The 60,151-nt window shown below is 35.1% G+C and overlaps 6 protein-coding genes and 1 non-coding gene across 7 annotated transcripts; 5 read left to right on the top strand and 2 right to left on the bottom strand.

The window, feature by feature from the left end:
- The first annotated feature begins 8,192 nt into the window (after positions 1-8,192).
- LOC136805847 (uncharacterized) lies at positions 8,193-9,360 on the top strand. The gene is made up of 4 exons (XM_067062412.1): positions 8,193-8,337; positions 8,537-8,571; positions 8,681-8,830; positions 9,184-9,360. Exons 1-4 carry the CDS (start codon positions 8,268-8,270, stop codon positions 9,280-9,282), a joined length of 354 nt encoding a protein of 117 aa, XP_066918513.1. The 5' UTR covers positions 8,193-8,267; the 3' UTR covers positions 9,283-9,360.
- A 2,062-nt stretch (positions 9,361-11,422) lies between these two features.
- Positions 11,423-12,753, top strand: LOC136805846 (uncharacterized). Its single transcript, XM_067062410.1, has 4 exons — positions 11,423-11,548; positions 11,640-11,677; positions 12,316-12,420; positions 12,603-12,753. Exons 1-4 carry the CDS (start codon positions 11,485-11,487, stop codon positions 12,696-12,698), a joined length of 303 nt encoding a protein of 100 aa, XP_066918511.1. The 5' UTR covers positions 11,423-11,484; the 3' UTR covers positions 12,699-12,753.
- Positions 12,754-14,154: 1,401 nt separating this feature from the next.
- Positions 14,155-15,379, top strand: LOC136805845 (uncharacterized). Its single transcript, XM_067062409.1, has 3 exons — positions 14,155-14,293; positions 14,524-14,640; positions 15,214-15,379. Exons 1-3 carry the CDS (start codon positions 14,207-14,209, stop codon positions 15,316-15,318), a joined length of 309 nt encoding a protein of 102 aa, XP_066918510.1. The 5' UTR covers positions 14,155-14,206; the 3' UTR covers positions 15,319-15,379.
- A 507-nt stretch (positions 15,380-15,886) lies between these two features.
- On the bottom strand, positions 15,887-16,038 carry LOC136805849 (5.8S ribosomal RNA). Its single transcript, XR_010846455.1, has one exon. It is a non-coding gene; the product is annotated as a 5.8S ribosomal RNA (ribosomal RNA).
- Positions 16,039-33,937: 17,899 nt separating this feature from the next.
- Positions 33,938-34,951, top strand: LOC136805776 (tRNA-splicing endonuclease subunit Sen34-like). The gene has a single exon (XM_067062332.1). It carries the CDS (start codon positions 33,957-33,959, stop codon positions 34,875-34,877), a length of 921 nt encoding a protein of 306 aa, XP_066918433.1. The 5' UTR covers positions 33,938-33,956; the 3' UTR covers positions 34,878-34,951.
- A 326-nt stretch (positions 34,952-35,277) lies between these two features.
- Positions 35,278-39,554, top strand: LOC136805775 (uncharacterized). Its single transcript, XM_067062331.1, has 5 exons — positions 35,278-35,379; positions 35,565-35,809; positions 36,689-36,773; positions 37,885-37,982; positions 38,810-39,554. Exons 1-5 carry the CDS (start codon positions 35,331-35,333, stop codon positions 39,467-39,469), a joined length of 1,137 nt encoding a protein of 378 aa, XP_066918432.1. The 5' UTR covers positions 35,278-35,330; the 3' UTR covers positions 39,470-39,554.
- Positions 39,555-44,239: 4,685 nt separating this feature from the next.
- Positions 44,240-59,471, bottom strand: LOC136805774 (zinc finger MYND domain-containing protein 10-like). The gene is made up of 17 exons (XM_067062330.1): positions 59,362-59,471; positions 52,830-52,872; positions 52,431-52,493; positions 52,072-52,188; positions 51,874-51,927; positions 51,685-51,764; positions 51,548-51,587; positions 51,371-51,459; positions 51,218-51,258; positions 51,035-51,097; positions 50,666-50,748; positions 50,320-50,409; positions 50,115-50,240; positions 49,455-49,576; positions 49,202-49,327; positions 48,563-48,631; positions 44,240-44,757 (listed from the first exon to the last, which is right to left on the bottom strand). The coding sequence occupies exons 1-16, from the start codon at positions 59,454-59,456 to the stop codon at positions 48,568-48,570; spliced, it is 1,296 nt and encodes a 431-aa protein (XP_066918431.1). The 5' UTR covers positions 59,457-59,471; the 3' UTR covers positions 44,240-44,757; positions 48,563-48,567.
- Positions 59,472-60,151: the final 680 nt, after the last annotated feature.

Here is a 60,151-nt window from a genome sequence, read left to right as displayed (position 1 = left end):
CTGAAACAACGTTGTTTAAACGTTTATCTATAATTATCACAACGTCCGTATAAACGTTAGATGAACGTTAAAACAGCTGGGAAAAGGAAATTTGCATGAAACATGAGAACATTTTTTTCTGTTCCGCTTTCTTCTGTATTGCCATTGCATACTTGGACTTGTTGCGACTTGTTGAAGAGCTCTAACAGCATTCAATGCTGACTTTTGTTTTGTGATTACTCACGTACAAATACGCACATTTTTTAATGAGAAACTTTTTGACTCTGATTATGTAATTGTTGAGGGTTCACAGCGCCCATAGCACCCCTATTATCTAAACTATCTAAACTTTGTGGTTGTGAAAACATTCACTTATCAAAGAAAGACATTTTTCATCGAAATATGGTTAAAACGAAAGAAGACGTCCCCCTCAATCTATTTATTCAGTTAATCCACAGATTAGAATAAATGTTTATTTAGAAATGACGAACTTTATGACTTAAAAATATGGCCTCCATATCGACCTTTTCATCTAAGTCAGCTGTTGCATACTGTACATAACCTTCAACCTGTTACGCTAAAGCACGTGAAATGCCAAAATATCTTCAAACCAGAAAACATATCCTGGTTCAATGTCACGAGAGAAAGTAGAAAGTAGACTAGTCCGCCCTTATTTATAACCATTGATATTTCACTTAAAATGAGTCATTGTTAGGGTTTATATGTTCAGGTTAGCAGGTGCGTGGGTACAAAAACAAACATCATCTCACACACATTGTGCTTGTAAGCCTTAATGACAAAATGATCATCTTAGGTTGTCAATACAATGGTTCAACATAGTGCTTCATGGAAGAATAACGTTCTATCTTGGATTGATCTGCTTTATGTTTCCCCATGTCCTCTGCTCACTGTGTAAAGTCTGAAAATTCTGTTTTATCATCATTTTAGGTTATGATACCACGCAATTCTCTTTAAGATGAGATGTTTTATTTCCTTCCAAACTTCAAGAAAGATCAGATGAACTTTCTAACTGTTCTTGGCACTTTTCAATGAAAGATCTTCCTTCATTTTCTTGTTTTCTTTTGCTCCGCTGATCTCTTAATTACTTTAACTATTTTGTTAATCGTTATTTAATGAGCCGGTAATAGCTATTTATAAATTGTGCGCAGAATGTCTCTGGTATCACATTCTCTCCGAATAAGAAGAAAATGTTTTTTCTCCGGAAAATTAAAAATTATGTTATTTAAAGCGGTGCTTACATCAGCCAATTTCTGTGATAAATGTTGCTGGTCTTACAGAATCATCCGTCTAAGAGACAATCTGGAAGTGATTCCAACTCCAAACCTTTTTGGACCTACCCCGGTGGAGGTCCTATAAATTAACCTTTGTCCGTTCGTTCGTTCGTCTGTTCGTTCGTTCGTTCGTTATTAGCTTTCCTCATGATTGGCTCGTTAGTTTTTTCTGATTTTTTGCACAAAGATGCATAAATATAAACCCTCGAATGTGACGGAGCTCGATTTTCAAAAAAAAATTATTTTGGGCAAATTTGGGGCAAAAAACGGCTAAAAAACGGGTTTTTTGGACTTTGTGAAAAATTAGGTCGTTAATTTTTTCTGATTTTTTGCATGAAAGTAGGGTACCATCGTAGGTAAAAGATGGCTTAAGCAGATTTTTGCAAAAAAATTTTGTTGGCTCAAAAAACGCATGTTTATCTATAAGAATCACTATTAATAAGCATACATCAATGTTCTTAGTCAAATTACTCAATTTTGTTATGAGATGTTTGCTCATGAGGGCTTACTTTTAAAGAATATATGTGTTTAGACATGAAATTTCGGTTGTTTGGCTTGTTTTTATAGAAAAACTGGCCAAATTCGATATTTTTTATAAGCACACTATCAATTACTTAGGTATTAGCTTTTCTCGAGATTGGCTCTTTTATTCTTTATGATCTTTTGCACAAAGATGCTTAATAATAAACCCTCGAATGTGACGGAGCTCGATTTTTGGAAAAAAAATTTTGGGGTAAATTTCAGCTAAAAAACGGCTAAAAAAAGGTTTTTTTGGACTTGTTATTTTCTGACTTTTTGCATGAAAGTAGGTAAAAGATGGCTCAAGCAGATTTTTGTATAAAAAGAATTTTTCAGTTCAAAAAACGCATATTTATCTATAAGAATCACTATTAATAAGCATACATCAATGTTCTTAAAATTACTGAATTTTTTGATGAGATATTTTTTTGCTCTCGAAGTCTTGAATATGAAAGAATATTTCAAGAGTATGAAATTTTGGTTTCTAAACGTGTTTTTTTATAAGAAACAAACGACTAATTTTAATAGATCGTCACTATTTGTGTTCTGAATGATTTTTTAATGGTCACGCTTATGGTGGGGGCGTACGGTATTTCGGTATTGCGGAAATCTTTTTTCTTCGGAATTTCGGAAATCGGGCAAAATCTCTTCGGTATTTTGGAATGCTGAAATTGTTTTGGTATCGGAAATCCATGAATTTTTGCTTCGGAATTTCGGTATTATAAAGTTTTCATCCCCCTTTTTCTCATACATGAAAAATCAAATTTGATGACAAATTAGTCAAAACGAGGAAAAATACCCCAAAAAATCGGTATTGGAATTGCAAGTATTTTTTTACGGAATTTCGGAAATTTTAGCAAAATTATACGGTATTTCGGAAATCGCAAACCCCGTACGCCCCCCCTTATGTAGATATCAATTATATATGTGTTAACCTTTACCACGCCTTCTCTCTGGGAACTTCACCCCGTGCACGCCTTGTCGTTTTGGGAAAAATGACAGTTTTATGCTTTCCGTCATAACTTTTGATCTACTAAACCGATTAAAAAAAATAAGCCCAATCTGGAAAGCCCAACTATCCTGCTTTCCAAAAATGTTAAAATAAAGGATTTTCCTCTATCAATGGTGACACAGTAGTCTTCTGCCTTAGAGTTGAAAAAAATTCAAAACGCAATTTGTCATATTTTTCAAAATTTTACGTTTCGGTTAAAAAAAAAGTGGGGAGAACATTTGCGATACCATAATTTTCTGGCTCATTGTTTCCACCATTTAACTACAACTGCTAGCCAAAAAATCACAATCATACCTTTACTAGAAAAGGCAGAATTCATTTTTAGAAAACCTTGGTTTTCAAGAAATTTCCACGTAAATCAGAGGCACGTAAGGCAGAGGCCCCCTTGAGGTAATTTTTATGGGAAGTATCACTAAAAAACAGCTAAAAATGACTTTCCTATCATCAACCAGCATGAAAGCAATAGAAATAACATAGTATATACACTTTGAAACTCTTTGCAGCCTTATCAGAAGCCTTAACTTGGGTTTCGGTGACGGTCGATGACGGCCGACAAGCCTCCAGTCCTCACCCTTAATGTACCGTCATACTAAAGAATAAGGAGGCAGAAACTTACCTCAAACACTGACTAAACTACAAACAAGCAATACATAACATTTCCAACCAATAAAACAAACCATTTTCCACTAAATAAACATAAAAAGTTAGTTACAGCAGTCAATGAGCTCATAATTTCCAAAAGAATATTTTGCCTGATTTTCCAGTTTGTTTTGACAGTTAAAATCGAAAGTAGGTGGTTTCAAACTATTGAAAATAGTTTGTTTACATTTTCTCTCCGTCATATAAGACATTTCTCGGGATTTAAAGGCGTCTTTAAGGCGGTAGGGCGGCTTGTCTTAACACCCCATGAAAAACGTATATTTACGGCTTCGGCTATATATTAGAACGTAAATTTACGGCTTCGGCGTGGTAAAGGTTAAATGCATAACCAGGTAGGTCCATAAAAGTATCACTTGTTCTTTTTATGATTAAGTTACTTGAACCGCTTGAACCTTTTTATGCGGGTCAAGCTGGAGTTTTTACAAGTTCTTTGATGACTCTGTTGGTCGTTAAATGCTGAGACAAACGATTTTATTACTTTTTCTAAAGAACGCGCCATCCCTATTGTTTAAAAATAACGAATCAGTTAAGCATCTTGTAAAAACTCCAGCTCATCCCTTTTATGCAAGTCATTACGTCCTATGTTGAGTTTCGGGTTGCCCGTAATTTTAGCCACCGTTTTGTTTATTTACGAAAAAAGTTTTGCAAGAAATTTGAAGAAATGTCTTTGTTTTTTGTCATAACCTCTTTGGCGTCACGTCTCTTCCATACATTTTGCACAAGTTTGGCACGATCCATCATCTGTGTGTATACAATGTATATCGTTAATACCGTCAGCAAATAAGCACAGGATAAGACACTGGACAAAATGCTACTTTGTAAACATACGTGATATGGAGGATGTTTGACTCATTTCAATCCCTTCTTTTCCCTTGTAAGGTAAAATGCAAGTTGATTCAATCAGTCGCTTTCTCTCTTTCCTTTGGAAAAATTCCAGAAACCACTAAAAAGGATGAAGGAAATGTTTGAAGAAAACTTCTAAAGCATCCTGTACAAAACGAACTACTTTCCTCTTTGGATAATCAATGTTTCATTCAATCTGCATACAGGACATCTCGATAAAATAATTTTACTTCATCCCTTAACCAGTCAATTATTTTCGTCCCATGATGAATGTATGCTGCAAATTCTTAAATGATCCTGTTTGAAGGCTTAGCGAGGTGTAGTCAGTTGTCTTTATTCCTGTCTTCAAATTTTTCGTTTGTAATTAAGTTCTAACATTAGTGATTTTCTATATACAGAGATAGACGTACCTTTATTGGGTTGAAAAGAGTTCTAGAATTCCCAAATCAATTTGAATGATGACGGAAAGTTTTTATCAACGTCTTTCTCGAAGGCACACATGTTAGCAAAGATTTGTGCATTTCCCCCCTTCATGATTGAATAGAAAATAGCACTAACACAGACTAACAAATACATGAATTCTATTGTACAAGTATGTCTTTGAGGCATAGGACTCTTCGTTCGACTTTTACTCGTATTTCATACACCATAAAATTTATTGTGGGCGAAATTCGAGAAGGTTTTTATCTATCGTTGACGTTTTTGAACTCTTAGGATATAAATGGAAGTTTTATAAGATTATAAATGGAAGTTTTATAAGATATGATTTCATGTATGTGTGTGATTAAGAGAGGAGTCTGAACTGAAAATGAACAAACTAACTATATACCGATACAACATCAAACAACATGCCGAGCAAGTGCAAGCCCTGATCGAGAAATATTTGGTACCTATGTATTATAAAAGACTTGGGATTAAAGAAAACGAAAGATCGAAATATATCCACGTAGAAGATTGTCTAGATCCAAAGTCAGCTGACAATCCCAAATTTGAAGATGTTTCCTATGTCGCAATAGATGAGAATGACCGAATAGTGGGATGCAACATGAATTATTTCGTCACTAAACAGGATTTCCAACAAAACTTCATAAACTTTGTAGAACAAGGTGCACAAAATAGGGAGAATCCAGAGAGTCTAAGGCGGTTTGCAAAACATCGTTACGAAGTTTGTCACAATTTGGTCAATCTTTTCGATGATTACAACTTAGAGAAATTGTTTTATATCGAATCTGGTATAGTTGTTCCAGAGTATCGTGGTGTGAAACTTTCCTTGGAGATGACTTCTAAAGCTTGTCAACGGTTTGGTGAAGAGCATGGTATCTTATGGGAAGGGATGCTTCAGAATCGCCTGGTGGAATCCGGTGAAGCGAATTCTGAATTTAATGTACCAGGGATTGACGGATTCGTTTCGTTGAAGAAGATTCTTTCATATGATGAATACTTGGTCAATGTGGCGTTCAGACCTCCCAAAAAGATTTAAAAGACGTTTACTTGTAATTTCATGTATAAACTTTTTAACGAGGAAATCATTCAAACATCTTGCTAAATCTTGCTTTTTAGTCCCATTTATTCCCATTCAAAGTCTTGAATATTGAAAATTATTTTTCCAGTCAATTGAAAAGTGTTGGATGGAGGAGAGTAACATCAACTTTCGAAATGAATCATATTTCTACAAATATCAATTTACTCAATTAATCTTTAATTAATGACTTGAACTGACTGGACACTTTGTGATTACAGTAATTTCCATTACAGAAGAATTATGACTACTTTACCTTTAATTGAGCAAAGAGTGTAGGTGATTGAAATCCGATTTCTGGTTTCTTAATTTCCGTTCTGAAAACACTTTATGGTCAGCTGTCGAACAAAACCTGCTTATTCATTTCATTCATTTCCATACATTCTGTCCCCATTTGTTGTTTTTTTTTTTTCCATTTTCAGCATTTTGTTTCTTAAATCTGTCCATCAAGCTTAAATGAAAGACGCTTTTTATTTCCAATCTATAGTTTGCTCCTCGTCAGTAGAAAATACATTTCAAGTGTTTCAAGGAATAGCTATCTGGTACTGGATATGGAAATTTGCTACGACACGCTTTAAACTCTGAAGGTCGGGCAAATTTTCGGATAAATTGGACCGGTCCCTTTAACTAGAGATTTAGCGTTCTTTTTTTATAAGAACATCCAAAATTTTTGAAGCCTTTGGATTTTCTTAACTTTTTGAGTTTTAAGCCTCAAAATGTTCTTAGCATGTTTTTACTTTCACCATTTTGTGAGTACTTTTGCCCATTTTCCTAAGAAATTGGATGTTTTAGGGTCTGCGAAGCCTTAAAATGTTCTTAACTCGTTCTTAACATTTTGGCCATGGAAGCCTTATATTCTTCTATAGTTTGTTCTTATAAAAACAGTGTAAAAGTAATGGGACCGCTGAGATTCAATTGCGCTTTTTCCGGTCAAACTTTTTCAGCCAAAACTTAAAATTTAAGGCATTTTTGTGAAAACCTTTCGTATATTCTCATCGTGTTGTTGGTTCTTAATATTGATTTGTTTACTACACACAAGAAAGTTTTCTTACTACACACGAGATTTCAATATTGTTTCGTAAATATTCAAACATTGCATTATAACCGACTAATAATATTCGTTCATGTGATAGTAGCGTGGTAACACGCCAACTACATTTTTCATTGAATTAATATAGAACTTGAAATTCCGGTCACTGATTTTGTTCACTGCTTGACTTCGAATTCCGCTTTTCCGCGCTGCAGAACAAAAAACTGATCATTATCGGACCCTCGTTTATGACGAACAAAGACAGTGATACCCCAGCGATAAGACACCCCCTTCTCACAGACTCACTGGAAATATCGGTCAAAATATCGTTCCCTGGTGGAAAATTATACTACAGATTTTTGTCCCCACTGAAAATAATCAGATAATGTGCTATTTTTTCATCCCCACTGAATTTTCTAGCTACAATCATGGTCAAAATCTATTGAGAATTTAGCTTATTTCCTCGTTTTTCGAAATTTGGAGTTCGGACGAGAAAGTTGATTTTGGGCCATCTCTGAAATTTAATCGGATATTTCAATTTGACACAGGTTTATAGACTTCCAGGCTATATTCTGAGCCTTATTGGACCATTTTTTAACTTTTGGATCCTCAGATCCTAAGGTCCCAAGTTTTAAATCAAAACTCTACCCTTCCAACCTAACTTAGAGCCCCGGGGGGGGGGGGGGTACTTAGGCAAAATGGGTGCCGGGTATGTGCGAGCCATAAGGGTACCTTTTCTCATTCCTCAAAAGTCTCTCAAAGGGGTACAAATTCAAAAGTTAGTCTCTGAAAGGGTCCCAAAATCACAAAAATCAAAAATTTCTCTCTTAAAGGGTCACGATTTCCAAGAATTTTGACCAAAATTTGGTGAAAATCAAACCAAAATTTGGAAAAAATGGACCAAAATTTAGGAAAAAGTCTCTCAAAGGGTCCCAAAATCACCAAAATTTTGTCTCTCAAAGGGTCGATTTTCGATTTTCGGCTCGGACATACCCGTCACCTCGCAAACCTAGTACCCCCCCCCCCCGGGGCTTAGAGCACTTCTAAATCCTTTGTGGTTTTTAAAATTCGTGGTAATTTCCCTTTTTCTAAAATTCTACGACCATGATTGTAGAAAACAATGTAATTCAAATCCCCAGCAATAAAAAACATGGGAATATCAATCCCATCGAGTTTTGGTCCGTTATTTTTACCCCCACTGGCTGATAAAATCCCACTGGGTCTGTGAGAAAGGGGTGTGATATTATTATGTACCAAACAAGGACCTCTTAATATTTAGACACCTTTTAAAATCCACAAACATTAAACAGCAGCAAGCTTGAAAACAAGTTTTCACAATTTTTATTATCAGCTTATAAGTTTTATTTTGAGTGACGTTAGTGCTTGGTACTTAAGTGAAGAAAAGAAGAAGCCATGAGAACCTTAATAATTTTTACATTATTTTGTTGTTGCGCTACCTTTGTATCAGCCGAACTTGAATCTGGTAAGGTTCAGAAATTTCAGAAAACAGGAACACAATAAGAAAATTTTATAAATTTTATAAGAAAGTTTATTTTTGAATATCCAACAAATTTGAAAGAATTGGCAGGAAGTTTTTTTCTAGGCAACGACACTAGATTTACGTTCTAGATACACTTTCTAGATCAGTGAAATAAATATTCTTTGCTTTTGTTCTTTTCCAGATGATGACCCTGGGTCAGGAGGTGGCAAACTATCGGTAGGTGAACACATAATGATGAAAAATCTTTCTGAAGAAATTACCCTAGACTGTCGAAATCTAGACTAGCTTGCACCCAATATCTTAACTTACAAATTTCTTCATTTAGTGCGGACAAGAATTCTTGAGATGTCGAGATGTTCTTCCAAAAACCTCAACATCTTCAAGAGATCTCATGAAATGTGTTCACAAGCTCCGTCAATGTCGAAGTAGGGAAGGAAAAGAAAAAGAAATCGAACGATTACAATGTCTTAAAAAGGTATTCAATACTTTCATCCTTTGGCCTCTCTTTGAAACAGCATGAAACAGATATATTCGTAATAGTAATTTTGAGATAGCTACAGGCTTTGCCTCAAACTCTGTGGGATAAATCCCTTTTTTAATGATTCAACTCTCGACTCTCGACCATGACACTCGAATGGCATTGGTAGAACGGTGTCATCTAGGTGTCATCGTGAATGTGAGGTCAAACCTTCGGCGAGTGTTGTGGTACGTCAGCAACCCCTGGAACATCTACCCCCACTCTCGTATTATATTACACGTGGTAACCCCTCACATGGCATGGGTTGACCTGAGTGGAGTTACACACAATTCCATTATCATTTTTTTCAGTGTGAAATGGTGCAAATTCTTTGTAGGAAGAATGGTGGATATTTTATGCCATGTGCCTACAAATTTGTAAAGTGTCGAAGAGATTGCTCATATTTATAATGTGTTTTGTAGCGGTTGTTTACCTGTTTAGTGAATAATGACAATACTGACAATAAAAATAATGTGATACAAAAGGAAGACTCACTCTTTCAGTTTCTTCACTATTTTCTAGATTTACGAGGTACCCTTTGAGAAGAAGTCTTTAGGTTGAGTTTTAAGAGAGACAAAGATTAACTATTATCAATATTTGTAAGGTATGCTTCATGATAAAGCCTAGATTCTAATTCACTTTGTTTGATTTAGCACATCAAATCTTTGACAAATTCTTCAATTTTGATACTTCACATTTGAACAGTAGTTTTGTTTTTTCAATATTTTCGAAACCAATGTTTACCTCTTCTTTTTCCTGTCACCACCATCCCATTGGCACGAGTTTTAACTTGGAGTCCTCGCCATCAACATGAAGCTCTTCTTATTTTTTGTCTTTTTCGTGGCTTTTGCTGCTGCTGAATTCGTATACGGTGAGATTTTCATATATTTTATACTCCGTGTTCTATTCTAAATACGAACCATAATTTTTAATTCATCTTTTATATGTACAGTCATTTGACAATGATATTTTCGTTTTTCAGATGAATCAAGCTTTGAGGATGGCTCAGGGGATATGTCCCCGGATATGTCGGTAAGAATGTTTATCTGTTGGTGTTGTTTTTAAGTTTTTTATACAAAGTTTTCATTAAGGAACCGATACTTGACCCCTTTTCAAACAAACTAAATTTCAAGGTTATCTTTTTTTTCAGTGTAATGATGAGTTCATAAGATGTCGAAAGGAAACGAGTAATCGCCATGAATTTCACCGGTGTGTTAGACAGCTTCATCAATGTCTCTATGAAGAACGCAAAGAACAGCTTAGACAAAGAGCTCTCTGCATCAAACGGGTGGGACTTTTTGAATTTCCAGATAATCAGACGAATACAGAATATCTATCTAGCATAAACAAATGCTTTCTTTCATCGACCTTTCAAAAGAAGTGAGAGTTTCCAGTGTACATTTATTTTTGTGGTCTGATGTTGTTTTAGCTTTTTTTCATTCATATTTTTAGTGCTATAATGGATTCGATGGATGCAGAAAATTTGACAACATCTTCAGATGTGTTTATGGATATTTCAAGTGCAAGAAGACTTGTTAACTAGTATTTTGCTATCGTCCTTTGTAGCTAATATATGGAACAAAAAGAACGAAGATGGACATCCTGATGCTTTCATGTTTCGTTTTTTTTTCTTGCATCTTTCTTTAAGTGACCTTGTGGCACTATACTATACTTTTCTTCCTCTAGTGCTAAAAGTCTTTACTGCTTTTCCTCATTTTTCTTCTACTCGTAAGACTAGCGTTTTAATTTCAAGACAGAAATTCGAGACTAAGCTAACAGATTACTTGGCTCTTTTGTTAACAATTGCGCGGTTTCAAAATAGTTAAATTTTCAGAAACTTTATATCAAAAATACGAATGATTGCACTTCAACATTAGGTGAGTAAACTGAAAAAAAAATCAAAGTACAGTATGTCATGAATTCAAAAGAAAATTTGAACTAATGATTTTCGAAACTGACACACGCCAAAGATACAGAGTTCCGATTTTATATCTCGATAATCTGTATGGTAATTGAAAAATTAACTGAATATAATCTGATAAGAATTTTACCAATTAAAACCTTTTTTAAGGATCTTTTAGATTTTTTTATTATCTCTCCGTCTCCATGGAAGTACGGTATTTCGGAATTCTGAAATTGTTTCGGTATCGGAAATCCATGAATTTTTGCTTCGAAATTTCGGTATTATAAAGTTTTGATCCCCCTTTTTCGGAATTAATACATGAAAAATCAAATTTGATGGAAAATTAGTCAAAACGAGGAGAAATAGTATAGTATTTTTTACGGAATTTCGGAAATTTCGGTTAAATTATTCGCAAACCCCGTACGCCCCCCCCCATGGAAGAGTTTGCCATTTAACCTTTGGACTTTCATGATCAGTTTTTACCGATCAGGTTTTATTAATAATTGCACCTGATTGGAAAATGAATAGAAGAATAGAATCGAAAATATCACCGAAATTTTTAAACTTTTTGACACTAGGTGTCGAAGCGAAAAATATCACCTGATTGTTAAATAGTTGAAAAGATATCTAGGCTATAAATTTGGTGGACTAGCACGATGTTTCAGTATTTCTTATTTTTTGAAATAATAATTCTGAAACAAAATTCAATATGAAGTATTTGGTAGTTCTTTGCTTTCTTTTCTGTGTAGCCTTTACTGCTGCAATTTTCATTGGTAAGTTGATATTGTCTTTTGTGCTTTCAATCAAGAGACAGTTTATCTTTTACAGAAACAAAATCCACTTCATATTATTCTCCATTTTCAGACGAAGAAGAAGAAGAAGGTTCTGGCAAACAACCAACGGTGAGTTTCTCCCTTTACCAATTTTTTTTCATATCATTGGTTGCTATCAACTGGAATGTGTGCTGGAGGAAATGAGTCTAAATACGTGCATGATATTTTTATGGCAGACTTCTGACTCTAAAAAGACGAAAGAAATTTTTATGTTTCCAGTATTGAAACATTGGTATTGTCGCCCTGATCCAGACCACATTACTCGAACTTTCAGAACCACTTTTTACTTGAACTTACTCGAACTTACTCGAACTTACTTACTCAAACAAGTAAAGTTCGAGTAAACAAATTACTCGAACTCCTCACGATTTTTCAAAAACATAAGTTCGAGTAATTGGCTGAACTTCCTCGAACTTTGGATTCTAAGTACTGTGTGTTAAAAGTTCGAGTAAAGTTCGAGAACTAATCGAACAAATCGAACTTTTCTTCAATCGAGCTTATCGAACTAATCGCTCGAACTCCTTATAAATTTTTGAAACTTTCTAAAAGTTCGAATAAAGGAATTACTCGAACTTTACTTGTTCGAGTAAGCTCGAGTAGTTCGATTCTCGAACTGTTCAAGTAATGGGGTCTGATCTGATCACGTTTAAATCCAGGATTTCTCCAATTAAGCATCGACACATGAATTTCTTCCCTTTGTTTTATAGTGTAGAGATGAGTTCATAGAATGCATGACAGAAGCACGTGGTTGGAAGGGGAAATATCGCTGTTTCAAAGAAAGACGGGCTTGTGGAGAAGAATGCGACAAAAAGGTAAACCGAATAATTTTTAGGCTATAGTACTACCTGCCGTTTTGAGTAGAAGTCTGCGATGTAGACTGAATACATTTTTGTCTAAAAATAAATTGTCTTGTATAGTATTCACTTTCTGACCAAATTACTCTTCAGCTTTTAATACGAATAAGATAATAATTAAAACTATTTTCATTTTTCAGGCTAGAGAAATTTTACAAAAATGTCGCGGAAATGGTGGAAAGCGATGCTTCGTTAAAGCCACTAAGTATCGGTGGAGCTGTTTGAAAAGCATGTAATTATCCACAAATATGTATTTGAAAGATATCAGAATATAGATAACTCATGTTTTAAGTAATTATGGATTGCTGACCATAACCCTTCTCGTGTGTTGGGAGCCCGGGGGCAATCAATTTCTGAACGACGGCATGTGCCACCAAAATGGCTTTCAAAATCGGACCCTTACTTACAGTGAAGCCCTTTACAAATGAAAAGTTACCCTTACAGTGCATTTTCCTGAACGTTTCTGACCCTTACAGTGTAGTTTGATTTCAGAATAGATATTTATTTTGCTGAAGCCACCTGTAAATGAGCCTGAGATTTTTCTTTTGCTTTTCTGGACACACACAATATTGACGAATACATATGTGTCTTGCTTGGTGGTTCTCCACTTCTTGTCGACACCTCTTGAACTCATCGCGACACTGTCAAACAAGAGTTACTTTCGATGTCAGCATGTCAGGTATATTTCAACTTGCAAAAAGATTAAAAAAGGATTGCATTTTGATGCTTATTTGATTGGGAAATAACCATCGGTTCTTTTCAAAAATGACTTATTCAGCTACATTTTTATGAATCTTACCATTCTTGTGAGAAATAAGATTGAAAGAAATTGGCCCAATTGGTGAGATTCAGACGAGAATTTCATCCATTGCGTGTTAACGTGACAGTAAAAGCCTTCACCGTCAAGCACATCTGCAATTAGATCTGAAATGAAAAAGAAATCACACTGACCCATCGCCTAACACACCTAGCACCTCCCCAGAAATCACTAAATTATTCCCACCTCCATCATTTTCACTACCAGCAATAAAAGTCAAGGTGAATAGCCCTAGAAGAATAATGCTCTTCATACTTTTTAAGAAGTTATTGTAATATTGCTGCTCTGTTCTTTCAAAACGATTCTTGTTGTTCTCTAATTGCTGCACTAATCATTCACTCTCTAATCATTTACGTCAGTTCGAATAGTAAACGACAGAGTGAGACTTTTCTCATTTTTAGGGACGTATCAGGTTTTGTTTGGTAATATCATGGGTGTATTTGGAATAAAGATTGATTTCATTTCGTATAAATAATGCCGCGTGGTTTGTTCATTTTAAACGTAATACAGAAAAGTGTTTTTTGCGAGTGTGTAATATGACTTGTAAAAGAACTTGACTCAAAATAAATACAAAACATTTCTTCATCAAATTTGTTTTCACGTGGACATAGTGGTGATGCAAGTCCAAAGCTCAAATGAAACGAGATTACTTTCCAAGCAAATATTTGCTTGCGATTGGTTGGTTTAAAATTAATTTCATTACAAAATTTATCGGCGATTTTCACTGTATAAATATATAGTTAATGAAATTTTAAACCTATAAAATTCTTTAATGAAATGTAATTGTAAATTTGTACACCTTGCTCAAAGTCAAACAATTACATAACACGTGGACATATTATCAACCTATTAAACTATATAAAGCAGTGTCTTGGAATTATTCTTCTCTTTTCTCTGGTGATATCACAAGAAGAATTACTCGTCAAGATGAAGTGTTTGGCAATCTTCGCTCTGGTTTGTGTGGCTTTGGCTGCCGCTGAATTTTACGATGAAGAAGGATCTGGTGATTTATCCGTAAGTTTTTCATCGTCATCAAAAGTATGGCAACTATCTAAATTTTACACTTGCTGTTTCCAACCAAGGGTTGAATTGAAATTCTTATTTGCCAGCATTAAGGGATACATACATATGCAATTGTTTTGAAAAAACATCTGAAGTTTATCTTTATGTGTAATTTCTCATTCGCAGACTTTGTTCTAATACAAAAGCCTATTGTATGACAGCTTGGAACGTTCCTTTAATAGTGCAAACAAGAATACAAGCAATGTCGTGAAAATGCTGATAGCTTCGGAGACAAACGTGAATGTCGCCGTCAATACCACAGATGTCGCAGAGGAGAAGTCAAAGACTGTTTAAAGGAGGTAATATATCCTTATAGGTCTTAAATCTTTGCTATATGAAAACAGAAATACACGCTCTTTTTATAAGAATTTACTTTACAATATATGCGAAGCTCAACAACGTAGTGTTTTGAGCACTTTGGTGAAAACAGCAGACTATGCTCGCTTACCTGAGCCGCACTGACGAGTCCTGGGAAGGACGAAGAGATGTAATATATTATATAATATTCATTTTGAGATTGGCCAAAAAAATCAAAAATATACTAAGAATATCACCATTATGGGGGAATTTGGCAACTGAACCTAAGAATGTCATTATTAGAGCATTTTCAATTATAAATTACCAATTACCCCCAAATAAGGCTCACTGCTTTCACAAAAATACCATTTTATGCTTTAGACGTTTGTATTAAATGTTAAATCTAGTCTGAATTAGGATTCCAGCCTAAGAATACTGTAACAATATTTCAGGATGATTTTTCCCAATGTAGACGTAAGAATTGTTTTCTTTATTTCTATACGTACTATTGAATAAAAACTTTTTAAGATTAAGAATGTATTAGTAACTCAACTTTCTACCTTATTTTATTTTAGTGTCGTGAAGAATTCAAAGAATGCCGAAGCCAAGAAGACGCCAGTATCCTCAAGTGTGGATACGAGCAATTCAAGTGCAGAGCTAAATGTCCCTTCTCTCTTTAAAATATCATAAAATATATAAAAAGGAAAATATAAAATGCGATCAAGATTGATTGTTTCTGTATTTTTCATTTTATCCATACTAATTCTATTCCATAATTTCCAAAAGAACTATTTTTTTAAACTTTTATTTCGCCTGTGACTAACAGGCAAATAACGTATATAAATAGTTGCGAATCAGCGAAACCGCTCGACCAATGATTTCAATCCCGATGACGTAGTGTTTGTTCAGACAATGCCAGGGTATTATCTACTAGTGCTATAAGAATCAAAAAGCTGCGCAGGGATTGATTCCTACCCATATATTATTCACTGAGTTTTTAATAAGAGTTTGAATGAGGTTCCAAAGGTGACGATTTCGGCTTTGGAGATTCTGGACATGCTGACGACACCACTGTGCTTTTCGACACCAAAGAGACTTTAGAGGTTTACGCTCCACTACTGATAGAACAGTTTCATTTTCATTTGATCCTGCTTCAATCAACCGTCCATTATTAGGCTTGGTTTCTAAAATGTACTCTTAGCCATCCTAGGCTACACGCATCCCCAGAATTGATCTTGAGATTGATCAAAACATATCAGAGACGTACTCTCCGGATATCAGAGAGTGCAATTTGCGTTCAAAGATTCGATGATTCACTTCATTCTGCAATTCACACTACTAAACGCGAATGGCAACGTTCTTCATCGATGTACGAGCCAAGAGATTCACCAAAATGGGCCCAAAAACCTAGCCAATCAGCTGTTTTTTAACTCTTTCAGAACGGCCCCAGCTAATTTCGTTCCATTTGGAACGATACTTTTCGGCTGCCGTAACATTTTGTGAAGATCTAATTAAAAAATCTGGCTGAAAAGATAGAGCATAAAAAGAGCTTTCCAACAAACCCAAACATGACCTATTACATGGCCCCCGGCGTGCGAATGGAATTGAGGGGGCCAAAAAAATATGTCGCCCACCATGGTTGGGCGACGAAGACTTTTCACCCTTATTTCACCCCTCTAAACGGTATATGTAAGATCTTTTAAAGTAAAAAAAATTACTTTGTAAAATATTGGTGACGGGGGCCATGATTTAGATTGCTCCAAAGTTAGAACTTCTAAAAAACGATTTTTTCGATTTTCGTTGCCCTGAAAGGGACCTGAAAGAGTTAAACATTCTTTTATTAAAAATCTCTATTGATTGATAAACTTGTTTTGTTTGAAATTTCTATTATGTTTAATCTTATTAAAAAGCGAATTCTAAGGCAATATCAACTAAAATACTTTTTTTCGAAGATACTTTCCCTGTAAGGTCTCCGCACCTTCCTAATTAAAACGCACGAAATTCAAAAGTCTTGCTCCACAAGAAGATCTATAGATCATAAAATCTATGCCTTTGGCGCCTAATAAAATACAGCGCCGATTTTATTTTAAAAATGGCGGATCGGGTCCATGTTTTTTCGAAATCAAAACAAGTCCAGCCACCAGCTTGGGAGTTGAGACGATGTAGGTAAAAAGCAACAAGAGTTGAGGATTTTATAGACAAAGAGAGTGGTTCTTTATTTTCACAATATTTTTTTAATCTGATGTAAACAGTTTCATGGCAATTGAGTTACGGCGACATGTCTTGCGTTGGAATCCAAGCTCAGAATTTTAGAAAAAATAAAAATTACCTCAACATACAAAGTTCTAAAATTATAGAGCTTGGTGAAGGTAGATCAGTCTGATACAGAATGTTTGAAACAGTCTGTCTGTAAACCCTTGTTTTGTCAGTTACATCAATATGCCAAAAACATTTTGTTCAGCCACCTTCACTTCAAGATAGATAGGCCACCATAGAATGAACTTCCTTTTATAGGATGAACGATATTCATGGGGCTTTCAGCCTTGCACTCCATCACAGAGCCTATTTGAGATATTTTACTAACTAGCCCAGAGAAAAATTTTAAACCTTTATTATTTGAATGCATGCCTTTTTAATACTTAAATATAAAAAAATTAAAAAATTTTAACTTGGTCATTAGTCAAAAAAGTCATTAAAATTGATGAAAGCCACATGAATATGGTTCATTCTATAAAAGGAAGTTCATTCTATGGTGGTCTATCTTGAAGTGAAGGTGGTTGAACAAAATATTTTTGGCATTTTGATGTAACTTTTTGTTGAACGACCCTACCAGCGCACCAGAATGTTTGGTGTTTTTGTTTGATGTCAAAAAGTATCCTTTGATAGATAGATAGATGTATATTTTACCAAAATATAAGACTCAATTGTCCAGTGTAATGTCCAGTGTTGCATACAGGAAATCTTGGACACCGTACAATTTCTCTGCAGTATAAAAAAATCAAAGAATACTGGGCACACCAGACTTATCATGTCAAGTGTTTTGATTGGATTTTGATGAAAAAAAAGTACCCTTATTCGACGGTGCGCTTGCAATGTACGGTGCGCCCGTAGGGTAGTCTTGTTGGGGGCCGTCGACAAACAACTTTCCTTTTTTTTAACGGCCTGAGGCCGTTAAGGTTCAGAACCCCTCCCCCCTACGTCTTAGCGGCCGAAAAATTCTTCAAAAGTAAATACTTTCACTGGTCCATTACCGCCATGTTCTTTCGATTCGTAATCCTCAAAGTTCTTCTTTTCACACAGATTAAACATGTGGTCTTGAGCCGTGACCTTTCAATTTTGAAACTCCAAGCCCTGCAACAAGTCAGGGCGGGATGGGTGGAGCAAGGAGTCAACTGAGGCGGAGGGAAAAATTGCCGACTTTAGTCACGTGACCAGTCATTTTTCTCGTCGAAGCATTAATTGGTGATCGGGAATAAGGTGAATGTCGTGTGGTTGCTTTGGTCGTCTTAGCCTTTCTTCACATGTTTCTACTTTTTGGACTGATGAAATTTTGAGTGAGACTTTCCCTTTTTTTTAACCTTTTTAACGACATTGCAGTGACCCCCTCCCACCCCTTACGGCCAGAAGCCGTTAAAAAAAAGGAAAATCGTTTGTCGATGGCCCCTTGACAGATTTTCTAAACTTTGGAAACCCAGACAGACATGCATAATCAATTTACCATAAAAACTCTTTAACAAGACAAAGACACAATTCACGACACACTTAACTTCCTGTCAAAGCAGGAAGTTGAATCTGCTAACAAGAATGAACTTGTCCAAAAGCTCTGCCTCAAAGTCAAAAGCTTTTTTCCAGATGTATGCCAGATCTGCAACATGTCCTATGTTATCAAACTCAATGATGAACCCTTTCTCCAGTGTGCATCATGTGGTCAAAAAGTAAGTGCTACCTGAATCTTTTGAAAGATATGAACCTAGTTGATCATAATGAGGCAATACGCGATACACTTTTCAAAATTCCAGGCATGATCTTCCTATGTCAATCCTGCCAAGATAACACTGTGTCTTTCCCCCATGATAGTAACACACCGAACCCACCAAACAAAACACCAAGATCAACTGAATCCCAGGACAAATCTACTTGGAGTGTAGTAGATGAGGATGATGAGATCAACGCACCAATGACAGAAGACGATACTTCCAACATAATAAACCAAACAGCTCGCGGACCACCAAATGAAATCAACTTGAACAACAGCAACAACGATCACGCCCAATATCCTGGATCAAGATCTCAGACCAAATCAAAGACAAATGATCAAATATGTCGCTTTTACATAAAAGGAAAATGTAAATATGGACTGAAAGGCTGAGACTGTCAATTTATCCATCCTAAAGCCTGTACAAAATTGCTCAAATATGGCAACAAACAACCAAGAGGCTGCAACCTAGGTACCAAGTGCCAAAGCTTCCACCTGAGGATGTGCTCATCATCTATTACAAGAGGGGAATGCTTTAATCTTGACTGCAAATTCACGCATGTTAAGGGAACCAAACGACATCAGAAAAAGCAAAACAATCGTAATGATGAACCTCAGGATTTTCTCGCAATCCTGGACAACTTTCGCACACAAATAATCTCTCTTGTGAACAATTGTTTCAGCAACCAAAACCAACAAATACAATTCAGGAACCACGATTTGTCACATCAACCTCAACAAACATTAAATCGTCAACATCCCCTACATCATCTACCACCCCAGCACCCAACAATGGAACCAACATTTCTAAGGAATCTACTGGGACAGTGACTGCCCTTACTGATGCTGACCCGACTACCAAAACTACTTCTAAACCTACACTGAATATGTTTTCGTTTGTCAATATACAAGGACTTTGCCCACAAACAAAACCTTCATCTGTATACCCTACCTCAAAGATCTTACAAACAGCTCAAAACAACTGTTTTTAGGCTTAACCGAAACCTGGTTAACAGACAATCACAAAAAAGGAGAACTTGAGATTGAAAATTACACTTTTTTTAAGAAAAACAGAGACAGAGTAAAATCGAAATATGGCAGAGCAAGCGGAAAACGTTGCATTTTATGTGCGTAATGACATTGCACCATTCTTCGAGCCCATTTTCGAATTTTAATATTCTTCTCTGTGTTATCTACAGACAACCCAACAATCCAGACCACAAATCTGAAGCACCTGAATTACAAGAACTCCTTTCTGCAATGATAGCAAAAATTGATAGTATTACTGATTGTACACCTGACACATAAATCCTTGGGGATTTTAACATACCACACACACACCTCTTAATGATGAGACTTCAACCCCAACACGAAATTGCAATAAACAGCTTCTGGACGTTTTAAATGTTTTTAAAGCAGACTTGCACATTAATCAACTGATACACAAATCAACACACCGTGATAATATTTTAGACTTTCTATTCACAAACAACACAGACACTATATTTAATTACACATGCTCACCTACTATTTATTCAGATCATCTTGTTGTAGATGTTACAACACATTTGAATTTTGATAAACAATTCGGAGAAACTAAAGAACGTAACTTAATAAGCAAATTTGACCTCTCCAACTTCCAAAGTGATAAGATTGACTGGGAAATTAATAACAAAGAATTAACAGACATTAATTGGTCTCAAGAACTGGACACAAATCTATATGACCCAAATCGTCAATATGCCAACTTCCTTGAAAAATGTCTTCTGATTGTGAAAAAGCATTTGCCAAAGAGAAAACCTCCAAAAAATTTTTCAAAGATTCCAAGAGATCGTTGTATTCCAATGAGAAAACGTAAAAAACTCTCCAAAAAGAATTTCAAAACCAATAAAACAAATCAGAAACTAATTGACATTGAACTGATGCTACAGCAATCCCACAAAAATGAACGCGATAAAGCAGAGCTGGATGCCTCACTGAAAATATCACAATTCTTGACAAAATGCATACAGCCACTAACACCAAACTTACACTCCTTCATTAAAGACACAAAAGACTTTTTAAAAAGATTGATGACAAAGAAACACCTTGCTAAACAAACAAAATACCTCCTCACTATTGATGTCAAATCATTATACACCAATATACCCCATAACGAGGGCATTGAAGCATGCCTTCATTATACAAAATTACATAAAAAGTCACTCCCTACTTATACACCGAACAACAAAATTTTAGAGACACTCTTTAAATTTGTCCTAGAAAACAACTACTTCACTTTTGAAGAAACACTCTACCACCAACGCTTCGGGACAGCGATGGGAACCAAAATGGCGCCGCCGTACGCGACCTTATTTCTCGGAAAACTAGAAGAAGAAAAGATTCTCATAAACCCATTTCTGGAATACATACTAGAATATGTAAGATTTCTAGATGACATCTTTATTCTTTGGGCTGGAAGCCTTCAGAAATTAAAAGATTTAGAAACCCACATAAACTCTATCCACCCAACCATCAAGTTCACGATCGAATATTCCCCCGACCAAATCAACTTTCTAGACACAACAATATACATTGACAAATCAACAAAAGAATTTAAAAGTAAGGTTTATAAAAAACCGACAGATGCAAAATCACTCTTACACTACTCGTCATACCATCCGAACCACACTAAAGAAAACGTCGTCTACACACAGGCGCTTAGGTACCGACTTTTAACAACTGATGACAGAATTTTGAAAAAAGAATTGAGTGAACTCGGCTCGACATTAATACAGCGGGGCTACCCCCTGACACTGATAAATGAACAATTCAAGAAACTTCACAACATTAGCCAAAACGACTGTTTCCACAAAAGGAGAATACCAAATAAAACCACTAATAACCATGAAAACGGTGAATACAGCAACCCCCTACCCTTTATTGTAGAATACTATGAGAGCTTGGCTCCCTTGAAACAAATACTCCATAGACACTGGCACCTCATAAATAATGATGAAGAACTGAAATACACCTTTCCCACTAAACCATTTATTGTATACAAAAGACATAAAAACATAAAAAACATCATTACTCGCACCAAATTCGGTGAAAAATAACCTTGTAAATATCACCAGGATAAATATTTTAGTAAAAATTTGACTGTCTTTGTAAATCTGTTTTTCAATTAAAACCCGTTTTGAAATAATAGTATATTTTCAAATAAATAGATATTTCTAATAAATTTACTCCTAACTTGACCTATACATTATTACATTTCCTACCACTTGCTTACCAACCAACTTAGCTAAATCGGGCGAAAAGATACATGCCCCACGCCCTCAACAAAAAAGACTAAGCACTACTATGTACGGATCTAACAACAACTACGGTACACCTAAAACGCGGACACGCGAAAATAATCACTCAAAAACAATACACCTCAAAAGCAAAACAATAGACTAAAAAAGTGAACCAATCAAAATAGCTTAACACCCGTACAATAATGGAAACCATCCCCTAAAACACAAAATAAACCAATGGGATTACATCATACTCCAACCAACCAATCATATGACTTGAAACAAAAACGAAATAGAAACCAGGCCTTGAGAGAACACACATGGAAAAGCCTCACCGAGCTTATCCTTTCCAAGACCACCTACCTCCAGAACACACGCAGAAATGATGAATGATATAAAACGCACTAGCGACATTGAAGATTTTGACATGACGGGTAAGAAAACTTATATGATATCCCCCCTACAGAGAATTAGCATGCTAAGGTTCTGACAACCCAAAAAGGAAAGAGAGGACTCTACTATACCAAGTAGTTTGGCCCACCTATCACGAGAAGTTATCGAAATAAGGGCCGAAAACTTTGTTTGAGTGATAGACTTTCGACAGAAGACCTCGAAATCTTTTCCTTAAAACACTACCTACGAAAAAAGTCCACGAAAACTCAACGATGGACCACACCCACACAACCTTAATACAAACAAAAACACCAACCTGTAGTTTTTAACACGTAAAAACCTATAGGGAATTAGAGAGTACTCTACACAGTAGACTAGGAAACTGGATCTACTCAATCCTTCATAAAAGCCAATTTTTAGCATTGTTGTCACTTTTTTACAATGTAAAGTAGAGGAAATCGATACAGAAACAATTCCACTCAAGTTACAAACGAGTAGCACTTTGTATCTTGAAAAAATTACAATAAAAAATTATTAAAAAGTAACGAAAAAATCCTGCGAAATATACTTCAGAAAATTTCGTAAGATATTTTTGAAAAAATAACTGTAATAACACTAACCTCTATCCTCTTGACCACTCAACCCCCCTTTTTTTCACAAGAATACAGTAGACAGAATTCTAAAAGAAAACTTATGCTATTACACCTAAATGTAAACGTGATTTGCACCCAAGATCCTCAAGATAACAGAGGTCTTGCACCAATATTTTCAAAAATATTAAATCTTACAAAAACACAACTCTTTCAAATTCTCTCACAACACACAAAATTCTCTCACAACACACACTCTGTTCATTTCTGAAAAAAATCTCAAAAACATTTTCAACTAAAATATTTTAATAAAGTTCGTTCCGAGCAAACACAAAACACGCTTCTAATGAAAACAATGGAAGCCTATTATTCTCTTTTTATTCTACGGCAAATCATTTTCGCTAACCAACCAAACTAAACCATTTACAATAGACTTTATATACATAAAGTGCTCGTGAAAAAGTGAAGTCATTTTTTCACAAGAACATTCTACATTTAGTATAAGAACTAAGCTTCCTGTAGAAACCAATGCATAACTTAAACCATATACAGAAAAGAAAACCCTTTCTTATAAATCCACAGATATCTCAACAAAAAACTACTACACAGCTGAATCAACAGTTCAATAAAATCTACTCTTATTAAACAACACTACTTAAAACCACCCTCCTATTTTCTCAACCACTAAAACAACCTTCTACAAATTACTTTTTAGACATAAACGACTCCGAATTACGAGACCTTTCACCAGTCCTTACCAATACGAACAAAAATCGAGACCTTTCGCCAGTCCTTACCAATACGAACAAAATCCGACGTCACTTGCTATCGGAACTTCCATTTCCACAGGGAAAACCTTACAAGGAGAACGAAACTGCGTCAACCTCAAACCAAAACGAAACTGCGTCAACCTCAAACCAAAACCAAAATGCTTCAACCTCAAACCACAACCAAAATGCTTCAACCTCAAACCACAACCAAAATGCTTCAACCTCAAACCACAACAAAAAAGCTTCAACATCGAACCACAACGAAAATGCTTCAACCTCAAAACACAACGTAACCACCAAAGGCTCTTACAGAATACCCAAAAGATCTAACGAAACCACAAAAAATGAAGACCGAATCCAATCTTTGATTGATCAGAACATTGGAAGATTCAAGCACCAACAAACAAACAACAAAACCACACCGAAATTGAGAGAACCGAACAACGTCGCCGAACACTTTAAGCTAACCAAACAAACCTTGTACCACTCCACAAATTTATCCAAACTATTAAAAGTTCAATCCAAGAACAAGATTCCAGGAGGCTTAACTATTCAAGTTAAGACCAAGGAAAACCTTTCCAATAACCACAAAACATATGGGACGAGGCTTAACTCGTGCCAGCACTACACTCTGGAGGTCCTGATAGAACACCACCTGCAACAGCAGGAGTCCTATCAGGAGAAACGCCTCCTAATCCAAAAAAAATCTCTCACAATGCAGGTTGAGGAAAAACATCGAGGCAGACGAAGAAATAAACTCAAAGAGAACAACGACCCCGAGAGAAGAGGAATGGGAGAACAACAACCATCAACAAGATCCGACCCAACAAAAACCGAGGATGCAAAAAAACTAGACTTTTTGTAATACTGTAATATTTTTGATACAAAATTTAACATACATAAAAAGCCACACCCCAACCATACCACAAATTTCTTATACACTTTTTCATCAGCTCTTGTGTCGAACCACCCAAAGTCTTGTGAAAACTTTCAAAACTAAACCACGACAAGTCGAAAAAGACGCATTAAACAAAGGACTCACTTTTGTCCCTACACCACAAGCCACTACTTTGAAAAAACACCTTAAATTCGCTATCGAAAACTTCTTCAACAGATATCCCAAGATACTTTTTCGAAATCACCCTCGAAAAATTAAACCACTATTTCGAAAAACAAACTGGATAGCTCCTATCCCAGATAATCCAAAAATAGATCCTACTTCCGAAAAACATCCCACAGACCACCGTTTTTTAAAAAACTCAACAAGAGACCAACAACAAAAAACTTAACACTCATGAATATAAAGCACTAAAAAGACTGAGACCATAAATCAATTGTTATTAAAAAAGCCGACAAAGGCGGCTCTATTGTATCCTTGACAAGGAGGATACAACAAAAAGTATTTGATCATCTGACTGATACAACTTCTTACGGAATGACGGAAGTAATCCTTTAAAAGATATCCAAACAATTTAACTGCCTTCCTGAAACTATACTTTACCATTACCACATAAACGAAGAACCTTTAATATCTTCTACCACCAAAGGAACCACGAATCAACCTTTTCTATATCCTACCTAAATCCCAAGCAGGAATTCCAGGAAGGCCATTGTTCGTCTGTAAACTCGTTAACAGAAAGTATCACAATTTAAAAAGATTGATGACAAAGAAAACCTTGCAAACAAAACAAAATACCTCCTCACTATTGATGTCAAATCATTATACACCAATATACCCCATAACGAGGGCATTGAAGCATGCCTTCATTATACAAAATTACATAAAAAGTCACTCCCTACTTATACACCGAACAACAAAATTTTAGAGACACTCTTTAAATTTGTCCTAGAAAACAACTACTTCACTTTTGAAGAAACACTCTACCACCAACGCTTCGGGACAGCGATGGGAACCAAAATGGCGCCGCCGTACGCGACCTTATTTCTCGGAAACTAGAAGAAGAAAAGATTCTCATAAAACCCATTTCTGGAATACATACTAGATATGTAAGATTTCTAGATGACATCTTTATTCTTTGGGCTGGAAGCCTTCAGAAATTAAAAGATTTAGAAACCCACATAAACTCTATCCACCCAACCACAGTTCACGATCGAAGATTCCCCCGACAAATCAACTTTCTAGACACAACAATATACATGACAAATCAACAAAAGAATTTAAAAGTAAGGTTTATAAAAAACCGACAGATGCAAAATCACTCTTACACTACTCGTCATACCATCCGAACCACACTAAAGAAAACGTCGTCTACACACAGGCGCTTAGGTACCGCTTTTTAACAACTGATGACAGAATTTTGAAAAAAGAATTGAGTGAACTCGGCTCGACATTAATACAGCGGGGCTACCCCCTGACACTGATAAATGAACAATTCAAGAAACTTCACAACATTAGCCAAAACGACTGTTTCCACAAAAGGAGAATACCAAATAAAACCACTAATAACCATGAAAACGGTGAATACAGCAACCCCCTACCCTTTATTGTAGAATACTATGAGAGCTTGGCTCCCTTGAAACAAATACTCCATAGACACTGGCACCTCATAAATAATGATGAAGAACTGAAATACACCTTTCCCACTAAACCTTTATTGTATACAAAAGACATAAAAACATAAAAAAACATCATTACTCGCAACCAAATTCGGTGAAAAATACCTGTAAATATCACCAGGATAAATATTTTAGTAAAATTTGACTGTCTTTGTAAATCTGTTTTTCAATTAAAACCCGTTTTGAAATAATAGTATATTTTCAAATAAATAGATATTTCTAATAAATTTACTCCTAACTTGACCTATACATTATTACATTTCCTACCACTTGCTTACCAACCAACTTAGCTAAATCGGGCGAAAAGAACATGCCCCACGCCCTCAACAAAAAAGCTAAGCACTACTCGGTCGGACTAACAAAAACTACGGTACACCTAAACGCGGACACGCGAAAATAATCATTCAAAAACAATACACCTCAAAAGCAAAACAATAGACTAAAAAAGTGAACCAATCAAAATAGCTTAACACCCGTACAATAATGGAAACCATCCCCTAAAACACAAAATAAACCAATGGGATTACATCATACTCCAACCAACCAATCATATGACTTGAAACAAAAACGAAATAGAAACCAGGCCTTGAGAGAACACACATGGAAAAGCCTCACCGAGCTTATCCTTTCCAAGACCACCTACCTCCAGAACACACGCAGAAATGATGAATGATATAAAACGCACTAGCGACATTGAAGATTTTGACATGACGGGTAAGAAAACTTATATGATATCCCCCCTACAGAGAATTAGCATGCTAAGGTTCTGACAACCCAAAAAGGAAAGAGAGGACTCTACTATACCAAGTAGTTTGGCCCACCTATCACGAGAAGTTATCGAAATAAGGGCCGAAAACTTTGTTTGAGTGATAGACTTTCGACAGAAGACCTCGAAATCTTTTCCTTAAAACACTACCTACGAAAAAAGTCCACGAAAACTCAACGATGGACCACACCCACACAACCTTAATACAAACAAAAACACCAACCTGTAGTTTTTAACACGTAAAAACCTATAGGGAATTAGAGAGTACTCTACACAGTAGACTAGGAAACTGGATCTACTCAATCCTTCATAAAAGAATGAACTTGTCCAAAAGCTCTGCCTCAAAGTCAAAAGCTTTTTTCCAGATGTATGCCAGATCTGCAACATGTCCTATGTTATCAAACTCAATGATGAACCCTTTCTCCAGTGTGCATCATGTGGTCAAAAAGTAAGTGCTACCTGAATCTTTTGAAAGATATGAACCTAGTTGATCATAATGAGGCAATACGCGATACACTTTTCAAAATTCCAGGCATGATCTTCCTATGTCAATCCTGCCAAGATAACACTGTGTCTTTCCCCCATGATAGTAACACACCGAACCCACCAAACAAAACACCAAGATCAACTGAATCCCAGGACAAATCTACTTGGAGTGTAGTAGATGAGGATGATGAGATCAACGCACCAATGACAGAAGACGATACTTCCAACATAATAAACCAAACAGCTCGCGGACCACCAAATGAAATCAACTTGAACAACAGCAACAACGATCACGCCCAATATCCTGGATCAAGATCTCAGACCAAATCAAAGACAAATGATCAAATATGTCGCTTTTACATAAAAGGAAAATGTAAATATGGACTGAAAGGCTGAGACTGTCAATTTATCCATCCTAAAGCCTGTACAAAATTGCTCAAATATGGCAACAAACAACCAAGAGGCTGCAACCTAGGTACCAAGTGCCAAAGCTTCCACCTGAGGATGTGCTCATCATCTATTACAAGAGGGGAATGCTTTAATCTTGACTGCAAATTCACGCATGTTAAGGGAACCAAACGACATCAGAAAAAGCAAAACAATCGTAATGATGAACCTCAGGATTTTCTCGCAATCCTGGACAACTTTCGCACACAAATAATCTCTCTTGTGAACAATTGTTTCAGCAACCAAAACCAACAAATACAATTCAGGAACCACGATTTGTCACATCAACCTCAACAAACATTAAATCGTCAACATCCCCTACATCATCTACCACCCCAGCACCCAACAATGGAACCAACATTTCTAAGGAATCTACTGGGACAGTGACTGCCCTTACTGATGCTGACCCGACTACCAAAACTACTTCTAAACCTACACTGAATATGTTTTCGTTTGTCAATATACAAGGACTTTGCCCACAAACAAAACCTTCATCTGTACCCTACCTCAAAGATCTTACAAACAGCTCAAAACAACTGTTTTTAGGCTTAACCGAAACCTGGTTAACAGACAATCACAAAAAAGGAGAACTTGAGATTGAAAATTACACTTTTTTTAAGAAAAACAGAGACAGAGTAAAATCGAAATATGGCAGAGCAAGCGGAAAACGTTGCATTTTATGTGCGTAATGACATTGCACCATTCTTCGAGCCCATTTTCGAATTTTAATATTCTTCTCTGTGTTATCTACAGACAACCCAACAATCCAGACCACAAATCTGAAGCACCTGAATTACAAGAACTCCTTTCTGCAATGATAGCAAAAATTGATAGTATTACTGATTGTACACCTGACACATAAATCCTTGGGGATTTTAACATACCACACACACACCTCTTAATGATGAGACTTCAACCCCAACACGAAATTGCAATAAACAGCTTCTGGACGTTTTAAATGTTTTTAAAGCAGACTTGCACATTAATCAACTGATACACAAATCAACACACCGTGATAATATTTTAGACTTTCTATTCACAAACAACACAGACACTATATTTAATTACACATGCTCACCTACTATTTATTCAGATCATCTTGTTGTAGATGTTACAACACATTTGAATTTTGATAAACAATTCGGAGAAACTAAAGAACGTAACTTAATAAGCAAATTTGACCTCTCCAACTTCCAAAGTGATAAGATTGACTGGGAAATTAATAACAAAGAATTAACAGACATTAATTGGTCTCAAGAACTGGACACAAATCTATATGACCCAAATCGTCAATATGCCAACTTCCTTGAAAAATGTCTTCTGATTGTGAAAAAGCATTTGCCAAAGAGAAAACCTCCAAAAAATTTTTCAAAGATTCCAAGAGATCGTTGTATTCCAATGAGAAAACGTAAAAAACTCTCCAAAAAGAATTTCAAAACCAATAAAACAAATCAGAAACTAATTGACATTGAACTGATGCTACAGCAATCCCACAAAAATGAACGCGATAAAGCAGAGCTGGATGCCTCACTGAAAATCAAAAGCAATCCTAAATACTTCTACTCCTATGCAAAAAGATTCACAAAAACTAAACCTAAAGTTGGCCCACTGAAAAATCCAACCACCAACAAAATTTAACATCTGACTCGCAAGAGATGGCAAACATCTTACAAAAGCAATACTGTTCAGTATTTACCACTCCCAAAACAGACTACAGTTGAGCATATTACTTTCACAGAAGATGATTTCATCCAACAAATTGACACTATTCCAGCCAACTCGTCAGCCGGACCAGATGGCTTGCCAGCAAAGTTTTTCAAAATGTGCAAGAAATCACTTTCTAAGCCACTTAAGATGATATGGCAAAACAGCTTTGACAAAGGAATCACACCTGAAATTCTCAAAACAAGCCACATTACACCAATCTTCAAGAAAGGAGATCAAGGTTTACCAGAGAATTATCGACCTGTTGCCCTGACATCAATTACCACTAAAAAATTTGAGAAAATAGTCAGAGAGAAATTGCAAACCCACCTTGAAGAAAACAACCTTTACAATCCAACACAACACGGTTTCAGACCAGGGCGATCTTGCTTGAGTCAACTATTGGCTCATGTAGAAAGACTGATATCTCACCTACAAAACAATGAAAATGTTGATGTAATCTACCTTGACTTCAGCAAGGCCTTTGACAAGGTGGACCATCAAATCTTGCTACATAAGCTAAAATTCAATGGAATCAAAGGACAACTATTGAACTGGATACAATCCTTCCTTACTGAGAGATACCAAAATGTTTCCATAAACACGTTCCTGTCAGATGAAGCAATAGTTACAAGCGGAGTTCCACAAGGCTCAGTTCTGGGCCCCCTCTTGTTTCTGGTAATGATTAGTGACATCAACGAAAAGATTAAACATTCCATCCTCTCATCTTTTGCTGACGACACAAGACTTATGAAGGCAATATCTTGCGCTGCAGATGTGAGTCTGCTTCAAGATGATCTAGACATTGTCTATGACTGGACATCTATCAACAATATGGAGCTCAATGGAAAAAAAGTTTGAACACATTGCATACGGAAAAAAAGAACAACTGAAAGTACACTCAGTCTAAAAATCAGATGTACAGCAGCCAATCGAAATAAAAAGTGCAGTGAAAGACCTGGGTATCCTACTCTCAAACAACCTGTCATATGAAATGCACATTCAAACGATCACTGACAGAGTCAAGGGTATAAGTGCCTGGATATACAGAACCTTCAAGTCCAGAGATAAATCAGTAATGATCACTCTTTGGAAGACATTGGTACTTCAACATATGGAATACTGCTCCCAGCTATGGTCTCCTACAAAGCGATCCCTGATGCAAGAACTGGAGTATCTGCAAAAATCCTGTATAAAAGGGATCCAACTTCCACCCAATTTGAATTATTGGGAGAAGCTCAAACACCTCAATATGTACAGTCTCGAGAGAAGACGCGAAAGATACCAAATTTTATATACATGGTGTATAATCGAACAACTGGTGCCAAATTTTAACTATGGTGAAGGGGAAGGCGGTATTTATTCATATACAAACCAACGCCTGGGAAGAAAATGCCACCTCAAACCAGTGAATACAACGAACAAGAACATTTGGAAGAGCTGCCTTTCAGACACCGGTCCAAGACTATTCAATGTGTTACCAAGAAAAATACGTGACATGACCAAATTTTCCAAAAATTCCTTCAAAAAACAACTTGATCAATTTCTGCAAGATGTTCCCGACCAGCCACTGCTCCCTGCCTATCTCCCTTACAGGATGGCTGACTCGAATTCAATTGTTGAAATGGTCAAACAACGGACCCCACGGGTTGAGTGAGCAGAGAATTTGCTGAAACACATCAAAGGTAATCAAAGGTAAGGTAGGTACAAGCTCTAAAAACTTTCAAAACTATTAAAAACCACATCAAAGCATCAGCCACATGTATTGAAACTTCTAGCCAACAGCCATTTTGTTTATAAATGAATTTATGTTTTCATTTTAATTTGTTTTCCTTTTTTCTGCCGAGTCAGCTTTTTCCATAAATTATGCGTGCAGATAGAAATTGTCAAAATGCGTGCGAAAGTCAGTACTGCTAAGTAATACGCCAAAATCTGGCCAATCAGACTGAACCTGCATTGCAGAGAAAAATCCCTCTGCAGGTGAGTTACCTGCACCAAGCGTTTAAAAAGCAGAAAAATATCATAAACTAGACTGTGAACAAAGTTTTTAACGCTTGTGGATTCCCAGGCTATGAAAAACTCAGAATCTCAAAATTTTTGGTCCCAAGAATCCATAACGGCAGCCCAAGTGCCGGCTGAAGCTTTGGCCCCTCCTTCTAAGTGGAAAAGTCCAACCCCGAGAGAAAATACCTAAATACCTACAGTTGCAACCAAGGTCACATAGGTCTCCCCCGATTTTTCGAAAGCACTCTCCACTGAAAGAAACACCTTTCCTTTTGATGTTTCAGACAGTTGGGTATTTCAACAATGAAATGCAGAGTCAGTAACATTGAGTTGAGCCTTATAAGGGCAAAGATGTCCTCGGGTAAGTTATGGCATATCTCAAAAACTAAGAACTATCATAATTTTTAGATTGCATTAGTCAACAGAAAATGACCAAACAAATAACTGAAAATGAAGGGTACTATAATGTTGTTTCTAACCTGATGTCTAACCTAATAATTTTTTCACTTATTTTCCTAAAAAACCCCAAAAACTGATTATGACGCAGTATGACGTCATGATCGATGACGTCCTCAAGAATTGTTCAATTCCCTTCAAACTTTAACCAAAAAAGTATCTCACCAAAGTCGATCTTTTGAAAAAATAATTTTCCAAATTTTGATTACGTCAGCAAAAAATTGGAATTTTCGTTTTTTGCTTGTTTCTGCTGATGTCATCAAAATTTGAAAAAAAATATTTTATTTCATATATAGGTCCACATCAATGCAGAATGACTAAATTAAAGAACTAAGAACTTCTTTACCAAATAAATTTTACATTACATTTACAATACATTACATGGTCTCTGTTGCAGAAATTGTGGTTCATTTGTGTTGTATGCAGAGTTTAGTTTATAGAACCCAAAAATACGACTGTGTACTCTACTGCCAGGTGCACCACAAAAAAGTTTCTTTTGTCAAATTAATTTCCAAAGTTTATTTTTGTAATAAGTGCTGCACCGTTCTTTTAAAAGGATCCCATCCTTTGAGCCCATATGTGTACAGCTTGAACAAAATAGTTTGTTTTGCATAAATTGGAAATGTTTCATTTTAGATCCCTCAGAATCCTGGTAGGAGATCACTCACATAGTATACTAGGACCTTTTAGTATTGCTACAATCTAACATGAGTCAGATATCTTAGTATAATTAAAGTTTTTTATGACTTTGGATGTTTCTTCTGTTTACATCTCAGTCTACTAATGTAGATATCTGTAGACGTTCTTATTTTACAATGCAAATCCAGGTTGTAAACCAGAAAAATCGAAATGAAAAGAAAATTTACATATATCCTGGATATACAGGAAGATATTTTGTTTTTTTATTCAAACAATAATAAAGCGAGCCCTTCGAATTCAGAGAACTTGTTTGTAAAGGCAGTGTTAGTTTACAATAGTTTTTTGAGAAAACAAAAGGCCCAAAAGCCTTGCATGAATAGTGTCAACTCATATAAGCTTATAAAAAGAACAGTATTTCACTTTTTAGCTACAGTAGTTTGTTGGCCTTGAATACTAAATTTCATAGTACTGTAAGTTGGTCTAATGACATCCCTCTTTTAATTTTGACATTCTTCTTTAGAGATAGGAAAAATAGGAAGGTTGGAATCACTGATTGTAAACTAATTTTCTCTGCTTAGCAATCAGTTGAGGAGTCCATCAGTGATTCCGACCTTCCTGTTATTCCTATCTTTAAAAAAGGATGTCAAGATTAGAAGAAGAATGTCGACATTTATGGCACTGTTATCAACATAGTAGTAGCTCTGAGTTGAGTAGCTACCTATTTGTGGCTTCTGCTTGAACAGCTCATCCAACTCATTTAGTCCGATGCTTCGACATTTCCTTGAGGCCTTTGGAGTTTGCTTTAGAGTGAAATAATGGGCAAGCAGTGGTACGTCCGGAACAGTTGTGAGGAAGGTGTTTTTTGAATACTTCTTTGGGGCAGTTTGTCAAATCACTTTATTGGTCTGGGAAGGGTGTTCAACAAGCAAGGACCCTCTTGGGAAAGACTTTATAGTAGTTATGAGGGAAACTGTATCGCTTTAATTTGCATTTAATTTTGAAATACCTCACTAACTCCATAACATCATTACAATTATACTTTTGACTTGGAAGTTGTTTTTTTTCTCAGCTGTGAATAAAAAACCTATTGCTATTAACCTGATATATAAAGTAATGCTTCCTGTCAAGCTTCTATATTTTCCCAAGGTATCATAACTTGTTCCTAATGCTCACCAACAAGTATATTTATTAAATTTTATCTTTTCTGTTGTTTTTATAGAAATAAAAAAATGGATCAGGAAGATAAAAAAGTGCCAACCATAACGAAAATAGGCGATAAGTATTTTTTATGGAATGAAGAGGATGTATTGAAATTGAGAAAAACTCACCGTATATGTGGTGTGACTGTTGGTTCACTACCAAGGAAACCATGGCAGAATAATGTGCTGTCACTCCCTGTTCTCCTCATGTCTGTTGAAGTATCGTTGTGTTTATCAAGAAATTTAGCATGTTTGAAAACAATAGATAGGTCGAGGAAACGTAAAGTAGATGTTGAACAGTTGAATGATTTTCGTTCTCGACAAGAGGATGAACAAATAAGGATTTTCAAGAAAGAGAAACAAATGAAAAGTCAAATGTTTTATGGTCATAAAAAGCAAAAGAAAGCGGAAAGGAAATGGCAAGAAATGGTGGATGAAGACGTCGCTCGTTTTCGTCAACAATATAAAAAGGATGAATCTGTGACAACAGAAGCTGTTAGTGGAAACACTGGTGTGGAAGATTCTGTTGAACATAAACAAGTGATAGAAATTACAGAGAACGATCGGAAATATTACAACCATTCTATTCGAGTACACATCCCAACACAAATGACTGACCAGCAAATACTTTCTAAATGTATCTTTGACTTTCCTTCCAACAAGAAAGATGAAGTTTTATGTCAAGTATTCACTGACTTATGGGAGAAAGGATATTACATCACGTCAGCGGAGAAATTTGGTGGTGATTTCCTTGTTTACCCCGGTGATCCAATGCGATATCACTCGAAATTTATTGTTTCTGTTGTCATGGATACAAATAATCAAATGACTGCTCAGGAACTAGTTATTTACGGTCGACTTGGGTCGGCAGTCAAGAAAACTGTTGTTTTAGCTAGTGTGGCTGAACAAAATACTGTTCAATATGTCTCACTATCATGGAAAAACTTATAAACTGTACTATTTTTCTTTTATTGTATTCACCATTACTGTATACAATTTCTAATGGTTTGTCATTAACTTGAGAATCGATTGTTTGTGCATCTTGATTTTTAGAGATACATCTTGCTTTAGTTTTGCATAAAAGTAGATCCCAGTAAGAAAATGTCTTCCTTTCTAAGATATGGAATTCAATACTGAAAGAGAGATTGGCTAAGGTTAATGATTTTAATTGATGATTGATAATGAATGCGTTTAAAAAACGCTATGATATTTTTGCACATTGGTTTAAAGTCACGTTTAAACTGAATAGAAACATGCTAATCTACCCTCTTAAGTATTTTCAAGTATTTGTTTTTGTAACATGATATTTTGGACATGAAAAAATTGCAAAAATGACCTTTATTTTTTGAGGTCCTACTATTTTACTTCCAACGAGTAAGTTAGAGGGTTTCAGAACTTGTTTGAATGACAATGAAGATAATATTTGTTCTTTTTACTTGCTTCATTTATGAAGGTATTATAGTTAGTTTCTAAAATTTCTAACTTAATTAGTTTCACGCTAAATTTATTATTTTATTAAACACATGGTTTTCATCTTAAATAAAATTTCAACCAAAGTTCTGTATGGTGACCAAGCTCAAGCTACTTATTTGTCCATGCAACTTTATATCATTGAAAAGAAAATTGTTTTTTTCATAGCATCAACAATACAATTGCCATCAAGTTGTCCAGACCTTCCCTTCCACGATATTCCAACAGATCACCTGTTCCACAAGAAAGTGAAACCACTGGTCATCGCGCACCGTGGTTTACCCAAGGAATACCAGGAGAACACGTACGATGGAATCATCGCTTCACTGGATTCACACGCTGATGGATTCGAATTAGATATTTACAAAACAAAAGATGACCAATTAGTCGTCTTTCATGATGACAACACTATGGTAATTCTGAGCGTATATGTTTCTTTTTTGTCAAGCAAGTGTCTTCCCCTTTATCAGGCTCGCATTATACTTAGGTACATTGTTTAGGTACCAAAACTGATCCTGCATATGCTTATAAACGTTATGCTTATAGAAAAAAACACTATCTAAACAAATAATTGTTGAATCAGGTAATACGGTAATTTAAAAAGTTTAACTTTTTTTGTTCATAAACCACTATAGTGTGAACCCTCCATAATCTTTCTTATCTTGACTGATAATAGTGGTAGCGGTGTGATCGGACAATCTGTTCAGGGGAACAATACTCTTAAGGCCGGTGTCCACTTTCGCGCGAAGCGTTATTAGTAACGTCATTGGTTGATTGAAAAAAGAAGCAATTCCATTGGTCAAAATTGACGTAACGGTTGAAAAAAGTTAAACTTCCTTCAACTTTTTTTTTTGTTCGCGCGAAACTTTTTTATGACGTAATCTATTCTTCAGGCAAAAACGGTTAAGAAAAAATCTTTCGCGCGCTTCACACGAAAGTGGACACCGGCCTAGGTGCCAAATAAACGGGGGGGGGGGGGGGGGGGTTAGAAATTTTTCGAGATGTTAATAAACGGGGGGACTAATTGCCGGGGGGGGTTGGAAATTGTAATTCTGAAAACCCAAAAATAAGGTAAATATAGGCCAAAATCAGGCTATTTAGAGCAAAATAAGGGACCTTCTCTTTGACAGCTGAAAAAATTCTTAAAAATTAATAAACGGGGGGGGGGATCCTTGTAAGGTCCGGGGGGTTGGAAAATTTTTGAAAAATTAACAAGTGGGGGGGGGGGGGGACCCGTTTATTTGGCACCTAAGAGTAATTAATTTTTCAAACTTTTACTTTTCCTTCTGTAGCGGATGACAGGTGTAAGCAAGGTGGTGTACAACAGCACTTACCAAGAATTACTGGAGCTGAATATCACTGACACCATAGTCAAAGGTAAGGCTTCCTCTATTTTCATTTTTCATCAAGTTTGTTTTTAATAGAGACTCTATAGGACTTCGCTGTCCTTTCGAGCAGAAATCTTTTTGCGATATTCACGAATTTGGAACTTTTTTTTTGTGAAAGCATGAGTTTAATATAGACACTGGATAAACAACGTATAAAACGGTGGAGAGCGAAGCATTGTCTTTCTTTTGTTTAAGAAAACAATCGAGGATCTAGCTTTGTCCGCAAAGGACAACTGCCATGGCGGCTCGAAGTTCTCTGATTTTGAAAAATGATTGATAATCTCATTTCTAAAAAGTCCTATCTTTATCTTTTTGTACTTTTACTCGCCAAAAATTTTAAAATAAATGCTAAAATACTTAACGGATACATGTATTAAATCTGTTGTGACAAAAACATCATTAGACAAGAAATATCAAACAAAAGGACTAAAATGACACAGAATTTTAAGTTGGCGATATTCTGTTAACATCTTTCTGAGAAGAGCTAAGATTGACATATATTAGACTTGAGTGTCTTGGCTTCACCGTGGTATGAAAATATTTTTGAGGCCTCGTGGTGATCGGTGGTTTTATCGAGGTTAAAGTTTGAAAATTTTTGGTGTCAACATTCAATTTTTTATACATAGCATGTTTTTCGTATCTTTCTTGCAACTTGAAACGTCATAACGACACATAATTAACAATTGTTTTGATGCGTTCGCCTCTCTAAGGAAAACTTAATTTTCATTTGGGAATTTAAATGACTGTGTTAAGATGAAAAAAATGATTAAAATATTACAAAAAATCGTTTAATGAAGGAAGGAGAGTGAACAATAATGTCATTACTGCGGACAAGGCTAGAACATGAGAAATCAATGAAAATATAGCTCGTTGTTTATCCAGTGTCTATAATAAATTCTTGGTGAAAGTCGATACCTGTTTTTATAAATCTTATGAGAAAGTTTGTTTTTTTTAGTTTCAATCTGAAGGAAAGGAAAATTAAATTTCAACAAGTTTCCTTCCTTATCCTACCATCTTAAACTTTAAGGTTCCTCACCAACCGTTTGACATCAAGCTCGTCCGTTACAAAGATTCATTTATGATTATTTTCACCTCTTTAGGTGGTAATACGTACACGTTTGGTAAGAAGAGAAAGATCCCTTTACTGGAAGACATTTTGAAAGTCACCTCCAAACATGATATTCTTCACTATCTAGAGGTAAAAATAATTTCTTGAAAGTTACATGCCCGAAAATTTTCAAAGAAATACCGGGTGTCCCAGAAAATGTCCCCCTCTTTGAAATGAAATTTCTCGATTTCTATGAACTGTTAAAGAATCAATACTTTTGCATTGAAAAAAGGAAGGATAAACTTAAATTTTGAGGTGGTTAACTACATCAAAAGTTATGACTTAAATGCTAAAACATTACTTTTCAAAAAAGTAAAAAAAAAGGCGAAAAACGAGGTTATTAAATCATCATAAAGATATCATAAAGAAATCTTTCTTTTATCAATTTTATTAACGATCAAAGTTTTTCTACGATGTCCTTTAATAAGGTGTCTTTATATTAATTCTCCTTTTGCTTTATTTGTTTAACTTGACGAACTTGCATGGGTATCATCAAGAGACATGATGCTTTTTCAAGCCCTAAGAATTTCAAAATCTTAGCAACATTTTGTGTCTTTGTACAATAAATTTAATACCCTCATTTTCGCCTTTTTTGATTTTTCTGAAAAGTAATATTTCAGCATTTAGGCCATAACTTTTGACGCAGCTAACCAAATTTGACAAACAACGCACTCGAAATTTAAGCTTATCCTTAATCTTTCCAATGCAAAAAGATCGATTCTTTAACAGTTCATAGAACTCAGGAAATTTCACTTAAAAAAGGGGGACTTTTTTCTGGGACACCCGTTACAATTGTTATTTAAATGAAATCTGATATAATTTTTTTTTTACTATTTTCTCCGGGTGTTTCCGATGAAAGATATGAAAGAATTCTTTGCTTACGCTTATCCAGAATAAATGAAGACTTGTTCTTTCAGATGAAACCAAGTGAACCATTACGACCGCACGAACTTCAGTTAGCTAAAGATACCGCCCGATTGGTCGCTCAGATTATTGAGAAAATGGGACTAGTTAAAAAGGCTATCATTGTCTCTTTCGACTTCCGGAAAGTGAAAGTGGTGAAAGCCATCAACCCTAACATCACAGTCGGTACTTTGTTCTCGCAAAAGTTCGCCGACAAACCAAAAAGCCGATACCTTGAGATGAAAGAGCTCGGGAATTTAGAACAGTGTGTAAAAGACGGACCCGAAGATACGTTGGAATTCTTTAAATTCGTTCTTCAGTCTGGGCTGTTCTTTAAACAAGCTGGCAGTTCGTCTTTTGATTGTGACATCAAGTTGTACAACAACCCAAAGTATTTGAATAAAACCCTTCCAACGTTACGCCAGAACTACAGTCGTACGGTGAGCACAGGTTTTTACACCATTTACAGCATGGGAAAAACAGAGGAACAACATCTCATTGATGAACGTAAGGCTCTCCAATTGATCAAGCAAGGTGGTGGTCAGCGCTTCATTACGGATGACGTTAAACGAGCGCGCAGCTTGCTGGGAAAAAGCTCTTCTGCAGGAACAATTTTGAAGATGAACTCTTTTATAATCTGTTTAAATTTTTTTGTTTTTCAATTTCATTTTTAACTAGTTACTTTTTTCAGCTGTACTGCTAAAATTTGAAAAATAAATTTCAGCCAGCGATGTGTATTTTTTCTGGTAAAACTTCTAATTCCCTCTTCTTGGATCAATTTAAAAATTTTAAGTTACTCGAATCCAGAATTTACTTACTCCCTCCACGGCGATATTGGATTCAAAAATTGTTTTTTATTTTCCTCGGATGAGCACCTTTCCAAATTTTCATTAGATCTTATATCACAAATGACAGCCCAAATCTGCGCTATTTTACCTCCACTAAAGTACAGTACAGCATTTATTAAATAATCTCAGACCGTCTGGGGTAGTGCCAATCGATCTGAAAATGACCAATTTGTTGCGATTCAAAAAAATATCTTTAAATAGGAGAAATCTTAGGAGGTCAGGAAAATTACAGTACCCTAATTTGGTTCGTATTTTGTTAACTTTTTAACCCTCGCAGTTCCATTTCTCTCTCTCGGGTGACTTAGGGCAAGTCTCAAAATCCTAACAGTTTACCCTAAGTTTTCGCTACCAATAACAGCCAGATTCAAAGATCCACTTAGGGCTCTAAAGTACTCTCTATACCTTGAAGTTTATGAACCTTGGTTGTTAGCTAATTAAATATCACCCCAAAAATTTATAATTAAAGAAATTGTATTCATGACGTCATAATTTGATCGAATTTGGTGACGTCATGAATCGTAAGAACGCTATAATATTAGAAATACATGTCCAATCTTTCCCAAATTTGAACCAAAGATACATCTAACTGAAAATGAAATGTAACTTTTTGAAAAAAAATTTTTGGAAAAATTTGATGACGTCAGCAAAAAATAGCATTTTTCGATTTTTTGCATCTTTTGCTGACATCATCAAAATTTTCAAAAAAATTTTCATTGAAAAGTTTGGCACCATTAAGATGCATCTTTGGTCCAAATTTGACAAAAATTCGACATGTACTTATAGAGTTAGAGCTATTTTACGATTTATGACGTTATAATTTGATGACGTCATAATTCACACTTTCTTAAATAATTAATTTTTAGGTTGATATTTAATTACGTAACAACCAGTTCCTGAAACCTTATCTAAAAATCCATAAGTGAATCCCTGAGAATGGGTGCTATTGGTCGCGGATTTGGGATTTGTGATTTTTAAAAATCTAGACACGCCCTAACTCACCCGAGCTCTTTGGCCGTCTCTTAGTTCGAGAGCTGTCGGCGTTTTTATTAGGTCATAAGCCTCAGAATTTTAACCATCCTCAACGTGTTCGCCGTATCGAAAACTGTCAAAAAAGTCTTTGAACTCCACGAGCCCAAAAAAGGGCTTAAATTTAGGTCACGAGCCTCATGGCTGAAACTTTACAGGTGATTAGTACAGCCCTCAAGGACAATGAAATTCGAAAATCCAACCATAAAAACCAACCAACCATAAAATCCGGTTTCTTGACCTGGTCAGATGCCCAAAAATGAGACGTATGAAATTATACATTTAAACAAATTTAAATTCCCAAAAGGCAAACATTAACTCTAAAACAAAAGTACTTGAAATTCAAAATGTCTCATGAGGTGTAAACAACACAATTATCATTGTGAATATGTAATTTTATAGCAATGAAATCTGTTTGAAAACGAGGACATTAACAATAAATTTATGCATCTCGAGAAGAGTGTATTGAATTCCTAGAGATTAGGTCTCAGCAATAGATTTTATTGGAGTTTCTGATTTTTTTAAAAAAGTGATGTATTGTGAGATTGTTTCGGGAGTATTACAAAAGAAATCTCTTAGGAATTCCTCCCGAAACAATCCCACAATGCATCGCTTTTTTAGTAAAATAAAAAACTCCGATAAGGTCATAGATTTTTAAAGCCCGAAGGGCTAGATATCGTGCTTTTGCTGAAAAGTGTGCCGAAGTTAGGTAGGAAATCCTACCTAAGTCATGTGACATTACAATAGAACCAATCAGAATAGAAATCGTGACCAATAAGAAGCTTCGCGGGTTTTTGAAAACAATAGCAGCAATATTTTTTCCGATGCTCACCTTCTTTTTGCTTGGAAGAGGTTAAGGGCTCTGACCATAGTGAATTTTTCATAATTGCCGTGTTTAAAATGTGTTTTCTGACTGATGTAACCAACAAAACTATGGCATGTTATACATTTTCTGTTAGGCAAACTATTCCTGAATCTGAAAATTCAAAAATTGCATTGAAAAAATTTGATGAAGAAGAAAATGAAGATTTTTGCGAGGAAGAGTATTTCAACTTTGAAGAGCTTAGTTTCGGCGAAGAAAAAACATTTTGAAAATATTTTCGCAGTAGATGGTGTATCTTTTACCGAACAATAAAAATTTTTGCGGAAAATTTTTGTAAATGCTTCTTTGTCTCGAAATCTTCAAAATAGTGGTTTTTCATCAATTTTTCATCTGGATTTTGCTTAAAAAAAACAGTCATAACTTTTGACACATCTTTTTAGAAAAATTTTCCGCAAAATTTAAAATAGTTCAATTCTTTGCGGACAGTGTAAATAAATTTTGAAACAAAAAAGTTAATTACCCATTAAAACTAAGCACTTTTTGTAAAAGAGGGTGATGCAACATATTATTAACATCTTTTTAAAGTTCATAACGCCATTTTTGCAATTAATATATGTAATCACATGATAACGAGTGCAATTCGAATATAATTGCACGAGTGATTTTTTTGTTATTAATTTTCCGAGTCCGAAAGGACGAGGAAAATTCGAAACAAAAAAATCACGAGTGTAATTTTCGAATTGTACAAGTTATTATGTGATTACGAGCTAATCGCACAATGGCTGTCACTACTTTTTCCCAGTTAGGAAAGTAAATCACAGAAATTACACTGATAGTTTTATATTTTTCTCTTCTCTTTTTGTCTTTCTTTTATTGTTGTTTATTGATTTTCTTTCTCACAAAATAAATTTCGAATGCAATTAAAACGTTCGATGCAAAAAAAATGTAAGAAAAATCATTAAAATCAATTTTATAAACATTGGCGCGGCATTGGAGAGTGTGATTAACGATTAATTGCTCTCTACAGAATGCAATTAACGATTAATTGCTCTCTTTGAGGGCGTGCCAAATAAGAAAAAATAACCCATCGTGCGATTAAATTCTTAATTACTCTTAAGGGATTCGATTATAAAGCAATGTATAAAGGCAATTCTTTGTTAAAGTGTTAAGGAACCTGAAATATAACTTTTATGTTCAAATACCAAAATCAATTTTTGGGCTATGGTCAGAGCCCTTAAAAAGCACTCCATCTAGCCCTTCGGGCAGCTTCGGGCTTTAAAAATCTATCGATAAGGTTTATTGGCCGACCTCGAAGTACATCCATAAAAAGGAAGCTTTCAACGAGCACATAACCGCTACCTAATTAGAATTCTATCCAAAGTAGCTGCCTTTTCCGTTTCCACCCTGCAGATTATATTGAAACGGTATCTTTGAGAACCTAAAGCAACGTATATTATTAAAAATAAGAACTGCCAAGTTTCGGCCTACTTGTTCGAAGAAAATTGAAGACAGGGAGTTAGTGATAGAAAAATCCAATATTGAATGGCGCTAAGATAGAATTTGGACAAAAGGTGAAAAATATCGGGGGAAATATTTTCTTCACTTCGATAAATTTAATGGAATATTTTGAAATTTTCTAAACAATATACATGTATTTATAAATCTCACTCTATAATTCTATGTCACCAGTATTAATATCTACACACAATTCTACACACGAAAAAAAAAGAACTCAAAAGCTTCTTTCATTCATAAATTGTTAGGGCTATCACTACAGACAAGTAAAACCCAGATTCTTCCAACTCTGGCGTTAAAATATCCTACTTGCGAACAAGTTGAATATGAGTTTCTGTATAATTTATTTTGAAACTTTCTTTCCGTTAGTACAAGGAATTTTGGCAGCAAAATTAATATTACTCGATTTTATCTAATAATTCTTATTTATAGAAGCAGACATTACACTCTTTTCAAAAAAGACACAAAATCATTGCAGGCCTCGTTTTCAGAGTTTTGCTATTGGACATAGTTAACATTTGCGAAAGTTTCTACTATTCGAAGGCGGTCTTTTGATATGTAATTTTCGGTTGAAATAACCATTATATTTGAAAATAACGCCTACGATGATTTCCACTTCTACGTGTTAGATAATGATAAAGGGCTCAGAAATGCTTTTGTATCTTTTTCGGAAGGCTCAGGAATTGTTGATTGGATAATGTATCATGATTTTGAGCGGCGTCTTTTTCGATAACAGAAGGTCCACTATCCTCTGCTTCTACACCGACTGTTTGTTCGGCAACCGTTGGAAAATTACTTTCACGTCGTGTCGTATTTGTATCCGGGTTAATAGAGTTTGACTTGAAGATATTCAGGCTCCTCGATAAGGCGTTCAGTTTCCGGCGTAGAATTTTATACGTTGTCTTTTGAAAGAAAATGTAGATAGCCGCATCGCAAATGAAACCGACGACGTATAGTAAGAGAATTGCGTTTAAGAAAGTGTTCGATCCGATGTCGTAAATGTAAAAGAGGAACAAATGCAATTGGTCCGGTATGATGGCGAACAAGAAAAAGGTGAAGATTATCAATGTGGGTACAAAGAATTTCCGTTTCTTTAACGTGTTCTTCGAATTCAAGTTGGGGTCACGTGACAATCTGCGGAACTTTGAGTAAATGTACGAGTAAGTGACGACAGCCGACACGAAGAAAAACAGTTCGAAAAGCGGGAATAGGAAACGGAAAACGACATCCAGTGTGTTGATTCCTATGGCGTATTTCAACGAACATAAAATAATACCCAGCGAGAAGCCAATAGCCCAACAACAAAACAAACAGATATGAACCACTCTTTTGGTGAAATATATCGGGTATGTAATGTTTAAATACACTTCAAAAAATCTGTCTAGCGTCAAAACGGTCAATATAAGAAAACAGGAGATGACAAAACAACAACATTGCACTGTGTAGAAATAATCAGTTATATCCTTCGTCACTCCCTCACCGATCATGATATTATACGCCACATCGAACAATCCCATGAAAATCTCCGCGATACTCAAGTTCATCATAATAGGGACCTGGTGAGAGCGGTCTTTCTTGATTTGATGACTCAGCAAATATATTCCAAGACAATGAAGCGTAATAGCAATACTGTGTAAAACGAAAAGTGTGATTGTTAAAGCGGAAGCTGTTGAAGACATCCTTCTCTTCTTGGCAGTCGATGTTGTAGGCTGGTCAGCATCCAGAGTTATGCATTCTTTCTTTCAATTTGCTGTAAAAAAAGGAAAATAAATTATAGATTACAGTTGTCCAAATAAAAAATCTTTATAAAGGTTGGAAATTTTAATGGAACAAACAATTGATCGAAAAAAGTAGTTCCTTTTTCTCAAAATACACTGTCATTAGACAATTCATTAGCAATTTTGTGCACCCCCTTCCACAAATAAAAGTAATCAAAAATGATGAATTTGGATGGAAGTTTCTCCTACTTATCTTCATTCGACATCAATGGATATTGGATTATCGGTCAGCGATATCAAAGAATGAAACCACAATTCAAAAGCCTACTTGGTGTACATACTTAAGCCATCTGTGTGATATGCATAACCAAGTTAGCGAGTAAACGTAAAAAAAAGAAACCGAGGAAGCCTGATGTAAGTCCCAAAAGCGAACATTTTTACTTTTTGGTTTGAAGAAAAAATAAAAACTAGGATAATAAAGGGAAAGTGTGGATGATGGATGAAAGCTGCATGACACCTTAAATATGAATTGTAACAACAACCAGCAATATCCAAACAATTCCGCCTTACGAAAATTCGAAAGATGAAACAATTTCGTATGAGGATTTCATCAAAGCAAAGAGCTAACCAGTCGATTCGTTTAACTTGGTCTTTTTTAAAGAGATCATAAAAATCTCCGTTTATCAGCGAGTTCAAAGTGAAAAGGATTCAGGAAAGCAGATATACTATGATTTCCTTTCGCCCTTTGATAATAAAAATAGATAACCAAACCAAAAGCCAACCCGAATATCTGCGAATCGAAAGAACATGCTTCTATTATCTCTCAAAGGTAAAGATGAAAAGTATCAAACAATTTCACTATTCGCAGCTATTCGAATTGTTTAGGAGCCAGTACTGGAAATTGCAGAATCATACAGAAACACTTCCTTTGACACCCCCAACTGCAGAAAATATGAAAATACAGTTTCTAATCAATTAAATAATCCCATTCACAGAACAGATGACGCACTTGAAAAAACACTTCAACCAAAATGGAAATGAAACAATTATTGGATGATTAAGAAAGTACTTTGCTTGCCACTTCTTTCAGATGGTTTCAGAGAATGACCAAACAATCAACTTTTTACCTACATGTACAGAGAGGGGAATAACTACTGAAGCAATGATCGTTTGGTAAAATTCTAATAAGACATTTTACAATAACAATAGCCCAATGGCTCGGCTTAATGATTTTATTTGATAGAAAGAACTTTAAAATTATAAAGATTTTGCCGAGGCTAATTCATTTTATCTGATAAACTTTTATGATGAAAAAATCACTAAAAAACGTTCACAATATTATGTAATCAAAGAATTCAAGTCAATGAAATTCTATCTGAGTCACCAAGAAATTCATTTCGAATGACTTGACCAAGAAGAATAGTTCAAGTCTACAACATTGTGTCGTTTAAAAGTTAAACGATCGAACGAAAAAAAAAATATTTACGCAGAAGTTAGCTCAATGAGATTTTTCCGCAACCATTTAGTTTCATATGCCGGGTTTTCGGTGATATTCGAGACCAGCATAACATCATATCAAATTAAATACAAGAAATTTTATGAAAAATCAAATTAATTAAAGATTTAAGGGGAAAAGGATAAAAGTGATAGTAAATGAATATGTTAGGCTTTAGGTTTATTGTTAGCATGGAGATTTGAAATTACAAAATGGGAAAATTGGATTTCGTAAAGAACTTCTAATGAAGAGTATTAAGGATGAGATTTTCATTCAAAGACTCCATGGGAAGTACATTGGATGGCCTTAAAAAGAAAGGAAGATTTCTATTTCAATAGCCATAATCATTTAATCACGTTAAATCTTTCAATTTAAAGTAAATTTTTGGGACCAGTGGAAAATCATCGCTCAATAATCAAAAAAGGAAAACCATTAACATAAAATGTTACAAAATGGAAGGCTGCAACGAACTTGCCAAAACCAAAATATTCTTCAAAAGTTCTTGCAACAAAATGAAGAAAACCCGATAGAAAAAGGAGGATTATGAGAAATAACAGCCAGGTTTCACGTTTTTAAGACTGATAAATCATTATGTCGCAATCTGAAATACGAAGAACAATTACGCAAGATAGTTTTCGTTTCGTATTTTCAAAAATTACTCAAATGCGTGTAATTCCAACAAAGGACTAAAATATCTTTGACGTGGGAAAGAGCAATTTAATACCTCCCAAATATGGTACATGATGAAAAGAAAAAGAAATAATGGCAACTTTGTTTTTGACTGGAAAATTTGAAATGTTAACATGAAGAGTCAACAGAAAATGGAGTAGAAGATTTTCTCTCTCGTGTTACCATGGTGATTCATATAAAGTAAACAGGCGGCGAAATAATTCAGATAATTAGGATCTCCTTTTTCAATTCTGCCCGCTGAATTATTTTGCTTCATAACAAAGAGATAAAACCTTCTCTCCTGAGTAAAGCAAAGAATTCTCGTCAACCCCCTTTTCACGCATTCCCATATTATAATATTCCATTTCCCTTCACGCTAGGTAATATTTTTTCTTCGTCGAACAGTATACACGCTTTTCTTTTATAAGAATATTCTTGATAAAATTGGCCAAAAACTTAAGAATATGCTAAGAATATCGCCATCATGGAATTTAGTAAATAAACCCTAAAAATGCCATTTCAGAGCATTTTTAACTGTAAATTGCCAATTATCTCAACACTTTCACCAAAATGTTATTTTATGGTTTAGACGTATGTATTACATATTAAATCTAGTTTGAATTTAGACTATAACCTAAGAATGCAGAATAAATATTTTAGGACGATTTCTCCAAAAAGTTAAGAATATCCATGATGAATTGAAGTGCATTTAAAAAATTTCCAAAAACATCCACGAAAATTTCTGAAGATTTTGTGTCGAGAAAAAGCCCAGCGAGGTTCATATAAAGATGTGACAATTTAGATAATCCTCACGATAAATAATAAAAGCTATGAATTAAGAGCTGAATTAAGATAAATGTGATTTTAAAATGTAAAACGTCATTTAAGAAAATCAAAACCGCATCGGCGAATGAAGATAGACAGCTCTAGAAGATAACTTATCAAATCACATTAGAACGACTCTTTGCCCACCTTTTTCAACCAAGAATCACTGATAAAAAATAATAGCAAAACGTTAGTGGTTTAAATCAATTCAAATGGGTAAATTTCATTAATTATCTAAGTAAATTTTATTGGAAAAACTTGCGAATTCGTATCAAAGGTTTTGATTTTAGACTAAATATCGGCTCCAAAAAAGGTTTTGTAGAAAACGACTTATTAAAATATAAATAGTAATGGTTCAAGAGTTTGATGCATTGCTTTTTTCAACATTTAGTTTGATAACAATGTAAAAATGACAGATTCACCAAATACTGTAGTGAGCTGCAGCACGACAAACAAAAAAGCAAAACCAACCTTAATATTGATATTAGCTACCAGAAAATCTCGACCATATAGAGATAAAATCATGTCTTAAAGTTAAAACCAATAAATCTTTATGCAAATCATGGGAGCGAAGAATTGAAGTTTTGATAAGAAGACTGTTTGAATTAAAGTCATAAGGAGAGGAGAGGAGAGAAGAGAAAACACGGAAAAGTCACCAAAATACAAGACCTACTGTGGTTTCAAAGATCATTAGAAAACAAGAAAATGAAAAGTGAAAAATCTACATCAATTAAGAGATGGAGAGAATCTTCAGAATTTTCGACAAATGGATTTCGTGGGTTGGAGACATCAATAGAGCGGCAAATTGGCTTAAATTTTGTCGAAGAAGAAAAACAACTAAATCCTACCTGTATTATTTAGCTGACAATATGTTACACAGTTCTTTATGTTTGGACCAATGTTTCACTTGACATGGTCTAAAGAAAATAAAAACACAATGAGAAATTCCCTTTCAAAAGCGGTTTACAAATGATTCGTTTTCCAATGAAACAATTTAATAATCACACGTACACATTCGTTTGGAGTGAAATGGGTTTCTTATTGTGCACCGTACCGATTGGTAATTTTGCTACCAATATCCCTGATCAAAGCAAAGTGATGAGTGTTTGCTCCTTTTTATTTGGTGAAAACACAAAGAGACATTTTCACAGTATGACGGAGAAGAAATAGAAACTCTTCGTAAAATAACAATTTATTCAGAATCCGATTTTTATTGCGTTCGAGGACAATGTAAAAAAGAAACCATCTTTCCAAAAGAAAACCAAACTACTTTTTCTAAATTTAGAATACCACGAAGTAGAATTCTTGTAAAAGAAAAGGGGCCAGTCTGAATGAAACATTGAAAGAGTAAAACAAAATAGAGATGTAGTGACGCATCTTATTCGCTATTTAGGGTCCTACAGGTTAAAACTGGGGAAAACACACTATTGTGCAAAACCATCTAATCTGCTCCACTGATTGACGTCAAAGAACGTGATTCTACCTACCGTGAGCAGTACCACTCATTTTGACACCTTGAGCACCTCTTTGTTGCTTCGTTTTGACAATTTGAACAAGTTGGCGCCTCATCAATCAGACTCTCAAGAATGTCTAAATCATATGTTGCAGCCAATCTGACAATTCATAAAAATCAGAATTTTACTTTTCCAAATAATCTTTTTACTAGTTTATGAAGTAGCGTGGATACAGGCTGAGCACGCAGTTAGTTTCATACAGGATAAAAAAGTTCCCAAAACAAACCTTTGCGCATGCTCTTTCATATCTTTACTGCTCATGGTGAAATTTTGTTGAAGTTGTGTTTTGGCAATCTTGTTCCATCGTCCTTCGTACATTCTCTCCAGTTTGTTACGGACTTCCGGAATCTTATCAGAGAAATGAACAAAAGAAAGTCACAAGGAAGTCAGAGAGATTCTAGTTCAAGTTTGTATTTTTGGATGACCAGACGAAACTTCACATTTTGAGTATTACCACCATATTGGGCTTTTCCAGAAATAGTCCGTTCCCCCCTTGTTGAGGATATGGGATATCCAGGGGGTTAACGATTTTTGTTCAAAAGTGGATATCCAGGTGGTTAAATATCTATAAGGGAGCGGATATCCAGGGGGTAAAGTGTCTTTTCAAGTAAAAAATACGATATCCAGGGCCAGGGGTAAGCATCTTCATAAGAGTGGATATCCAAGAGGTCTTTACTAATAAAGTAGGATATCCAGGGGGTTCAATACTTCGAAAAATCAATATCCTCAACAGTGGGGGTAAATTTTTTTTCTGGAAAAGCCCATTATCAAATATCATTTCAAATGACAATCCATTTTTTTGGACTCTCACTTATCGCTATCGCATTTTCCATCTTAAGAATGGTGTATTTGCAAGGTGAGATAATGTGAGAGGAAAAGGAAAAACCTGTTCAATGATGAGGTCTTGCTTAGAGGGAGGTGGGTCCATCACCGACAGGTTCTCAAGAAATCGTTGAACTTCTGACAGATACGGCAACTGATCCAACAATAGTTCGTGCAGGTACCTTCGAAGCTATCAAATATAAAACAATAAAAATTACAATCTGCTTTAATGACTTTAGAAAATTAACGGTAGAACTGTAATTTCTTACCTTTAATAGTTGTGTTTTCCGATGAAGGTTGTATTCATATTTTCTTTGTGCTTCTGGATGTAAAAGCAATTGATAAAGTGTCAACCAAACCTAAGAAAGAGTACAAGCATAAGAAACTAAAACAGGGCGCATACGAAAGTTTTTACACTAGATTCAAAGTTTTCAAGACTTATAGATAGAACACTTTCTAAAGCTCCAAAGAAAAACAAAACAAACATGAATACTACAAAAAAGGGTATCAGGATCAGTATCAAGGAATATTTGAGGCTTTTTTATTGAGATCCAGCAGACACCCTGCAAAATGGAGGCAGCCTCGTGATATGATAAGATATTCAAGATGACATACCTGGCCCTCAATCTTTGGAAGTAAGTGAGTTTCATCTTTTGGTACTATGACCCATTTGTTATCCGTGAATATTTCCACTTCTCCTACGGTATGTAAGAAAAATAGAGTGATATGTTGTGTAACTTAATAAAAGCAAAACACAAACACTATGATTGCGAACCGATTGAAGATACTTTTATGAAATTGAAAGAAGGCGCGCCTCTATGCTGACATTATAGAATAAACAAAAGAATTTTTCAAATTTATTCACGCAGGGCGCCGAAAGGAGAAAAAGTCGTTTTTTTTTGTTTAAAAATGTTGTGTAAGCAAATTGTAGCAGATACTTTAAATGACGCCCTTAACGAATGAAAAATTATTTTGTAAACTCACCGTTTTCTTTTCTCTTTTTCCAAGGAGCAAGATCAATCAATTGACTCAGCAGGTACGGAAAGTCTACAACAGAAGTTTATGTTCAATAAATAATATGATGCCTAATCAAGAAAAAAACTGATTCATAAAAACAAAAGTAGATACAGCCACTGTAATCAAATGTTTTCATAATTGCTAACATACCATGTGTATTCAAAATTCTTGTGATTGCACTCAATGTTATACTGAAAAAAAAATAGAGGTCGAGTGAACAAATTAATATTTTACCGATATTATACCGATTACCATTCTCCTGTATTAGAAGTTTTAAAAGTAAAAGAAAAACAAGACACTTACCTATCCATAGCATCACATATATATTTGATTATGGAGATGCATTTCATGGCAATCGTAAATTGGATATCCTCATTCTGTTTCAGTAAGTCCTGAAAAATACAAATTTTGGTTAACTTGTCATCGATTTTTACTTCTTGTAATCATTCAAGATATCTTAAAGAAAATCAATTATCTTACGTTTTTGGGGTCCTTTTGAGTTATACTTTCACAGTGTTGCCTAAAATGTTAAAAACAAGAGACCTTATCAGATCATTATTGATCAATTAACTTGCTTGTTCCAAAAAGTCACATATATATACAGAAATGATACGTACTTTGAAATGAGTTTGGTTAGTTTTCGGTACGCATAATCGATAAGATCCAACAGAAAGTCTCCTGCTTCTTCACTCACTTCCTAAAAAAACATATGTCGGTGTAAATGTGCAAAAAAACTATGCAATGTCATAGTAGTGTCAATGAGACAAAGAAGTATATTTTGAAAATTCAGGAAGAAGTCTAAATACCTTGTAGTAGAATACTGATTCAACCAATCCCGCAACAGTTGCTTCATGGAAAAGCTAAAATAATAACATACCATAACATTTTATGAAAACCATAGCTATCACACTTTCAATCTAATGCTGAAAATAGTGAAAAGTATTGTGAAAGCAAAAGAATAGCTGTAAATTGCTGTATTCAAGAATGATATCAAAAAAACATACAGTCATATAGACAGGAAGTGTGGATTGGTCTTTCTGTGACATTTCATGGTATAAAATAGGAAATATCCTTTCCGACCAAATCTCTGAAGTGATCAACTCGTTGATAACCAATGAAATCTAAAATGATCCCATGAAATAAACATTGATAAATCCCACGAAGGCAAGAAAATTTCTTAATAATTTGATAAAGATAACAGCTTGATAATAGCTAACTAAGAATTAGAGAAACCTGGAGAGAAAAAAAAAGATCTTTGAAGATTTTCTAGAACGTTTAAATGGATTCAAATTTTAAGAAAATCCTTCACATAAGATGATAGTGTCAGTAAGTGGTTAATTAATTTTTACAAATAAACATTTACCTTCCCATGAGTCAGCAGGTTTTCAGTTATGAAGCAAGAATTCGATGGAATGTTCATTATTGACTAAAAAGAGATATATAATTGAGATGATGTTGAGAATTCAAATAGAAACCAGAGTTCATCTTAGTGCATTTCTTGAATTATACACCCATTTATAGGATTTTGTTCATAAATTCTTAAAAATTTTCTTTGGGACCATTCAAAAAGTATGTATGCTCAGAATCGATGAAGATTGACCACCCCTCCCCCTTGTACCCTCTTGTATGCTTTGGCATTAACCCAACCCCAGGGTTCAGCGGGGTATTCCAGGGTATTCATTCAAATTTTACTATAACTAACAAAATAAAAAGTTAGAAGGATAAACCAAAATGATTCTAAATTTGGAAACTTTAAACATACTTGAATATTCAACTTCTCTAACATGTCATGTCTATTCCACCATCTGAAAGAAAAACATTATAACAGCATGAAGATAAATTTTGTACCAACCATCCAAGTAATTCAATTGAATTTAGTTTTCTACATTCTGAAAATCTCAAAAGCCCCCACCGACACCCAAGCTTTAAAAGGATTGCGACCAACAAGCTTCAGTTGAAACTTCCTTACCATATTACTTAAAATAAATAACACTTTTCCTTCTTTAAAATGCCCCTTCCCTTAGGGAATGATACACATAATTAGGTTTAATTGAGAAGATATTTCTATTTGAAGTTCAATAAGAACAACCAAAGTGAATGTTCAGGGGGGAAATGTAGGAATTAGCATATTGGAGAGGAAATCATGACAGTGTCAATCTTTAAAAAAATTTAAAACCCACTTTCGCATGGAAATAATTTATGTTTCTTGATTTTTCGTGACCCTTTTGTGTATGGGCTACCATGCTTCCTTCTTTTTTTCAAATGGGGTATCTCTGTTTTGGGCCAGGCCCAATTGAATGTTTGGTTCGTGTCCTAAATGCTTAAAAAATGGGTCGGACGGTTGGTAGCTGAAATTTGAACCTTTGTTTAATTTTCCCACCAAAAACCTCAATTTTTCAAGCAATCGCACAATCCTAGAATCCAAACCGCAAACATAAAGAAATACCTAAGTTTGGATCCACAAAGGCACACACCTCAATTGCAAGATCACTTCTACAATTGCAGGTTAAGGTGTTCTTATAAAAAAGGAATACAGCCATGACTCTGCTATTTAGGTGCTTAATATTTGTTTTGGGTTGGATATTATGGAATTGGATAAAATTTCAACAATTTTGCGTCTCTCTGACTCAAAAGATTTGGAAAAGTTAAAAAAATTATCAGTTGGTCGGACTGTCAGTTAGTCACACTAGGAAATCAAGCTTTCAGAAAAAACAACATCAGTCATCTACAGGAAGTATTTGCCACAACAAGGATGAGAGTTACCTGAATCAAGTTCAAGTTAGTTCCCAAGACAATTAATTAAAACTTGAAAACTTAAAATGAGACAAAATGACCTATTGCAAATGTGCAGCATCCAGAATATTAACCAACCAAACTTTGTCATTCAATTCCCTGACATTGCTTCAATTTTTAATTTAAGGCCTTGTTTATATGCTAAAGAAAAAATAATTCCGCACATGTAAATTGGTCAGTGTTTGAGGTCCGGGAAAATTTCCAGGAAATAGCCTATCCGGTGGTGCGCGGATCTAGGTGGGTTCCGTCTCCCCTGTAGATCTTTTTCTTGGGAAGTTGATTTTCAAATTAGTTTTCAAGGTTGGCTTGGCTCAAATTTTTTCATCTATGGCAGTATAGACCTAACTCTTCATACAAGAATTACGGGAAACACGTATATTTGGAGCCTAGATGCTGCATGCAAGCACTTAAGCTAAAGTCCCGCAAAAGCAGGACAAAAATCAGTTTTTTGAAATTTGCAAAAAAAACGCCACATAGAAGATCTTTCAAATTCAGTATGTGAATAGAGCAGTAAAAGATCCTTTTTTTTTTGCAAAAGTTCTAGGAATGAAAATAAAGGGATAATGATAATTGAATACTATCCACTAATGATCCGCGGCACTATTGTAAAGCTAGAATCGCTTCTCGTACTCTTCAATTGAGAAAATGACTGACAGATTAAAGTTTTTCACCCGCACGGGAGCTTGCGGGTGTTCTGTGAGTGTTCTCTGCTCAATCCTTGGACCGCGCTAAAATGGTAGACTTAGCTGCGGCAGATCATTTCGATGGAGGTTGTTGCAATGTTTACAAGGCTCTTGACAGAAAATCTTTTGCTTTATTGTCAATGATGACAGTGTCGTTATTAATTTTGTTAAATCTGATATATTGATGTTTGTAAGTGCACTTTATAATTTTGATTCCCATTAACAGTTATTCATACTTGACAGTTAGTCATATTAGCGTCCCACCGAAATGCGCATCAAAGATTAATACTGCAAAAGCGCTATAGCGTTTACTTGACTCGCAGGCAAATAAATGTGCTGCAAAACTTCTAAAGGGAATCACAAAAAAATAACCCGGCACTTTTTATAGAAATTAATATTTTCAAAAACTATGAGAAATTACCTAAAATTTGAGCCATAAATGAAAAAATTGGAGCCAAGCCAACGTTGAAAACTAATTTGAAGATCAACTTCCCAAGAAAAAGATCTACGGGAGAGACCAAACCCACCTAGATCCGCACACCGCAGGATAGGCTTTTTCCCCGGAAATCTTGCCGGACTTCAAACACTGACCCATTTACATGAGTAGAATTTAAAAGCAATTTTCGTCACATAAACACCATATTTACAAGCCCGGTTTACCCAAAAGTCTGATCTCGAAAATTCCGCGTGGATACATTTGGCGAAGAAGGCGAAGATTAATCCGATTAGTACCTACCATCTAAGCTTTGAGAAGAAAATGAGCGGAAACAAATAATTGTCTAACAACTGTATTGTCGAACAACTTACATGTTGAACAACTTGACGCTTACTTGTTAGACATCCCAGTTGTTTGACTTTTATATCGATATATTGTCGAACAAGTAAGCGTCAACCAACTGGGAAGCGGTTGGTTCGAAACACAAGACACAGGACACAGGACGCAGGTCAATGCTGACAGGTCAGTTTTAATTTATGTAAAAAAAGAAGAGAATGTTTAAAAACAATTGTAATTGTTAGAAATATCATTCTGAAGGTTGATCTGGAACCTTTTTAAAGGTCAAAATCTATCCACGTGCCTACCACGTGTTTTATTATATATTACACACAAATCACGCATGTATAATAGAAGTTATCTTTTCAATGTCATTGGTATGTTACATATGTTATATCCAAAGTACACGTGTTATATATATATATATTTATGTCATCTTTAAACAGCCTCCTGGCAGGGAAATAGCTATTTCACAATCGCTATATCATATCTCATTATATCTCCTGCATCACCTTGGGTATGATAACAAAAATTGATTAAAATGGCGTTAAAGGCAGTCAAAAGTACATATTTCATAACTATATCAATATTTTTATCCCCTGCCTCGTATTTTTGATGAAAATGACGTCACTTTCTTCATATCTCTAAAACAGCCCTTTTGGAGCATTTAATGTTTTCAAAATATATCAATCTATATCCACTTGCACCGTTAGCATCATATTGATCATGAAAAAAGCATTTTGTTAAAACTGATGTACACACCCTGTCCTGCGTCCTGCGTTTCAAACCAACCGACTGGTAAGTCTAACAACAGATCTTCCCAGTTAGTTGACAATACAGTTGTTCGACAATTTTGCTAAAATGTTGAACAACTGAGCTGCCGCACAAGTGTACTGTCAAACAAGTGACCTAGGACCAGCGCGCCCAATGTGAAACAAAGGATATGAGGGCACACGCCTCGAAAAGAAGCATTTTTATCCTCGGGTAATATATATCGAAGGGGTATAACTTAATAGTACAGGTACACTTGCAGCGCGTGGGAGAGTTAGTAAAATAATGAATAATGAATAATGAAATTTTGCCGCATCGAATTTTGAATTCATTGTAACGGTAAACTAATACCTAACTTCCCTTCGCCTAGCGTAGCAACTCCAGAAGATTTTTCAAATTTCAATTTTTTTAAAAACCTATCCTATCTTGTAGAGCTTTGAAAAAGAAAGAAAATGAGGGGTCAAAGGCCTCCAGAGGATAAGTGGTTGTGAAGATATTCAAATTTTAGTGTAAAGAATTTGACTAAAAATGTAAAAAAAAAGGTTAGGAAAATAGCTTGGAAAAATTCGAAAAATGTGTCAAAAAAGAAAAAAAAGAAATTTTCTAGTCATGCTTCTTCAATTTTGCATATCTCTTTTTCTAGTGTAGCTAGAGACCTGAAATTTGGAGGGAGAATTCTTTGATGGTGTTACAATACTATTATTTATATAAAAATATTTGTAAAATATTTAGTATATTTATCAAAATAACAAAAGATATATCTTTTTTTGAAAATAGAACACATTGCAATGTTTTATTTTTGTCTTTGAAGAAAAGTAGCTTGGAAAAGGTTGAAATGAGTTAAAAAAGGTGGTAGGACCCATTTTCAAGGGGCCTCTGAAAATGGAGGAACAAAAAGTTATAAGTAAAGAATAAGTTTTTCTTTAAGGAGAAACCCCAAATGAAAAGAAAATCCATTTCGGAAGAAATCAATTTTTTTTTTGGGACATTCCCATGCAAAAGAAGCAAAAAAGTAAAAAAAAACTACATGCAAATGAAAGAACTAAAATTAGCAAATGTGATTTTTAAATTCCTCACCCTTTTTCTGATAAACATACAAAGTTTCAGCCTTCAAATACATTTTCCTCCATTTCCAGAAACATTTGTTCATTGCTAGTTGCAATTTTTTTATCTCCCGTCGGAAAACAATTTAAAAAATGTTGCAAAACGTTCGGCATTTTACCAATTTGCCGTCTAACCCGTGTCCACAGTGTTATATTACAGCTGGAAAGCGGAGATCACGGGCTTTCTTTTGGTAAAAACAAGAACGCTTTAGCATACATAGAAAAAAGTTCGAAGGGTTCAAAGTTCACGGAAAAATGAAACATTTGGTTTGATGTCAACAAAAGTTGCATGACTTCTGGAGTCGCTACTTAGCGTACCTATCCTCTGGAGGCCTACCGAGACAGAGACAGCGTGTAAAGTCTATTCAGAAATCCCACTAGAGACTTTACTGTTCTTCTATGAAAGACATGTTGTTGCGACTAGAGAGGATGAATCTATAGAAACTAACCACAGAGGAAAAAACCTATAAACCGGCTGTGCCTTGTCAGTCAGGAGTTCTATTCTAATTAAGCAAATTTTTTTTTGATCGCACGGACTTTCTTAATTAGGATTATCCCTTTGTTTTTCAATCCTAATTAAGAATATGATTTTTTAAAAATTCAGATTCTTCACCAACAAACAAAATCCGCAAATTCTAACTATGAGCAATAGATAGAGCAGGTCAAAGATGATATATTGAGCCAAAAATCAAAACAAAATTTGGGCGGAGGGCTTCAAAATGACGCCATAAGTAAAAATCTGCCTAATTAGGCACGTTAGTTCTAATTAGGAATATTAAAGCCCGTGCTACATTATAAATGTTTATCTGCTACGGTGTAGATAGGGCAATACACTCGCGTTTTATACGCGTTTTTGTCGCCACAAGTGTTACACGTTGACGTCAAACCAAATGTTTCATTTTTCTGTAAAATTTGAACCCTTGGAACTTTTTTCTATGTATGCTAAAGCATTCCGTTTTTTTACTAAATGAAAGCCCGTGATCTTAGCTTTCCAGCGGTATATAACACTGTGGACACGTGCTAGACGGCAAATTGGTAAAATGCAGAATGTTTTGCAACATTTTGAAAATTGTTTGCCGACGGGAGAAAAAAAAATTGCAACTATCAATGAACAAATGTGTCTGGAAACGGAGGAAAATGTATTTGAAGGCTGAAACTTTGTATGTTTATCAGAAAAAGGGTGAGGAATTCAAAAATCACATTTGCTAATTTTTTAGTTCTTTCATTTTCATGTAGTTTTTATCACTTTTTTGCTTCTTTTGCATGGGAATGTCCGAAAAAAAAGTTTTTATTTCTGCCGAAATGGATTTTCTTTTCATTTGGGGTTTCTCCTTTCAGAAAAACTTATTCTTGCTTTACTCATAAGTTTTTGTTCCTCCATTTCCAGAGGCACCTTGAAAATGGGTCCTACCACCTTTTTTGACTCATTTCAACTTTTCCCAAGCTACTTTTCTTCAAAAACTAAAATAAAACAATGCAATGTCTTCTTTTTTCCAAAAAAATATATCTTTCGTTATTTTGATACTAAATATTTTACAAATATTTTTATATATTAATATTCTAACGCAATCAAAGAATTTTCCCTTCAAATTTCAGGTTTCTAGCTACACTAGAAAAAGAGATATGCAAAATTGAAGAGGCATGACTGGGGAAAATTTCTTTTTTTTCTTTTTTGACACATTTTTCGAATTTTTCCAAGCTATTTTTCTAACCTTTTTTTGACATTTTTAGTCAAATTTTTGACACTAAAATTTGAATATCTTTACAACCACTTATCCTCTGAAGGCCTATGACCCCTCATTTTCTTTCTTTTTCAAAGCTCTACAAGATAGGATAGGTTTTAAAAAAAATTGAAATTTGAAAAATCTTCTGGAGTTGCTAAAAGGCTTGTGGCATGCAAGAAACCTCTATATATACCAGAAAATAGAAACCCAGCCAAGGGGGATCAAGGAAACCTGCCGGTAAACCTGGAAAGCTCCTAGAAAGCAGGAGATCTCTGACAAGGGAAACATAATAAATCCATGGGGAGATAAAGGGAACCCCCAGCCCAGGAAAACCTGTGCTGTGTACTGGAAAGCCCACCGTGCTGGCGCAGAAGATCTCTGACAAGGGGAAATATAAATCCAAGGGAAAAAGTTATCCTTTTGATAGTCATTGAATTTCTAAGTATACCTTTTATCTCCAACCTTTTCCAGAGAACTGACGTCGAGAGCTTTGACCAGAAGTTCAGCTTCGGTGGATAAAAGAACATGTTGCACGGCCGCCATATTTGTTTATGGAATGGTTGCTCGTGAATGCAGCTCCGGCTTATATCCGCTATTCTAATCGGAAAATGATCCGGTAAATTACCGGTACAATATTTTTGGCTTCTAAAGAAATTTTTGCCACCGCAGGGAGCCTAAAAAAGAAGCGACGGATTGAGTGGATGGCATTCCTAGTTTCACGCATAAGAAAGTTATCATAAGATCAAAGGTAAGTATCTCATAAATCTAAATCTTTTTCAGTTTCGGTATGGAAAGTTCCGCTTAAATAGTGTCCCGGTAGCATTCTCAGCTTAACCGTATTGTTTTATCATCACGGATTTGTTTTGATCTGATTACCCATTTTAAAGCTCAGTTTGTCTTGTCTTTTTATTTGTTGCCTTAGGGAATTGAATTGAGGGAAATATTCCTTTTCTCATGGGGAATTCCCTTTTTGAACCACAGGTAGTTATTAACCGCTCTGGAGAAGGCAAATTTGATGACCGTATTGCCCTAGTGAGTAAAATGGCAGTTCTGTTTCTGTTGCGGTGGCACTTAATTAAATGAAAATTATGGCTAGTATTATCATCGAGTTTAAAATTTTTGTACTATCTCTACCTAACAAATTTGTCTGTATTTCATTTTGGATAAGAGAAGGTAGGAACAGCGAAATACACCAGGACATTTCCTTTCAAAAAACTTATCATAAAAGCTAAATTTTT

Source organism: Clytia hemisphaerica, unplaced genomic scaffold, assembly GCF_902728285.1.
Source record: "Clytia hemisphaerica strain Z4C2 unplaced genomic scaffold, Clytia hemisphaerica genome assembly, whole genome shotgun sequence".
Classification (NCBI taxonomy): domain Eukaryota; kingdom Metazoa; phylum Cnidaria; class Hydrozoa; order Leptothecata; family Clytiidae; genus Clytia; species Clytia hemisphaerica.
The sequence above is the reverse complement of the archived record's forward strand: the minus strand, read 5'-3'. Positions and strand labels throughout refer to the sequence as shown.

What these genes read in the sequence shown, in the direction of transcription:
- LOC136805847 (XM_067062412.1), top strand. Translation starts at nt 8,268, where the DNA reads ATGAGAACCTTAATAATTTTTACATTATTTTGTTGTTGCGCTACCTTT. An exon ending in ATCAGCCGAACTTGAATCTG is followed by an intron (nt 8,338 to 8,536) that starts GTAAGGTTCAGA and finishes GTTCTTTTCCAG; the next exon opens with ATGATGACCCTGGGTCAGGA. An exon ending in GATTACAATGTCTTAAAAAG is followed by an intron (nt 8,831 to 9,183) that starts GTATTCAATACT and finishes CATTTTTTTCAG; the next exon opens with TGTGAAATGGTGCAAATTCT.
- LOC136805846 (XM_067062410.1), top strand. Translation starts at nt 11,485, where the DNA reads ATGAAGTATTTGGTAGTTCTTTGCTTTCTTTTCTGTGTAGCCTTTACT. An exon ending in GTTCTGGCAAACAACCAACG is followed by an intron (nt 11,678 to 12,315) that starts GTGAGTTTCTCC and finishes TTTGTTTTATAG; the next exon opens with TGTAGAGATGAGTTCATAGA. An exon ending in GAGAAGAATGCGACAAAAAG is followed by an intron (nt 12,421 to 12,602) that starts GTAAACCGAATA and finishes TTCATTTTTCAG; the next exon opens with GCTAGAGAAATTTTACAAAA.
- LOC136805845 (XM_067062409.1), top strand. Translation starts at nt 14,207, where the DNA reads ATGAAGTGTTTGGCAATCTTCGCTCTGGTTTGTGTGGCTTTGGCTGCC. An exon ending in AAGGATCTGGTGATTTATCC is followed by an intron (nt 14,294 to 14,523) that starts GTAAGTTTTTCA and finishes TTCCTTTAATAG; the next exon opens with TGCAAACAAGAATACAAGCA. An exon ending in TCAAAGACTGTTTAAAGGAG is followed by an intron (nt 14,641 to 15,213) that starts GTAATATATCCT and finishes ATTTTATTTTAG; the next exon opens with TGTCGTGAAGAATTCAAAGA.
- LOC136805776 (XM_067062332.1), top strand. Translation starts at nt 33,957, where the DNA reads ATGGATCAGGAAGATAAAAAAGTGCCAACCATAACGAAAATAGGCGAT.
- LOC136805775 (XM_067062331.1), top strand. Translation starts at nt 35,331, where the DNA reads ATGACAATGAAGATAATATTTGTTCTTTTTACTTGCTTCATTTATGAA. An exon ending in TTCATGATGACAACACTATG is followed by an intron (nt 35,810 to 36,688) that starts GTAATTCTGAGC and finishes TTCCTTCTGTAG; the next exon opens with CGGATGACAGGTGTAAGCAA. An exon ending in CACTGACACCATAGTCAAAG is followed by an intron (nt 36,774 to 37,884) that starts GTAAGGCTTCCT and finishes TCACCTCTTTAG; the next exon opens with GTGGTAATACGTACACGTTT.
- LOC136805774 (XM_067062330.1), bottom strand. Translation starts at nt 59,456, where the DNA reads ATGGCGGCCGTGCAACATGTTCTTTTATCCACCGAAGCTGAACTTCTG. An exon ending in GGAAAACACAACTATTAAAG is followed by an intron (nt 50,241 to 50,319) that starts GTAAGAAATTAC and finishes TATATTTGATAG; the next exon opens with CTTCGAAGGTACCTGCACGA. An exon ending in ATGAAAGAGCATGCGCAAAG is followed by an intron (nt 49,328 to 49,454) that starts GTTTGTTTTGGG and finishes ATGAATTGTCAG; the next exon opens with ATTGGCTGCAACATATGATT.